Source organism: Phlebotomus argentipes, unplaced genomic scaffold (assembly GCF_947086385.1).
Source record: "Phlebotomus argentipes unplaced genomic scaffold, Phlebotomus argentipes genome assembly contig_6, whole genome shotgun sequence".
Lineage (NCBI taxonomy): Eukaryota > Metazoa > Arthropoda > Insecta > Diptera > Psychodidae > Phlebotomus > Phlebotomus argentipes.
In genome coordinates this window covers 3,353,970-3,422,751 of record NW_026776145.1, presented here as the reverse complement: position 1 = coordinate 3,422,751, position 68,782 = coordinate 3,353,970, and the positions used below count along the sequence as shown (strand labels likewise).

The window sequence follows — 68,782 nt, the reverse complement described above, 5'->3', positions numbered from 1 at the left end:
GAAAAATTCTGTATGTATACAGAGGATTTCATAATGTCTCAATGAAGCTGAAAGAGCTTTAATTAATACCAATTAGTGCGGAACTGATGAGAGACCAGAAAAATCGCAGAAAAGTTTAAGCATATTCAGAAGTTTTTCCACACTAAATCCTGAAGAATTGTCAGGATGAGTCGAATGTAGAGCAGTGTAATTAAAGTTTTATGAAAGTTTCCATTTATTTCGAAAGAAATAATATAATTTTATTTCATTCGGGATGAGCTCACTGACTGAGAGTGGTTATGGTCAATTCCAGTGTAACATTTGCGCTGTACTTGGCTCGTTTTCCCATAGAGATCACTCGTGAATTCATGCTTTATCATTGCTCAGAAATGCGTCAAGGATTTACATACATAATGGTACTTACATCCACTCGAACGCCATCGACCTTATAGCTATGCTGCGGAGGATTCGCCCGAGGAACGAAGCGGTAGAACTCCTCGTTGTCTTTGTACCATTTCACGGAGTAGAGAGTTTCCCGCTCGTCGCTATCGAAATGGCCACCGTAATTGTAGCCATCGTCATTGCCGGACTCGCGACTGCCCTCCAGCTCGTAGAGACACTCCAAGTGCGCCGATTCTCCGCGGAATTTGTAAGCTGGCACCACGAGTCGCACAAGCCGAAGACAAATTACACCTGCAAATGAGCGTAGTTACAATATGATTACCAAGTTAGGCTCTAATTAAGTGGAGAACAGTGGCACTGATACGCGAGGAAAATACCTCTGTGGCGAGAGAAGGGCTCTGAACACTTGACCAGGAATGTCAAATATTTCCCTGAAGAGTTCCGTGCCCCTCCCGTTCGAGTGCGTGCTCGAATCAATGGTTAGTCAAACATACAAGTAGTGCCAGTTTAACAGGAAATTTGTAGATGATACAAATTTGAAGAGGAAAATCTCCTTTGGACAATCGTTGATCCACACTCAAGGGATGTGTGTTTGAGAATTCAAGTGGAAAATTTAAGAGAGGGAAAAATGTCAGTCACGTTTTCCAAATATTTTTCCACGCAACCCCTCTTTCCATCGCTCCTTCGTCTCTCCCCGGATTCGTCCGCATTGTGGCCCCCAAGGGGGAAAATTTGATTCTTTATCATTTTGCTTTATCAGAAAGTCTGACACATACACACACACACCAGCACACACCTTTGGGCAATTTAAGGCGGCCCCCAAACCAAGAGAATGAGGTTTTTAATTATTTCCCGGCTGTCCCATGAATTTAATGAGCAAGGGTCGCGCGATATTTCTTCGCCATGCGAATTTCCCGCCGAGGAATTAATTTAATCATCGACAAATGAAATTTCCATCGTAGCGACTTTGCGGAGGCATTATGAAAGATGATCCCAGGCATCTCAAGTCAAATCGAGGAGAAACTTTTATTGCAATTCACAGGAATTTTATCTTTCCGTCCTTCGTCAATATTCCAAACAAGGGCTCTTGCACATTTCCCGTGCTATCGACGGGGGGAGGGACGTGAACGAGAATGGAAAGACGCAGGCAGGAAAGGAGACCCTTAATGATGGCGGAACTCTATAAAAAATTAAGATATCGAATGTTGCTGGGAGAGAAACTTTATCTCAAGCACTAGATCTCTATTAAATAAGGATTATGTTGTGCCCCGTCCATGTTTACGGCTTGAAATATTCAAACGTGAGGGAATGCTTGGTATGGCTGAGGAAGGAAAAATAGACACATTCCCAGAATTTTAATGATCTCATTCACCACTCTATTTCCGTGAAAGCGGTGAGTAATCAGATGAGATTTGAGAGAAATTCTTCAAATGAATTGCAAGTTAGCGTTAGATGAAATTGTCTCTTCGGCGGAAGCATACTAAAGCTCTGGGCATTTTTATAGAGTCGGATATTTTTCCTCCCGAAATGCTTCCACAATGGCTCTAATCTAAAAATTACGTCAAGATAAAAATTCGTTTTATCCTTGATGAGCAATGGTTAAGAAGAGGAAGACGAACAAAGCATGAAAATTGTGCCGAAAGCTTACGAGAAATAAATTCAAGCTCCATGTCTGTGATATGTACATGTACCTCATTTTCTGTGGAAATTCAACTGGAAATATTCATTGTGATGTATGGAAATGTACAATTGATGGTGTAAGTAATGCAGAATTCACACATTTACGCATAAATTAGAATTTTTCACGTACAGACAAAAATTATTTTGAGGCTCTAAACAGTCTCGAAATCCTCTATACAAGACAACTCTGATATATAATGAAGTGCTCTTCTCAATTTTCTCTTCTATTTTTGTACTCCACATATTTTCTCCCCAAAAATGCATGAGCCTGTTGTGGAGAAAATTCAGCTAATGGAAAATATTCATTTTCCGGAATGAAATTGCTATAAATTGAACGGCATATCGTGCTCCAAAATAATAATTATTGATTGAAAATAGTCTATCATGTTTCATTTTTTCCCCCAAACTGCTTCAATTAAATATAAATTCGCAATTTTCATCCCAAATAACAGAGATCATGCTACCTATTGCATTGTTCACTGTGATATTTTGCCCATGAGTACAAGAGATCTGGGAAGCACGTGAGAAACTCCGGCGCATGCTGGACTAAAAAAGCGCACGTAATTTCAGTCAGGATGGTTGGGCAGGAGAGAAGGATATTGAGTCCGGGCAGAATCGAGAGCATTGCATGCGAGAATGGCAGTTCAAAGAGAAGCAAGAGCGCACACCATGGAAATGTGCTTTTTATCATTTTAATGAAATTTCTTTCTATCTCCTTATCGGGACATTTTTCGGTAAGCACTTTTATGGCAAATCCGGTAGGAATTTCCATTACATCACTTGACAATGTGGGTCAGATGATTTCTCCCGCTGCCGCCGGGCGAGGCGACAGAGAATTTAGAGAATTCACGATCCCGAGCTGAGCAGGAGGTGGGATTTGAGAAATTGAGAAAAATAAATAGCCCCTGGGTCAGGGATAAATGGACGTTTCTTGTATTCCGTTTGAAGGGATTTCTCCACGGCCCAGTCTCAAATCCAGAATATAGGCAAGAATCCCATATCGGAGATGAAAGCCTCCTCTATATGGCAATTGAAGAGTGTTTTGAGGCAATATTTGCCTCTTGATATCCTCGGATGAATAAATTTTCATGCATATTGAATATTCTCGCGTGTGTTCTCCGCTATTGTGCTCCAATTTTAAAATAACAATTTCAATGGGGTTGTATTATTTTGTAATTTTCATCGCAAATATCACCATTTAAGTAAACACTATAAAATATTTCAGACACACACACAAATATTCCATTACAATTTTTACCCATCATATGAAATACCAAGAATTTATTGGTGCTACTGATTCCAAGGCACATTTCTTCACATCAAATTGGGCACAATAAATTGACTGTTTTTTTCTTCTTTAATAAAAAAAAAACCATTCGAGCTTCAAGATTTTTTTACAACTTTCAATTCAATATGATAATGGATAATTCACATGGAAATCGTCTAAAGTGCTGCGAGTTAAAACATCGTATCAGAATTAATGGTTCAATTGAAATGTTGCCCACATATTTTGCTCAATAGCAATTTCTAACCACTTTTATTCCCATCACATTCACCCCCTTGAAAGCTCCAAATGCAATTCTACTTTTGATGCTCACCAGACCAAGTATGGGTGCGGAAAAAAGCGTTTTCTCCACCAACACGATTGTGGCAGACTTTCCACGCATTCGCACCACAACTTCCATCACAATCACTTACCCAATAAATTTATCACTCAAAATCAATTTTCCATCCAAGGGAAATTTCACGCATAAAATTTAATTGTATGTAGAAAGAACTCTCTCCCTCTCTCTCCCTCTATCTCTGTGGAAATGAAGGTACTTCGGGGAAGCACGAAGGAAGGTTTTTAAGAGGAAAAATGTGAAAGAATGAGATCAACGGAAATTACTTGAGAGCTTTTGCAGGAAGTTCTAAGAATTTCCTTCAAAAATTCACCAATCTCATGCAGAGGAGATTGCAGTAGATTCGATTACTTGTCGATGGAGAACTCTTCATGGGTTTCCTACGAAATTCACGCTCTACAGTGAAATGTGCTGAGAAGGAAGGTGAACAATAAACACGCAAAATTACACTTTTTCTCCCCAACCAGACATTCGCATATTGGCGTGTCTGCTTAAAGCTCCTCAAGAGGACGGAGTACAGCGGGAGTTTTGCGTAAAAGTGCGTATAAAGTGGATTGAAAAAGAGACAGGATAAAAACGAGGAGAAGCCTTCGGAGAATATTGATTGTCACCAAATTGGCTATCTCGGGGGGATTTAGTGGCATTTTTGTCGCCTCTTTTGCCCCCCAACCACTGCAGGTTGCTCGTTTATGTAGCATTTCACCGGGAACTTTTGACAAATGATCGAATTTCTTCTGTCATGCTCTCGTGTTTCTTTTTTTACACTCCGTTTTCCATTCGCCCACCCAGAGTTATGGATTTTCCTTCGTGTGGGGTGAGAAAGTGGGTTACATGAGCTTCTGAATTATGTATAATGACACCTCTTGGCCCTCACTTTTCACCCCCAAACAAATCTCACTCGCTCCTCGATCCTTTTGCCGATTCAGACAGAGACTCTTGTGCAGAAATTCGCAGTTACGGTAAACAGGCGGGAAAATTGGAATAAAAAATGTATGTAAAATGTTGTGTTGCATACTTCAACGTTCGATTATAAATAAGAAAACGCCAAAATTGTGTTCAACCAATATATCAAAAATAATGTAAAAGTAGAGGTGTAAGAAAACTGAGAGGAGAATCACAGAACTCACAAGCTTTCATTTCTTATCGTGAGCTTTCCTTTTGCTATATGAGGCCAATTCCGAAAGAGAGTGAGTATATTAAAAAGAAAAATCGTTTGTCTCACTTTACCCTCCATAATCCATCGTGGTGTGGAGGGAAATTCGACAAATGTCAGAAAATATTTTTCCTGGCCCTGGAAAATGCCACAGTCTGCCTCAGCTCCACCCCGAATATCCCGCCAATTTATGGTGACAATCAACATTCTATGCCATTGATGGCGTCTAAAGCACTGCGAAACAATGGGGAAGAACGATGATACCATAATCTCAATTGTCTTCTCCGCACACTTTCCTGAGCTTTCCGAATTTTCCTTGATGTCTCTCAACGCGTCACACATACACCTTCAACGATGGAGATACATTTTTAAGCGTGAAAATTGCGCCAAAGACACAGGGATTCGTGTTTAATTGAAACTCTCAGAGGATTCCTAAGCAACACCTAATCTTGTCTCATCAACCACACTCGTTGTTTTCATCAGACTCAACTCTATTGTTTGCCTGAGAATTTAACCCCCAACTGGCTCCTCCTCACCACTGGAGCTCCACTCAATGGTGAAATTGATGATTATTGTGAATGAGAAGAAGCATGAAAGCATATAAAATGAGGATTTATTTTCAGAGGGAAAAAAATGTTAATTGAATATTGATATACTTCAGCATATCACTGACATGATCAATTAACAGTAAAATGCTCTCGATATTTTTACATTAATTATTTGCTGTAAACTCGCTTAACAATCCGTCCTTTGAATTCGAGTATAATACGAATTTTATACCCATTTTATTCCCAATTACGCATTGTGATTCCAAATTAATCTCATGCATGCATTTTCAATCAATGCGAAAATGTTATGAATAGTTCACATTATTAAAGACAAAAACAGATACATAAATGAATATTTCAAATTGTTTTATTATGTAGGACAGAATAAGACTAATTATAGCATTTCGTGTTTGTTTGAACAGTCACCTAATATTGCGACTCTCCCGCTATATTTATTTAAATACTCATTTGAGAATAAATAGAAAGACACGAATTTTAACATTGTTTCGTGAATCTACTCAACGCCACTACCCTTGAATGTCGACAGCCCTTTTGCTTTGAAAACATCACATTAAATAACACCGACGACAAGATTAATTACGCAATTCTCATTGTTTATTGTTTCAAATGATATACACGTAGGATGGCAGTGGGTTTACAACATATGTTAATGGGAGCCGGGTGGGTGTTCGGAGGGGCTTGAATGTGTCGAAATAGAATCAGCACTTGATAAATTCATGTGATTCTGCCCTCACTTCCCGCACTCAGCCACCCTGCAAACGCAACCACCCCAACAATCCCAGAACGACCACCAGTTCATGGTCTGTTGTGTATTTAGGCGTAACTTTTTGATAGTTTGAGCGGAATCACCTCGAAATTTTGTCTATATTAGTTTTCAGGGATATTTTGCACAGCACTGAAAGCTGCGATGAGGTGAGAATTCCGCCCAGTTCCGATGCAGAGCATCCGAAATTCATGTGAAAGCTATTCAAAGTTGGTAAATTTCTCACAGACTTCCGTGAAAACGGTGAAACTTAATTCAGTCACTCATCTGTGAAATTGCAGAAATCCTAATTCTATTAAATTATCATCAAATGCACACCAAATTAAATGATCAAATGTATTCAATAAATTCGAAAATTTCACTGGAATTCGGTACAGAAAGAAGTTCGTGTACAAACTTGATTTCCCAAACAGCTATTCACAGCTGTACTTATAAACTATTTCGCTTTTGGTCGCTTTACTATTTCAAACATGTGATTCTGCTCATTATTTCAATATAATGTTTCACACTAATTGACACGAGGCCATTCTCCCATTTACCCGATTTCCTCAGGGATCCTTTCCCAGGTGTTCCGGTTCAGTGCTATTTTTCGGGCTCGGAGAAAAGTCTATTTTTGCCATCCTCATGCAATATTTGCTTTAGACCTTTGTCTACTGCCACACTTAAGATTTAGCATACAAGTGTTCTTGAAACATCTTGATTGAATTTCAAATTCATATGAGAAATTATTCAGAACAGATCACGCAAGTTACAACTACAGGACATGGGAAGAGATTCAAAATGAATTTATCGCTGAATCATTGAATATATTAGCAATTTCGTGTGAGATAACACAGTGTCTGGAGTGTAATTCTGGGGGTGGGAAAAGTTTCAGACACACTTCTTGGCTGTGCATTCTCACAGAAACTGCTGTAATGTCTAAGTGAAAGAAAATAGCACAGTGTTCGGACTGAAGAAATCTAATCCAATTATCTGGATAGGGTTTCTCTAGCAGGGACAAAGTCGATTTCACTACTTTTCACTCTCTTCGGACCTAAACTTGCTGATAAACTCGTTTGAAAATCATTTTTCCCTTCACGTTCACAATTTTTCTCTTTGTCAATTTCTCCAATGGAATGCTCCCTATTTTGTACATATGTCTGCGAATTGGGACACCCAAACGCGTCCAATATCGTATCAATATTCCCATCACGATAAGATGAGGCACAATTGAAACATTTAAAAGCCAAAATCGTGATTGCTTATGCAAATCATAAATTATTTAGAATATAAAATAGCCCTGGAAAATGTCTCATAACTTCTCATAAAGGAAAAATACCTCTTTGGGACATGAATGCCACCCCTTTCAAAACCAGATATTTCCAGACTTCTTAATCATTTGATAAGAAAGTTCCTACTTCAAGAGGGTCTCTCTGTTGGCAAGGTAAACTTTCATCCAGGAGTGTTCACAACACAAAATATGTGTTGGATGGAAAACTTAGGAACATTTTTTTCCACCACACCCGCACAACTTCTCACACAGTTCGCATGAAATTTAAATATGAAAACCACCAAAAGTTGAAAGAAAGCTGCGGTGAATGTATAGCGATATATTTGAAAAGAAATTGAAATTCGATAAGTGGAAAATTTATATTTTGGCTTTCTCTCCTTTTATCCACAATCGCGCTCCGAATTCCTTTTCACCACGCTTTTGACTGAAGGATATTGGTGGGAAATTGGTAAAAATATGCAAATAGTCTTCGAAAATGGATCAAGTGCATAAACTGATTTTGGTTTCTCTCGCAAATTCTTGTCTTCTGTGGCAATGGCGAAAGCATTTTCCCATGGATTATGCTATACTTTGCCAGAAAATATCTGTACAATGGCAAATTGTAATGCTTTATGCGACGGAATGAATATGGCAGGCGACAAATTTCCCCATCTTAGCAAATACTCCGAGAATTGTATGAAATATTTCGTCTAGTGTGTCTTATTCATACCGCACTAAGTTTTTCGCCCATGATATCTAAAATTGACCATGAGACGCTATCCGGGTGAATTATTAATCCTTGAGATGTTGACAGAAGTACTCCCACACCCACGACGTCTGCTATTCCAGGAGCAAATGCACCCTGTGGGTAGGTTCGGTGCACAAATGACACGGTCTGCAATTTTCAAATGGCTCTGCTGCACCACATTAAGAGAAACGTGGAGATGACAAAAGAATTTCTCCTCGGCTGAATGTTTTCCTGGGTGCTCAACCACACTCTGACTCCCACTGGGAAGCTTAATGTTGATGGCACAATAAAAAAAAGCGTGGAGAAGAATGAGCCTGGGGAGACGGTGTATGGAGAAAAGGAATGAAGGAGGACAGAAAAAAGACACACGGAGCAGAGAATTGGAATTGTTCATTCTTATTGTGTCGTTTGTGCTTACCCCCCAAAAGAAATAATTGAAACTTATTTCTGGAACGCTGACTTGGGACAAACTGAGAAAGCTTGTGGCTTGGCTGGGCAAAAAGCTTTCCAGCCACTACAAAATTGGGGTAATTGAAAATTTATACACTACACTGTGGTGTAAGTGGCTTATTTGCACAGTGAAGCAATTATTTGTGACAATTTCACTGACATTCACTGCACATGAGAGAGTGGAGTGCGAATAGGTGAAGGAAGTGAAGTTGCGGGCAAATGTTAGTTCACCCCCCGTTACTTCTAATCTCTTGCTCTCCTCCATCTTTTGCCCCCATTGATCGGTCCTAATCCTCACAATGTGGTGCGGGGAGAAACTTTTTCTCCACGCAGAGTGAGCTTGGGAGGCGAATGATGGAAAAAAGACGAGGGAAAACTGCTCCATTGAGTGTATGGCTAAAGGATTTTAAATGATGAGAATAATTTCAATCTCTCTTTCGCTCTATTGTTGCCACCCTCAGCCCACAATCTCACCCACTCAGCGTCGTTCGCCTCAATGTGAGAGGAAAAAAGAGGTTGGAGAGGAGAAAAAAGTTTCACGGTGGAGTGACTAAACTGTGCTTAAAGCTCACACCCCCAATTTTCCTCCAATTATTGTCGACTGAGCACCATTCTTCGGATACACAATGACCCAAATAATGTTCACAAGCAAGAATACAATCTTCTCGTTTCTCAATCTCTCACGACCCCACCATTGACTGCGATTCAGATGAACTTCCAACCCCCGACGAGGTGAAACTTCCATTCGGTCAAATCTAGGCAGTGTGTGGAGTAAACGGAGTAAATGAGGGCAGGGTGAGAGATTGAAATGTTGTACACAATTAATGGTAAATTACATCAATTTATCGATTCCGAACTTTTTCCCTCCTCACGCCATCGGCCGCAAACATCTCTATTTGCCAGCACCATTGCTGAAATTTATGCTAAATGTATGGGCAAAAAGAGCACCATTTTTTCCACATGAACGACATAGATATGACTGCGGGTGTCTCTTGCCACATTTATCGAGGAGGATGGGCAGAATGATGAGCCACCAATGATGCAAGAGTTGGTGCATTGTAATGAAATTATGTGACATGCTGAAAATGCTGTAAATCGTTCATCAGGACGACATATTGCATTAATTTGATACATGGAAATATACGCCAAATATTTTGACCCTCCATCATTCACAGAGACGTATTTTTTTGTGCCGAAATCTCACTCATTTTTGGTTCAAATTACATGCCATAAATGGCTGCAAATGAAACAGAACTGTGGAGGCGCCTGGTGCAGTGGAGACGCCTGGTAAGTGTGGCACACTTTCGCCGAGACAGCCTCTCAGTGCCACAGAAACCCACTCCGAGGAGTGTTGAAAAGTCATTTTAATGGAAATTAATCGACTGTATAGGTGGGGTGAGTGTGAGATGGGGCAGAAGAGTGAAAAATGTGGCAATTTCGCACAACATCTCCTCGCCCCCACTTTGGGCTCTCATTTCGCCCTGAGTGATGGATAAAGTCAAATGAATTGGGATGGAAATCAATTTGAATGCTGATCTCTCACCTTGCCATAGTGTGGAGAATGTGAAAAATGTCGTGATGATACTCCACAGAAGCCTCATCATTTCTCCCTCGTTGCCTCCTCACTCAATTGACGCGCTGTCGTGTCGTCTCCTCGGCGGAGGGTTTGGGTTTTTCGTCGTCTGAGCAGCTGCTCTGGGGTCGTGCTTGTGTATATAGAGGTCAAATGATGGGATCACATTACTCTTTCACCAGTTTCACCTCTTTTTATCCGATATCACACTGGAGATATTCTTGAAAAAAACTTTAAGCTTTCAATGGGATTTTCTACTTTCTTCCATTCCTTCCTGCCGCTCACACAAGCACTTTAATTCACTTTATTTGCATTTCAGGGGGTTAGTTTACCTTTTTATGCCCTTCTCCGCTTTCTCTCAGCACAACACACACATAAAAGGTGGATGTTCTCAAGGAAAATATGTCTCTTTCCTACTAAAATGTTATATGAGTGAGATGTGATACTGTTGGAATATTTAAAAGCAGAGAATGCTTTATACACTCCTCCCAGCTATATCAAATAAGAATGTAGCTGGTTCAATGAAAATGCTTAGTTTGTGAACTTTGCACTTTGTGCTTCCTTCTTCACATCGAATATTCACTGAGATGGGCTTTAAGGGAGGCACTACAACTGTCTAGACTCGCGAAAACACTCGGTCGGAACAATGGGTGAAATCCATAGATATTCAGCTTCAGCATAACCTTGACAAGAACCCCTTTTTACCTATAATACCAGTAAGACACTCATAAAATAAAACCATTCGCATGCAAAATCCATGCACTTTTCATGAATTTAAGATTCAAACGATGCGGAAAAGGCGCGCAGCGAAGCAATCGATATTTTGCAACTACACGCCAGGAGGTTTTCCTTCAAATAAAATTGTTTAGCCGGGAGCTCATATGGGAAAATACTTTCTGCCTATAGCGTGTTGAAAGTAATGGAAATTGCAAATTCTCTAACGCATTGCAACATCATCTGACTGGAAAGTTTTCGCTGAAGAGACGATAACTTCTGGTGTTAATTCAACATGATTAGTTTCTCAAAACTGCGTTCACTCTAGAGTTCGGCACATTCCATTGCACTTGGTTGAGTTTTATGCCATTACTTTAAGGAAATCACGAAAGATGGCAAAAGAGTTCGTGCTACACACCAGCAATTGCGAAAGAGACATCAACAAGAGGGAGAAAAAACACAGAAAATTGTGCTCTTCTACTCCCAGTTGTGCTTTCACTGGGTGAGTTATTTCATATTTTTCCTCCTTGTCCTAACATGGCAGTTCCACTTATACAATTGAATTCACTTCAAGAGACCTCGCACTCGGACTCGCCTCGAGAAGTCCGCCTCACGAGAAAAGTCCTCAGTGAAAGCACGTGAGTTTGCGCTCCCCGACGACCGATGAGATACTGGCGGCCCCCGTGAACTCTGCCACTGAAATATATCTCACTGGAAAGCTCTCCTTCCAGGAATGCGCTTCCGAGGGTGGGGACTTTCCCTAACACTTTGAGGAGAACTTCCACTCGTCGACTCGATTAGAGGGGATGAATGGCAAAAAAAGCTTTCGATTCAATTTCCAATATGAATCCCCCGCTTAAGCATATCCCACGTTGGGAGCTTATTAAAAAGTTCAACAACCCTTTCAGCTAAATGATTTCTCCCTTTGAGGATGGTTTTTACGCTCGCTTTTTTCCACCGTCAATGAATAAAACGTTACACCGGACATGAAAATCCTCCTGTGTTTCTCTCTTGCACATTTCTGCTGCATTTGTACTCCAAAATGATGATGATGCACCAAATGCTGCCAGACTTGGCTCAGCTTTGCATAGATGTTTGGTTGGATATTAATGAAAAATTCCTCCAAAAGGAATGAATAAAAAATAAGTAAACGGAGGAAATGTGCAGTGCTGCGGTTAACACACACACACACAGAATACACCCAGATTTTTGAAATGCACACGTTTTCAAAAGTTTCCGATAAAGAGGTTTCAGACAGAATGATATATGATATACTGGACAACTTGCAATAGTGTTTTCCTAACGTTCACAAACGAATTCCAACATTGAACTTTTTGTTGACACATTCTTAAAGAATGAGATAAGGATGTAATTGAATTTCTCGGCATTTCATGAAATAATTTCACAAAATTAATGGTTGAGAGTCAAAATTGGCATGAATGGAAAGCGTCTCGGTCTCCAAAGGCCCCAACAATAGAATCTTCCGTGATGTTCTGCGACTAGAGTGGATGAGAATATGAATTCAGAAGTGGCCTAATTTTTCAACATCATTGTCCCGCATGAGAGGATGCAATTTCCTTCCTCTCCATGTAACACACAGCGAAAGAAAGTCACAAGAGAGTGCAAACAGCGAAGCGCAACAGATTGTCCCTCTCGCTTTTGGCTCCCCTCGGCAACGAAGCGCGCCTTCCAGTGAGGTGAAATTCCCTCCATCCTGCCAGGACATGCGTGCGATTCACTGGAAGTGTTGGCACAACGGGCTTGGGAAGCAGTGAGAAATTTCGACTGGAAAATTGTGTCAGTAAGCTGAAAGACACGAGGGGCGGAAGGGCGAGAAGCAACGTGCGTGATTGGGGCGGTGAAAGGATTAACCTCCCATCCTCGCGCCACGAATGAAACTCCATTAAGATTTAATTCAAAATTCATTTTTTATAATGCAGAAGCCCAGAAGGATGTGTGAGCCTGGTGCCTTTCTCATTTTCATGATAATCCGCCTCATGGCACAAAAACCATCACACACAGAATTTTTACTCGCATTTCGTCGTTTTTCCCTTCAACTCTGACACGGGATGTCTCCAAAGAATAGAGGCAAGAGATGAGACTTGGCGGGAGAATTTAATTCCTTCAACGCATTGTTTATTTATCCACGATTTGAGCAATTTTTTCCACATTAATATTTCAGATGGCATTACCAAGTGAAACAGCATCAGTGAAGGATCTTCAATGGATAGTGCAAACACATTCCTCGTCGGCCAGAATGAATTGCAAATGCTAGAAAATTTTTCTCTCATACCCTGACTATGTGTTGTAGCGAAATGGTGATATTGAAATTTGCTTTTCGCTGTATCTACGGTCTTTTTCCATTGGAATTTTCACGGGAATATGCAGAGGAAATTGAATTGGTGCAAATGAGTGGTATTGCAGGCAGAACTCTCTGATGTACGGCGTAGAAAATCCTACCAAGAATTGCAGTGAAACAAAAAATATTATGGATTTATTGAGAAGCATCCTTCATGGACTGATTAATTATTTCGCGGTTGTAAGCGATCTGAAATACAAGTTGGTTGGAGAAATCCGTAAGAATAGACTTTTAAACAAGCAAGATTCTTTTGTGGGCGGATGAAAAGGGATGCTAAGAGTCAAAAGGTAGATACACCATCTCGGCAGACTGAAATGAGGGAAGGATTGTTAAAGGCCAATTAATTAACCTGGGAGAGCTTTTTATTTTATCTGAAAGAACGGGATTCGCTCTTGAAAATTGCTCGAGACGTCTTCTTAGTGCTTTATTGTGGAAATCATCTTCCCAGTGAATTTCAAATGATTAGAATTCATCTCCAAAAGAGAGTCTCGATGAATGGGACTTTAAATTCACAAAGCTATAAAGAATGCGGGTGTAAAAGGAAGGAAAAAAAACCACCACCGGGGTCAATTATGTGCTCTCTGGGAAATCCGTGGAGTAAGTGGCTTAAACGCAGAATGAAGTTCTAAAGAAATCTCCATCTGTGGCGGGAAGAAAAGGCGAGAAGTGTGTTGACCATTTTGACGCATTATATTTTATTAATGCCCTGCCGCCTTGGTTCCTTCTGGTGCGAGTAATGCAAGTCACTCCGCTAAGTGATGATGCTGCGATATGTTAAGGCGAATCTTGCCCGGCACATCAGTGAGGGCAATAAAAAGTCTGTGTGACAATTCCCATGCGGTATCCTCGAGAGTGTCGTAAAAAAGCAAACGCCATCGTACAACTTTCACTCATAAAAATGATTTACGAAAGCAAAACCGCGGCGCCTCTCGCGTTCAATCTGGCTTCCCGGCGACCACAGATGAGTTGACGGCGGCTGCAGGGCGAACTTGGCTGCTGAGGTCCGGGGCTTTTCTGCAGGTGCAACTCGAAGTTGCTGTCGAGAGTGGTTAGGATCGGTATTGGGGGGGAGGATAGAGGGTGAATTGCCACAGAGACGGTGGGTATTATGAATAGCAAAAGCTCACCACAATATACCCATGCTTGTGTTTCATTCGAAAAGGCCACCCCTCAAGTCCTCCTCGGCACTGAGTGTTCTTTATCTTGCCACCAAACTGCCAAATAGGAAGGCAAGGTTTGCATCATCCCACCCAGAGCACTGGTGTCGCATCCTCTCCACATTGCATTAACTCACCCCGAGTGGCATCTGCAGGACCGGGACAGGGACAATATTAACTCCACTCCGGGAGATAGTCTTCTCACCTCGTATCGTGCGTCTCTCAACTTGCAGTCCCGCGCCACACAGCTGAACATGTAAACAAATTTTCAGGAGAATTGCAACAGACAATGCACCACTGAAAGCTCTCAAAAGCTCCGCAATTCCATGCTCTATCCTCCAGGGGTAGCTCACTGCGAAACATAAAATCCCCCGAGATTTCAGCTTTTTACGCCACTTATGAATACATAGACTCTGACGATATCCAGACTTCCCATACTGTATCACACTCTCGGCAGGTTTTGCCTTATCTGACGGAGACTAGCACGCTGAATAAGTTCCCGGGAATGATTCCAAATGAGTTTCTCGTCGTAAGCTTATTAAAGCTCCGCCACTTAAAAAGCAATACGTGTCACGCTATCAAATAAATCGTCCAATTTTAATTGAATCCTTCTCATGTGTTCCACGAATGAGGGTGGAAAATCTCCTGGAAAAGACGATTACCGGCATTTAAGTGAGGAAAAACTCATTGTGAAATGATCAGAGATTTTACAGACAGAGCCGAAGACGTGCTTAAGCGTAAAAGTTTACATGTGAACACAAAATCCCAGACACTTGGGAGTGGTACTTTTTTGTGGCAACAACATAAAGCCGATTTGCTGTATAAAATATTCACTAATGACTCTCCCTTTTTGTCTCCACCGCACGCCACCTCTTAGGTGCACTGAGGTGTGCTCAGGTGGGTGAGCAACTCCACGGAGACTTTTATAATTTTGTTGCTGAAAACTTTATTTGCAAATCATGAAAATGCAACAAAGTTCCAAGACTGGGTGTGAGCGCGGGGCAAATGGGAAGCGTAACTCCAGGCACTCTTTTACAATTGTGCGGCAGCTCCTGTCCTTCATGCTCAGTCCTCGACTAGCTTTACCCATTTCATAGTCTGGAGGAAAATTTTCCCTTGCGGTCAACGCGGTTTATTGAGCTCTCGCTTTTATGAACACAAATCGCGCTTTTTTCCTCGCTTTTTTAAATCTCTTTCCGCGCCCTCGTCACGGGTGAATAACAATGCAAATGAAGAAATTAAATATTTCCACGTTGAACAGTATACATAATAGTGAAGTTTATATTCGAGGCACATCTTTCATCTCTCCAGCTTTTTTATGTCTCCGCGCCCTTTCAATTCCTGCCCCCTATCATCCCTTCGGATGGTAAGCGCTTTATTGTTTCATTTATAACTACACCATTGTGGCTTAACACGTTTAATTGCGCACCATAAGCGGCACCTTGAGCACCATCATAAAGACATTCATCGCATACATAGTTTTATAGCTGGCCGCAAGAATTAGCTTCAGCGCACTCCATATGACATGGGAGCTATCCTCCATCTCAATTGCATACATTCACGACCAATGGGAAAAAAGCACAGACCACCACATCAGTTCAAGTGTTAACAATTTTAAGCTCACCTCTGTATACCTTTCTTACCGCACTCATGCTTCCACTGGGAGGCTAAATTGCCGGGGAACTCCCCTTCCACACACCCTAATGACGGGGCTGTGGGGGACACAAACAGGAGAGAATGGGCGAGATTGCATTTTCAGTGTGCGCCAAATTGACTCCTTTTCGCCACACCGACAATTTCTTTTGTGGGTGGTAATTCAATCGCTTAATTGAGGATTTCATCCCTAGTGAATAATTACTCTTTCACGTGTGTATTTGTGTGTGTGTACATATAATCCTTTCATCTTTATTCACAGTTGGCCCCCTTTTTTGCATAGAAACCCCATCAACAATAGCAGCAAAGCGGGTGAGAACCTCACCAAATTCGTAGCGAAATACACAACCGAACGAACCATTTGATGCCGCATTCGAGGGTTTGAGATAAGAAAGCGAGGGGGAATGAATTAAAATATTTACAGCTGTTGGTTTTTCCGAACATTTACCACTATTGTCCATTCATACAAAGCAAAATGTGATTACTATTTCAGCTTGAACTTTCTTCTCGCTCCCGAATATTTTCCTCTTTTCAGCGCCTATTATTGCGAAATCGATTTTTAAATCTATGCTACATGTTTTTCCTCCCTGAGAAACACCTTTCAAGGATACTTACCATGCCAATCTCATGCTCCAAATGTTACACAAACCCTTGATGGTATAATTTATTCCAGTAATTTGACAAAGGTGTATAAATACAATTTCACTAACTTTGGAATTGAGTCTCAAACAAGTTCATTTGCTACCTCAATCAAAATAAAGTTGCGCATCCTCTCAAGTGCCAACATTTTGTTTTCCTCAGCAAAAGTATTTAACTCAAAATAAGTTGTTGAAGAACAAACTTTTCCACCCATGTTTTGCATCACCTTCTAGACCACATAGAATGACATTCTTCCTCACTGTCATGTGTATACCCAAAAGCATAAACAATCCTCGTGGCGCACAGAGAGTGGATAGAGGTGTATTAAAAAGTCGACGATAGAGTGGAGAAGCTGAATGTGAGGAACGCAATTGGTTGGGCCGGAGAAAGGCTGCAAAACTACATAGTTGACCGGCGTATGTATGAAAACCGTCCACCCGTTGGGCCACACTCTGGCATTTTCCACCCCTATAAGTGCCATTACGTGGCCATTATTACGGTCATTGAGTGCTAAATAATTCGTGCAAATTTTCAAACTTAACACAATGAGGATCATTTTTGCGCCCATACCCTTGCGGCGAACTCTATTGTGACGCACCCAACATGTGTGTCACTTGGGGCAACTGGGGTCGCACAACCCATTGAGATTTGCGGTGAAATTCAACGATAGGGAATCTCCTCTCTCGAAGATTTTGATCATCAACACGCCAAGCGAGATTCTCCTGAGGACCTCATAAAAGGGACAAGAATTTTGCCTATCAGAGCAACGTGGCACGTAAAAAGGATGAAATTGCCCAAAACAGACCGGGTGGGCATTAGGTAAAATTGAGTGAAAAGTTGAAGTGCTCTATTAATTGAAATCTTCACCCACTTTTACCGTCGCTGAGCAAGAATGTCAAATTGGGACAAACAGTTCAAGAGGGATGGCTCAGGCGTGATTTAGGGGATCTTTCTCCCTCACTCGAGAAATAACGACTGGTAATTCTAGTAGGCAAATTTTTATTTCCATTTCCATGCCAAAAAGTGAAATTCTTTTGTTTATTTATTGCTGTTTAGTCCCAATAAACTATTAAAATGTATAAATGGCAATAAATCATTGGCATGTTACGTGTGGAAATTCCACCAAAGGTATGGCACTCATTGATTTTCTGTCGTGTCCCATTGCTACCCAGAACCACGTGGAGCCCCATCGATTCGCCAGACACCCACCTGGACGGGCCTCAGGGCCACCTATCGCACATGTCGCACGCTTTTTGAATGCCCCAGAGAGGCTTCTCGCAGCAAAAGAGCAGTGGCGTAATCAATTACCGCCCTTATCACGGTTGGCAGGAAGTATTTTCAAAAATTCATGCTCACTTTAACTCTGAACTCTCTGAGAATATGATTTCCCAAATTCGTGGCCAAGCAGTGTGTGTACAATTGATAAAATACCTATGAATTCTAATTTCTCTCTCTATTTTTCACTATTATTCTCATGAAATTTGTAATGTGAAAAATCTTGAAAACAACAGCAGTGGTGCGAGATTATTTATTTAGAATAATGTATGTGACACAGTAATTCAATACAGTGTCAAAAGTGTGACATTTGTGAAATTTCCCATGCCCAATTTCATTTAGGGTGGAAAAATGTTCGGAAACTTTTGGAAAGCTTCCCAGGCCTGACTTGGCATAGATAGATGCTCAAGTAGACCATTCTGCAGGTGTGAGAATTTCAGGGAATTTTCATACTTACCAACCATAACCCACTTTGTAGCATGTCAGAGTTTGGGAAATTTTCTCAATGACGACGACACAATGCAAAAGAGGAAAGTCACAACAATTAATCATCAGGGGTAATTGGATTTTTTCTCTCTCCTCCACTGTTTGAATATTATAATAATATTGAAATGAGGGAAATAAATTCCTTCTTCTGCTCACCCAACGACTTTCACCGAGAGTCCCAGTCGAACAATAAAATGTTCTACTCCTTCTCACACCTTCGCGCCTCTTTTTTTCGATGGTCTGAGCTAATTACTTAACATGATTATGCCACACTCGGGCAACAAAAAGGACGTCAGGGGTGAAATTCAAATGGGAGGAAAATCGAAAGAATTTTCATCAAGCAACTTACAAGAAAACATGCAAGGCTATTAGAGTCGCATTATCGTGAGAGCGAAAGGGTGGAAGGCTCGGGAGAATTTCCTCACCTTAAATTTTTATGAAACACTGTAACACCACATGGAATTGAGACGACTGTTCTACCATCAATTTTAGTCTTTTTGTGCTATTTTTCATATACATTTCTTCTGAGAATGAGGGGGCGTGAGGGTGGAATCCACCCTCGCCCTTTCGCCTAATGAATAAATCAACCAACCCGAAAAAAGGCCTCGCACTGAAGCGAAAAGAATGAAGAGATACTGAATTTTCATTTCACATTATTCTTGGTGATGTAATTTCAGATATGAAGAATTTTTCCGGCACTTTTCGCAATAAATTGAAAAAATTCACTTCATGGAAAAAGTTTTTCAGCATTATAACCGTGATTTCCTTTTTTAATTATGAAAGACACAGTGTAATTATTAAACGATGAATGGAATGGAACAATCGATTTTGCATATTTGAATCCACATATAATGGATCCATTTGAACATACAGCTTCAATTCTAATTTATAGTCACTTGACTAATTTAACTAATCAAGTCACTCTTTATTCCAGTGTGGCATAGCCTTCATTCTGCACACTCCATTCGCAATCAGACAAAATATATTTGAATAATGGAGGGTTTTAAGAGAATTCTAGTCTTGCATTTTTCAGTCACTTCGCGAATCCCCGAAAATCCACTCAATATTGCTGGTTTATTCTCATCATTGTGGTGGCGAAAAATAACGAACGGCACAGACTTGGCATTTATCAGAAAACAATTGTATGGCGAGAGCTACTCGAGGTTCTATACTATTCATTCTGTACATTTCTCTGGACTTTTCCATCACGTTCCCGCTCTCCTCGTGCCGGACATGAATAATTTCACGCGGCATCCATTCCAATGGCGAAGTGTGGTCAAAGTGGAAATACGACCAGTCTCTCTCGGATGTAGCATATGTGCGAGAAAATCATATCCTGGCGCATTTTTTCACAATCAGCCCCACGTAGAAAATTCAAACACGTCCCTCCACTCACAATCAATCCACAGAGAAAATCTCAATTATTCATCAACTATATTTCCATTTGTGAGAATTTTTCGGAATTCGCCAATGCGAGGTGGAGCGCTGAAAGAACGACAGCCGCACTGAAATAATTGACAGACAATAATTTTCCCGGGGGTGAGTGAAAAGTCAAAATATTTATTTGATCGAAGATTAGCATTGGAATTTTGTGTTTATATTTTTTCAAAAATATAAACAAAAACATGATCTTTTCTCACGAAATGAAGTTCAAAAGTATCATATAGAATGCCATTAAATAATAAATTGCAAAGTGAAAAGGCCAAATTAAATATGTTGGGGAGTGTGGCTAAAATTAGACAAAAAATGATGCATTTTGTAAAGGCTCACGGTTATAATTTTCCAATTCGCGGAACCTACAAACTCCCCTATTTGCAACCACATCGTGCCTTCCATGGCCAGATGAGGGAGAGTTTTCTATTTATAGCTCTAATAGAGAGCGAAGGGGATCCTCGCGGAATACTCCGTGCTGTTGTTTCGCTAATATTGAAAGCCAGGGAGAATTTACATGTCGCTATTGTCGACCAGAAAATCTAGAACACTGTTGATAGCGAAATTTTCTTCCACACAGCGTCATGAGATGCATTTGCCTTTGATAGAGAAATCGTGGATTTATACCTTAAAGACAAATCCAAAATACTAATTACATTGGAAGAGTATTTTTCAAGTTTTTCACGTCATAAGAGAAAAACGGAAACGTGTAAAAAAATTTATTACCCTCCAAAGCTGTGTTGAATTCCCAAATGATAGACATGAGATGAAGCATATTGTCCACGCACCTGATCGCGTATCATGATAGTTTCCACCTCAAACTCCACACAAACTCTATGAGAATTTGCGCTTCCGTGGTCAGAGCGAATCGGAGAAGCGATTGATGTGGCGGATGGTGCAAAAATTGCCAAAGGCTGCCTCTGTCGAAGAGGCTCCAAAAGTTCCCCATTCAGTAGTCCTCACCTCTCTCGGCCACTCTTTCCTCCTTTTTTACCTATCATTTCTGTTTTCGCAATATTGCTTTCCTCCGGTCAAACGAGGAGCGACTAAAAAATTCACCGATTGACAAAAAAGCGCGCTTACCTCGACGAAAACTGAATCTCAGTGGGAAAGGAAATTTCCAGGGACTCTTCTGCATTGCAGCATCACATAAAGGTATCAATCAAATTTCCATATTGTCGATAAATTCCTCTCTTCGCTGTGTTTCCACGAGAATGCCCTGCCTTTGTGTGAAAAATAGCAAGAAAGATGGTGTTGATAGTTAAATAAAGCTTTCACGAGGGATGAGTTTCGTCAACACAATTTCTCAGTTGTGCCAATTTTTGACTTCTTCGCCACCGCGCAATTGCTCAAATAGTTGGACAGAATATATATACAGCAAGTTAAACAAAACTCTGCAAATAGACGGAAAGTTAATGGGGTCAGAGGCTGAAAAAGAGCAAACAGAGTCTCTTGTGATGTATACTGTAGTGATTTTAATTTTACTCAGTTCCCGGACAGTCATGCATGAAAATTCATTCAAAGAAGCACCGAGCCTCGTACTTAAGCATGCACACAAGTCGAGCGACGATGCATTCTATGCTCGTGGCATTTCAACAGGATTGCTTACTTTTAAATAAAACAAATGGATACATGCTGGAAATTATCGCAAGACCACGAAATGAGAAAAGGCACAGTGTGAGCGCGAGAAGGAGAACAGAAACCACTCCTCCAATATTTAACAGGAACTTTTCTGTGTATTTTTCATTTGCCACCCACTCACCCACATTCCACTCCCCACCAGAGAATTCCATAAGCACACACTTGAGTAGACCAAGAAAGCGTTTGTATCAATTTGCCATTATCGAGGAAACAAAGTTTTCCTCTCTCCGCTCCGTGTGACTTCGCCGTATCTCTGCGCTGCTCCCAATTCGCACTCACCCTCGCACTTTATTCAATTTCCACCATTTCCACAATTGAGGGCCCCTGCAAAAATGCTTGGGGACGGCCACAATTTGCTGGCTGTTCTGAGTTCATCCCAAATTACAAAATGACGAGAGCCCGAGCGAGGGTGGAAGGAAGTTCCTTTTGAAATAATACTCCTCACATCTGATGTATCAATTTCGAGGGCCTCTCTTTGGCGTGGGAGAATTTAATAAAGAGATTATTGCCAATCGCTGTTTTCCCCTTCTTTCCACCCAATCGCGAGGATTTTTCCGTGCCTCTCGGCAAATTTTACTTCTGAGGACGGAGTTTGAAACCGAGAAAAGATTCTTATTTGCAATACAGAATGGCTTTTTCTTTTTTTCCTCTTCGAATTTACACAGTATTTAAGTGAAGAATTATCTACCCATCTTATATTTGTTCATGATTGCAACATAAAAGTCACCAGAAACTTTAAGCAAACTCAAATATGTCTCTCTATTTTCCCAGCTAAGAAAGAAAAAGATGAAGACGCAAATTTCCCTCGTGTTTTCACATCATTCAATTGTGACGATACCTATAATCGTGGTCGAGAGCTTTTCTCGCCATCCTTCTTCGCTGTGTGACCATTAATGCAATAATGTGATTAAAATTTTATTCCATTACACATCCTCCCAGCCGTGTCTGGTGTCCTCTTAGCAATATTGCCAAGCAATAGATTCGCCGTGGTAATTCCATTTTCTCATGTGGCAAGACGAGCGAGGAAGAAGTGCAGAAGAATCCCGAGCAATTTGTTGCGGAAGTTAATGGATGGGATGGATATCAAAGTGATTAGGATGAAAGGAACCCCCGAAGAGCTCGTCGTGTGTGTGTGTGTGGATTTAATTGAAAATTTGCCATAAATTATTGAGAAAACGGAAGAGCTCGTTTGCAAATTAATTTTGTTACTGCGAAGTGTGCCACTTAATGGTCAGAAGCATCGCTTATATCACGTTATGTTCTCTGTGGTGCTCCAATAGTTTCACTATGGGAAGTCTTTTCCTTCGCCATCAAAAGGGGCGCAGAAGATCCTATTCAACAAGTTCATGTGTAGTCAGGCCGAAAACCGCAACTAAATCTTTCGCAAATGCCCCATTTTACCCACTCTCGGAGCGGCTCGGCGCCCTCCGGAAGGGGCTGAGATAAAACTTTTGATTGATTCAAGGGGACTTTTGGAGTACTTTTGACCAAAGGGCAATAATTTATGCGAGAACAAGTGCCCCAAAATTGATGAGAGTGGAAAATTAATTTCGTGGGTTCCTTCCTCCCACTTACATAATCATCTCAATAACACTTCAATGAACCACGAGTCGAGCTGCGGTCTGCCAAAATTGGATATACATTTGTGTCCTTAAAATATTTGATTTTCTCTCATTCTCCATGGAAATTTACGCAAGCGACTCGCGAGTTGCTTTTGAAATCCCTATCATAAAATAGGCTCACATGGAAATCTGAGCAACATATAATTTCCTGAATTTTTAAATAGTTATGCAATTATTATGCAGATACATCTGCAAATGTATGGCGAAATCATCTTATTAACATGCACAGAAAACCTTTATTTTTGCTTTTTTCCATTATCAATCCAATCCTATGATTTTAAATCGACTTGAGTACAATTTTCTTCAATTTAATTAGTGTTAAAAACCTTTTCAGTTACTTCCAAATCGCCTCTTCACGCTCAGCGCCATCTGCTGCGAAACATTTCGGATGAGCCGATGAACATTTGACGAGTTTCCCATGCGTTTGTCATTATCTCAGCAATTGAAGCGTTTATCTAGTGTGTGAGGAAAATGTCAGAAAATTATATCGCATCCATCGCTCCGCGCTTTTGAGTGATTTTCCACTTGAAAAACTGTCGGTGCACATGTGAAAAGTGGTTAAAAGTGTAGTTTTAGTGTTTGATCACTCTGTTTGCCATGTGAAATGTGCGAAAAGTGTGCAATTGTGTGGAAATTGTGCATAAATCAAAACTTGTGTTTTCGATCCAATCACCCGTCCTCCTTCATTACCCCGCAATACTGTAAGTGCGAGTGAGATGCACTGTGTGTGCATAGGGACGTCAATCAGTTGTGTGGATTCAGAAAGGAAAATTTCTTGCTGATTTTTCACCTTCTTATTGTGCCATTATTGGTTAAATTTTGCCGAAAAGGTGTCCCGAGTGGATCGGGGTTGGGCGATGGGGTGGCAAGGGCGAGGCAGAGTCGCATGCAAGGGCGGAAAAGCCAGTGAAAAGGTCGCAGGGCAGTGCGTCGCGAAAAACAATGGGGACGTCGTGGAGGAGCCCAAGCGGCCATTTATTGACTCCGGGAGGGCGTCCCGAGGGCTCCGACGCCGTCGAAGCACTGCCGGAGAGCAAAACCTTGACTTTCTGGCGGTTCAGAGCGAGCGCCTCCCACCCCTTTTGCCCAGCAGGGTGTGCTTGCGAAGGGGGAAAATGCGGCGCCTCCCGACCCTCTCTGGATGGCAGTGTCTGAAGGCTGGCTCAATGAAAATACCGCACGGGAAATCGATAAAAAAAAAATCCCACCCTCAGACGCGTCTCATTCATGCACACGAACCACTTTCGCGTCACCCCCGAGAGTGGGTCGAGTTTCATTGATTCGCGCCAGAGTGGGTGGATATGTCGCATGCCCGTCGACCGAGCGGGACTTCCGGGATGTTGAGGAGACAATCGTGAGTCACTTGAGATTGCATTCAGAGACAGCCTTTATCGCCCTCGTGAGCGTGTCTCCGGGCCATTTCACTTGCGGGAGCCTCGCAGATTGTGGCGAAAGAGGAGTGAGTCAATTTCTCCGGAATTGTCACTTAAGTTCATGCCTCTATCGCGCTCACTTCCCAACCAGCTGATAGACTTTACCAGTGCTGACCACAATTGTCGCAGTCGTCGAAGAATTTCTCCCGGAGCGTGACGAGAGAAATGGGGAGGAATTGGACGATGAAAAGAATATTTAATTAGTGGGAAATTGAAGATATTAACTCAGTCGCTTGCCTCTCAATTTGATTGGCCATGCTGGGGACACTAATTCCTGGCATCCGCTTCTTTTCTCTCATGTTCCCGATGGTCAATTCATTTTCGTTGTCAGACAGTAAGAACCCTCAAAGCAATTTCTCTCCCTGAACTTCTCAGGGAGTCGCTAATTGAGCGCCGTTTTGAAATTAGCAACTAATGTTGGTCAGAGAGTCGCGAGATTGCTGGTTTGAATGCCCCTGCAGAGCTCGATAAATGCTCAAGTGATTCGTGAGTGAATCACTCGAGAATTGTGCAGGAATCTGGGGAGATTATTGAGATGATTAAACACTTTCGAAAACTACTTGACGAGCATTAGCAAGAAGCTGGGCCAAGGGCAGCGGCGATGGCAATAATACTCCACTTAGCGTGGAAAGTTAACACTCAATTTACCAACATATTCAACTTTAATTCCTAAATCCTATTTTTGGGAAATATAAAGGAGTTTTTCACACTCCTCGTGATATATAGAATTTGTGTAATCTGGGAAGAATCACTACAAATTACTACACATCGTCACAAGATTGCTAATTCTCAATAGTCTCTAATTTAATACTACCTTGATAAATGAAGCGAAGTCTTCGCGAGTTGAGCGTTTAGTTTAGAATTGCCGACAAATGTGGAAAATATTCGTGCGCGCTTCTGGAATTAAGTTATGCACTGATGAATTTGTCTTGAGATGCGAAAGAAGTCGTGAGCATACGAGTGAATTGAGAGTCTCTCAAAGTGTATCTTGCTAATAGCATCAGTCAATTTCCCAAGATTACGGCGTGAATTTTTTTCCTCCACGCGAAACGGATTTTTAATTAAAAAATCCAACAGAGAGCGAGATAGTAGAGGCGAAGCCGGGCGTAATGGCGGTGGAAGAGTTGAGTGCCGGCGAGTTGTGCAGAGTTGAGCCGAGTGTCTCGGTGTCTTGAGGAGTGGAGTGTTGGAAAAACAATTGGAATTACATTCGGCAGAAAGTATAAATGATTTTTTAATCCGCATGAAGAGTGTGCACAGCGGATGAAGAGGGAGACGGAGAGATTCATCAGCAATTCACGGTGTCAATATTTGGGTGATGCCACTCGTGAATCAACACGGGCATGAGTCAATTGGAAAAATTTCCTCCCAACTCTCCGGGATTGTTGACATGTGATTTTGAGATGTTTAATACTCGAGGAGAGAGTGTGTGTATGGTTTTTATGATCGAGCCAGAGGAGTTCTGAGGCCGCGAGGAGGAAGCATCTCAAGAAAATTCAATTGGCAAGAACAAATAAACTGCCTTTCTGCATTGCATGCAATGATGTTGCTGGGCGGGGGGATTGAAAGGCGGAAGAGAGGCAGGAGAGGATGCAGTAAACAAAAGACTTTGTGTGATTAAAATGCCAAGAGAGCAAGAGTGAAATGGGAGGAAAACACTCTGCAGAAGGCATGATAGAACATGAGTGGCGGAAAGGGGGTGGCAAAGGCGGAAGAATTGCGGGTAAACATTTTGGTTTGCAAGTCGGTCAACAAAGTATCTATTTTTCATCCCTCCAGCTAGATTGCATGAGAGATTGAGCGAGAGCCTCCGGGGAATTCTCGCATGTGAGATTTCATTGTGGAGCAAAAGAGCACCTGTAATCGATCTTGTGGGATGAATAATTGAATTTTCACCATGTTTTCGCTCTGTTATCTGAATTTTGTACTTATGAGAATGTGTGCAAGTTAATAATGAAATGGGAAAATGTTCATTGGGTGGGGAGGGAAAAAAAGGCGAAACAGTTTCCAACTTGCCTCAAGACTTGACCGATACTGCTTAATCACTAGAGATAACTTTAAACATTTATCAATGTTTAGCTTGTAGTTCGAGCCACGTTTTGTGTAAAGTTCTCAGACACTTGAGGAGGGCGAGAGAGAGAGAAGCTTAAAACAGTAGCCTGAAATCTGTGCTGTGACCATGGGGAAATGTCTGAAGACGAGCAAATTATCTTCCGTCTCCTGAATTATTTATTTATCTTTCCTGTGCACTTAAAGGTATTACACAGCAATTTTACAAGCTTCTCTCATATTCTTTCACAATTCATTAAGGCAATATGAAATTAGGGTTTCAGATGATTCTGCTTATCTCTGCCGTTAGACGAGTTATTAATTGAAAAGTCAAGATTTTCCTCTCTAAGCAGTTCAGCATTTGAGATGAGACGGAAGATTTCTTTTCTCCGTCAATCTGTGCTACATTGGAGGCCGTTTTGAGTTCGTGGATATCAATTTGCAGTATATTTTGGACAACTGAATGCTTCACAATATAATTATGGCCAAAAAATGTGCAAGTAAGCACATGTAGTGGGATGTTCCTTGACATGAAAATGGTAAAATTCAATATCGAACACGGAGATTTTTATTGCTTACAACGATAGAGCGCGAGAGTCGAAGCGAATTAATCTCTAAAAGCTGTGACTAATTGAATAATGGAAATAATATCCATTGTGGGAGATTTGTGGCATAATTGCCGCCCGCGCAATCTTTCCATAAAGCTGCCGATGATGGTGTGTTCGTCATCTGGAGATGTGATGGAATGAGGAGAGGCAGAAAAAGAGTGGCAGCAGCGCCTCTTGAATGAAGTGCTAAAAGTGTCTCATTTCACGCAATGCATTTTATTTTTACGAGTGAATTCTCACTCGATGTGGCTCCAAAACGGTCTCCTCAATGTGTGGGGGATTCTTCGCGCGCGGAAGAGAGCTGGAAAGCACATGCTGGGATGAGGAATGTCATGGAAGAGGCACATTATTGGGAAACGCGGCCCGCAGTAAATAGATAAACTCGTGGAGTTCAAAAGTGCGCCACATTTTTGCCTTCTTCAATTCGCTTCATCTCTCCTGTCTGTTCTGTTTCAATGGCTGTGTTGATGGCATTGGCGCCTCCATTTATGGAATTTGTAATAAGCAATAAATAGCAAGACAAGAAATTAACAATAAAAGTGCGTGGTATCTCACAATTCCCTCTCTAGTCTGTTTTGTCGAAAAAAAAACGAGACTCGCTCTCTTTCCGTGTGTGTCTCTCCCTGGCTTTATACTTGATTTTAGAGTGCTCGCAAATAAAGTTCAAAGCATCATGAATCATTTTTATTGTTGATACCACACGAGGCAGGAAATTTTCCTCGAAAAGAATCTTTTGATATTAGACACTTTATCAGTGTATTTACAGTAAATATTTGTAATGTAGCATTAATGTTAATTGCATTTTCCCTCTTCTTTCTCTCTCTTTCTCTTCAACAGCAATTTGTGGCATTTACTAGCAAAGCGCGGAGTTTCAGGCGACAGTGAGAGTGTGAGAGACACAATAGGAATTCCACAAGGGAAGTGATCGAAAGTGGAAACTAAAATTATGGCCTGAAGATCGAGTGTGTGTGAAGAGCATTGATTGTGGCTTAACGAGGAAGAATCACACAACGAAGAGATGTCAAGTACGAACGGCGAGAACAATGTGAAGATGCAGTCACATGAGATCTACGAGAATCTACCTTGTCAGTCAATTGTGTCGGACTCTGTGACAAAGATCAAGAACAACGAGTCGATCATAATTAGTAATAGCAATCAAAATGTGGCGTCGAAGCCTAATCTGGCCAAAGAGTTGCTGTACGCGACACCGCTAAGGAAGTCCGATCGCTTCAAGGGTCGCGATCGTAGTGGCAGCCACCGACCTCCGCGACCGAGTCACTTGGAGGGATTCCCCGAGTCGGCTCAGTACGCTGAGAAGGTGAACAATGCGGAGAATAATCGCTGCGAGTCCTTGCCGTCGGTGGAGGGGAGCAACTTGAGTTCAATACCCAATCAGGATCCTATTCTGGAGCAGAGGCGCATCAGGAACTTCCTTAAGGATCCGGCGGTGTCGCACAAGAAGCTGGAGCCAGTGTCCAAAGATAATCCCAATGCGAATTTCTCGCACTTGGCGCGGGAGGAGCACTTTGCTAATCTTGTGCAGCAGAATGTGATCACAGAGACGGAGGCGGTGGATCAAGACCCCGAGAGTCCGTCGAAGAAGAGTGAGGCAACAGACAAATTGGACTATCTCACGAATATCAATAACAAGCCGTCGCCAGAGAAGGAGAGTGTAACCAAAGCGAGCGAATGTGAGCCACGGACAGGTGATCGCGTCTACATTAATCGCGAGTGGGTGCTGAAGAAGATTGCCATGTGCCTGGAGCAGAGGATCTTCAAGAAGCCCATTCCCACGCCTGGTGGGAGCAGCAGCACTGAAGTGGCTCCGAGTTTGCCCATTGAGACGCCCTCAGGAAGTTCTGGCTTTCCGCCAAAAGCCTCCTCGAGCCACCATCAAGCGTCTAACTTACCTCAGGTCGGCTGCCTAGTGCTGGGATCCAATGGCTCAGGGAAGACCTCAATTTGTCGCAGTATACTTGAGGGTGTCTCAGGAACAAAAGGCATTCTTAATCGCAAGCTTCTCTGTTGTTACTTCATCAACTCACAGAATCCTGAGTGCAACAGCCTGAGCATGTTCGTGAGGAGTCTTGTTCTGCAAATCCTCAGTCACTCCAGTTACTTGAACTCCAAGGATGACGTGTCCGGAGAGGCGGGAGCTGAGGGAGTGGACTTGATCACGTTCGAGGGGAAGAAGATGGATAAGGCGAAGATTGACGAACTCGAGGAAATGCTAATATCTGAACTGAAACTGTCTGAACGTGTGGCAGAGTTTTGCGCCAAGAAATCACCAACAGGGAAGAAACCGGTAGTGAGACAGCAATCGGAACCCACGGAGAACCGAGGCGCTGAGGAGAATTGCACGGGATACGAGACTCATCCGCCGGGACAGAAGGCTGAGAAGCTGAGGAAACCCCATGCGGAGGTTGCAGAGGAGGAGCAGGCGAAGGTAAAGAGTCCGGGCAAGAAGGTGTCCAAAATTCCAGTATTGATCTCAAGTCGAGGCAGTCCGAAGGTGAGCGTGAGTCAGGAGGAGAATGACACTGCTGGAGCTTGTGGCGGAGCTGAACAGGTGACTCAGCAGAATTCTGTGACTGAAGAGCAGGAGGGAACCAGTGAGGCGGACACATTTTCCGCTCCAGAAGCCGATAGGCGTCCGCCAGCGGAGGAACCTGAGAAGGACGAGAAGGAGCAACCTGAAGATGAGACTGAAGTGTCGAAATCTCCTCCTGCTGAGGCGTCACTCAGATCCGAGAACATCCCACCGCCCCTGCCAAAGTCGAAGAGCTGCAGAACTGTGGTTGCAGATGGATACTATGAGATGCTCCTCAGCAATCCGGAGATTTTTGAGAGTCTCAATGTGGACAACATTGAGAAGAATCCCGACGAGTGCTTCAAGAAGGCTATTCTGTTTCCGCTGCTCGAACTGACGCCACCAAAGACAGCACTGCTTTTCCTCGTGGACTCCATCGATGAGAATTACATCAACGAGGGCAGCCTCATGTCCACGCTCAAGGGCAATCGCAGTGCCAACAAGAGCCGCAATATTGCCGAATTGCTTTCCAATCACGTTCATCTATTTCCCAAGTGGATGTTCATGGTGTGCACGGCGAAGAAGCAGAGCAAGCACATAACGAAGATGTTCACTGGCTTCAAGAAAATCACCCTCGATGATCTGCGGAAGAGTCATGTGGTGAAGGACGTGCAGGAGTATATAATAGTGCGTCTCAATGCGGACTTCAAGGGGCTGATTAATCTCACTAAGGACGTTATTGACAGCCTCAATCAGCTCTACTTGAAGTCCAACGGATGCATTCTCTATCTGCAGAAAGTGCTGAATGGAATCAAGGAGAATTTCTTCTCCTTCCGCGAAATAAAACTGATTCCCTGCACGCTGAACGGTCTCTACCTCTACATCTGCCAGAAGTCATTTAACAAGAAGCAGTACATGAAGATTCGACCCATTCTCAACATCCTGCTGGCCTGCAGTTCCTTCGTGGACCACATGTTCGTCTTCAACTGCCTCCGCACGCACAACTACTCAATTGACATGGAGGAGTTCCACAAGAGACTGCAGCTCATGCGAAACATTGTGGTGTTCGAGGGGGAAAAGCTGAAAATCTTCCACAACTCCTTCTGTGACTGGCTGGTGGACGTGAAGTTTTCCACGAAGAAGTTTCTGTGCGACGTGAATGAGGGACATGTGATGATCTCAATGTACTACACTCTCGTGAGTGACACTCTCTGTCCCAACAAAGTGCGTCGATTCATCTACCATCTGATCAAGTCGGGAGAGTATCTCACCAGCAAGAACATCAATCTTGACCTTATTCTCATTCTGCTGGACTCGAGAACCAACCTCAGTGACTGTTTCTACACAAATCTTCTCAATTGCTGCAAGATTTGTGAGGATGAGTGCATGAACGATATGAATTTTCTGCCTAAGACACAAGAGATGTTGGAGAAATTCCTCAATTCTCTGCTAAATCCCGACTTGTCCAATTTCCTCTGTGACTTCTTCAAACCAAATCTCCCCACTGACGCCAAAACCCTCAAGATGCTCATCGAAGCGGGAATCAACAATGCTGAATCACAGGTAAGAAGCAATTGAATAAGCCACTGGCGAGATTTCTCACTCAGCTTCCTTTCATTTCTTCGCAGCTCTCGTATGAGTCATCAATCAATTCACCCGTGCTGTCGGATAAATCGCAGAATATTGACTCAGAATTGGCGGAGTTGCTCATCTCGAGTGAGAGGAGTTGTCACCACGAAGTGCAACGATCAACGAGTCACGCCGGTGGAGCGGATCAGTCTCTCACGTTGGACGACGCGAGCACGATGCAGCAAATGTCGGACTCGCACTGCTTGGATCTGCACAAAGGAAAGGCGCTGATTCACTTGCTGGCCAACGAAGGCAATCACGTGCTGCTGGAGAGGGCTCTGAAGGCGTGCAAGGATCCGATTGATCTGGAGATTGAGGATGTCAATGGGCAGACAGCACTCAACATTGCCAGTCGCAATGGTCACATCGATGTGGTGCGTCTGCTGCTGAACTTCACGCAGCCTCTGGCAGATGGCACGGGACGCGTGCGAGGTGTGGATGTGAATCACGCGGATCGCGACGGATGGACTCCACTGAGATCCGCCTCATGGGGTGGACACACGGAAGTCGTACGACTGCTCATTTCACATCCAGGATGTGCCATTGATTGTGCCGACAAGGAGGGCAGAACGGCTCTGCGAGCGGCCGCTTGGAGTGGCCACGAGGATATCCTGAAGATACTCATCGAGGCAGGAGCGAATGTGAATTCGGTGGACAAACAGGGAAGAACATCTCTCATCGCTGCATCCTATATGGGTCAGTATGACATCGTGGAGATCCTTCTGGACAATGGAGCCGATGTGAATCATCTGGATCTCGATGGAAGAAGTGCTCTCTGTGTGGCGGCACTCTGTGGAAGTTCTGGGTGAGTCAAAACCTGTGTGAATCATGCGTGCTTCAGAGATTTATGTTTACCCTCTGTCATTGCAGGTACAATCGAGTGATTTCGACTCTTCTGGAGCACGGAGCGCACACTGATCAGCTGGATAACGACGGAATGTCAGCTCTGCTAGTGAGTTCGTTCGAGGGAAATGCGGAGATTTGCGAATTGCTGCTCGAGAATGGAGCAGATCCGGATCTGGCGGATTACATGGGAAGAACACCTCTCTGGGCGGCTTGTACTGCTGGACATGCTTCGGTGGTGCGATTGCTGCTCTTCTGGGGATGCAGCATTGACTGCATGGACTCAGAGGGTCGCACTGTGCTGAGCATCGCATCGGCTCAGGGGAATTTGGAGTCTGTGCGACAGTTGCTCGACCGAGGCCTCGATGAGACCCATCGGGACAATGCCGGCTGGACGCCACTCCACTATGGCGCCTTTGAGGGATATGCGGACATCTGTGTTCAGCTGCTGGAGTCCGGGGCGAAAATCGATGAGTGCGACAATGAAGGCAAGACAGCTCTTCATCTCGGTGCCCAAGAGGGACACAATAGTGTCGTGGAAGCTTTGCTGGAGATTCACGCAGCTTGTGTGGATCAGAAGGCGCATGATGGGAAAACGGCTTTCAGGCTGGCTTGTCTTGAGGGGCACTTTGATTGTGTCCAGACACTTCTCAAGTACGGAGCGGATGTCAATTCTAGGTGAGTTCCTCTCTTTCCATTACAAAATTTAGTTTCTACTACTGTTAACTTCATCATTTCCCAGAGATGCTGATTCCCGAACAACGCTCTACATCTTGGCGCTGGAAAATAAGGTGAAAGTGGTGAAGTTTCTGCTAGAGTGTGCCAATCTGGATGTCAACTGTGCCGACAGCGAAGGCCGAGCAGCGCTGCATGTGGCCGCTTGGCAAGGACACGCTGAGATGGTGCGACTGCTCATCACGGCGGGCGGCGCTGATGTGAACGCCATGGACTTGGAGTGCAGAACTCCACTGCACTCATGCGCTTGGCAGGGGAATCACGAGGTGATGGACATTCTGCTCTGCTATGGCGCCATTCCGGATCATGCGTGCAAACAGGGCGCCACCGCTTTGGGGATCAGCGCTCAGGAGGGTCATGAGCAGTGTGTGGCGATTCTCCTGCAATTCGGGGCGAATCCCTACAAGTCTGACCACTGTGGGCGGACACCCATCAAGCTGGCGGCAAAGTCCAACAGGAACAACGTTCTCAGGATACTGGAGACGTTCGCGAAGAACAACAGCGAAGCTCCTCCGGTAATCAAGTCACCGGATCGCCCGGATAAGCCACCGATTGGGGGCAATCCGTCGCCCAATTCATCTAACTTGCTCATGCCCAATGTGGCCAGTGCGACGGGATCCACGCAGAGCAGCAATTTCTACGAAAACACAATGCACTCCGATCACAGTAGTCTTCAGAAGCGCAAGAGTGTCATTTCTAGTCACTCGACCGGGAGCAGCAATGAAGTGAGACAGCTCAATTGCCACTATATGCACGACAAATGCTGAGCTAATAACGCCTCTTTGCAGGTTCCGATCTCTTTCACGCAGCAACTGCAGAAGCACTCACGACATCATGGATCACGCAGCACGCAATCGAGTCAGGGCGGCGCAATTGTTGTCACGAACAACAGCAAATTCAGCAAAAACCCCATGAAACATGCTCAGGTTCTACCCAATGTTCAAGAATATCATCAAACCAATATTGGTGAGTCCCCTTTTGGGCTTTATTAGCCAATTTATAGAGTGTAAAATGTGAAATTAGTTGCATTTTACGCCTAATTTAACTTCTGCAATAAACATCTGAATATGTGGGCCATTGAATTTAATTACCTTTCGCCAAAAATTCAATTAAAAGCTGGCACATGCAAATTGAATAAATTAGCAGGCTATTTGTGTTCATTGCGTACATTATTAAGCTCTTTATATGGGTCATAATGAATGATAATATATGATAGCAGTAGAATATGATTAAAAGCCTTTTCAAAAATAATGGTGATTATAGGTAGTTTGTATTAAAACTTTATAAAATATATATCAAAAAGTTTTGTAAGAACGCTGTTTGTAGACATTTTAACTCAGTCATGTTTTTTTCTTTAAGTTTTCTCCTAAAAAATTCGAACTGTTTTAAGTTTATTGTCCATTTGCAGTGAATGAAGCGGATTTGTTTGACTTGGGCTGCATGTCGCCACTTTATGCCACTCCGCCGCACTCGCCGAGCAGCGATATCAGCTCTCCGGGGCAACACTTGCCGCCGCATCACTTTGAGGAAATTGGCGGCAATGTCGGAGGAGCCACAAATCAGCCGATCAACTCCACGGATCAGCATTTTGCCAGAGACACGCACATGCGAATAATTCTGGGGAACAACAACAAGGATTCCCACAAAGATTCATCAGCGTAAGTGTGATTTGTTTGCCGGCAAAAGTGAGAGAAAAATTGATTAATGGAAATGGGGTGTTTTTGCACAGGAAATCCTCAAAGAGGAGCGGAATCGCCACCAATCCGGCTGTTCGAATGATCCGCAGCCGCTTCGATTCGGCGGCCAATCTCATCAGACGCACAAACAACATCTTGTCCAGCAGCAGCAATCAAGGATCATCGAGCATTGGCGTGAAATCTGGCACATTTCAGTGGCGCAAGGAGAGTCAGATGTAGAGTGTTTTGGGCCTAATTTTCAACAACTCACAAGTCATGGTTTCGTTTTGACCCTTGTTTGCTTGATGAGGTGAATTTCCCCGGATTTCTGGTCTCTTAAAGTATTCTTCTCCCTCGGACAATGCGAGCGAGACTGAGATTATAAAAAAGCACACATTTTGAGAATCACAAGACACAGAAGAATTTAAATGTGAGCAATTGATACAAAGGCTAAAAGATATTTTCATGTTTATTTTTGTCCCTTCGCATGGAAAATATTTTTGAAAATGACATTATTGATTGAATATTGTGGGAGATACAGATAAACTGATTAGGTTATAAAATAAAATAGGACGTAAAGTAGGATTAGTGAGAGAAAGTACACAAGATACGAATTATTTATGTTCTATTTATTCATTATTTTGTACGTTTTATTATTTTAACTATATGCTTAAATTCTAGTCGTGATGAAGAGTGATTTCATGGATACACTTTCTCATTTTTTTTTTTTAATTTCATTTGAGACATGGAACTTTATTTTTTAAATGTGAATATAAAGAAAGTCCTGATCTTTGAGATGCATTTTATCATAAATGATGATTAAACGTGGACTCTGCTTCCCTAATGATTTATTTTTTTGTCTTTCTTTCAACTTAAGCAATGAATGTAAAAGGACATATATTAATTAAAAAAGAAAAACAGAATAGTCAATAATTTCCAATGGCAATAGATTGTTACTTTGCAGGACAATGTCTTCACTGACGATAATAGTATTTTGGAAGGTAAACAAAACTAATATCACTTTAATCTTAAAAAAAAAACCTCACATTGCAATTTCAGAAAAACGATATTTTACTCTTCGCAAACTATCCAGGAAAAATCTATAGAAACTACTTTCTTAAAACATAATAGTTTGAGGCTTTTCACGCCATCGCCTTTCACAAATAAAAAGCAAGCAGATTAAAAAGATGACAAAAAGAATATATTACAGAGAAACGAATTATTCAGAAGAAAATTGCATTATATAGACGAGAAAATATAAAAAAAAATTCAAATTTATAACACTTAACAAAGTAAAAAGGAAATAAAAAGAGTAAATAAAGAAAATTCTGCCCTTTAGCACTTAGTTTAGCTTATTCCACCATCATTTCAAATTTGTCCACTTCGTCGCACATTTCGTTGAATGAAGTGCAGAATTCATCGAGTTCCTTTTGCTGCAAAGGCAAGAAAAAAGTGTAAAAAATGGAGTCAGAAGGATGACTTAAGAGGGAACACTCACATGCTCTAAATCCTTCTTGCTCGTTGTTGCCTTTGGCTTCCCCTCCTTCTGCTTCTTCTTGTATTTCAGGATCTGCTGCTCCTCCACCGTCAGATCTGCCACCTCTTCCTCATCCAGGACATCTTCCTCCGATTCGCTCTCCTGCAGCTTCGGCTTCTTCGGACGGGAATAACTGCGATTGGCCGCCGGCCTTTCAGGCTCAAACAGATTCTCCACAAGCGGCGTCTCCTTGGCCGCCGTTCGCGATGTGGAAGGCATGGCTTGCTCAAGAGTGAGCTGTTGTACTCTCCTGTTGCGCCGAATCGGAGAGATGGGAGCGGCAGGACGCTTCTTCTTCGGCACCAGTGCCTTCACGCGCTCCCGCTCCTTCTTCAGCGCCTCCTCGCCGTGCTTCTGCACGACCTCCTCGTCCGCTTCCAAGGAGTTATCAGGATCTTCGAGCTCGAATCCAAAGAAATTCTTCACTGTGAAATCCGCGGTTGTGCGTTTGCTCATCTGAGACTTATTGAGAGATTCCGGAGTGGTTTTTTGCGCCACATTAGATGTTTGCGCACCGGATTTGCCCCGATCTGTGCTTGTGGCGGCCTGAGGCACTCTCGGCGGTGGCTTGAGCCTCTTCGGAGTGGCCTTCACGATCATTTCACTGGCATAAGTAGGCAGGTGGTCCGTCGTTGACTGGTTTATGTACCTCGTTGTGGGCAGCATTACGCGAGTCTCATCCGATCTCCAGGGCGAATCATCTGCCTGCACACTCTTCCTCCTGCTCTCCGCTGGCGTTTCCGGGATATCCTCCTCATGGTGTTCTGCCACAGTCTCATCGGGTTCATTTTGCTAGAAAGGCAAAGAACGGAATGTCAGGAATAAAAGCTTATGAAACCATCAGAAAATACTCACATGCTCCAAATCATCATCATCATCATCATTTTCAATACAAGAAATATTCTCCGCCGCGGGCAACTCAGCAACAGCGCGATCCCTGATGGGCGTAGACGTCTGGAGATATTCAGCTTGCTTAGCCAACTCCTTTTGCTTCACCTTCGACACAATGTGCGCTGGAATTGACTGCAATTTGGACGCCTTGTTCTGAAACCTCCTGAGCGCCTGAGGGTCCCACAGAGGGGATTTTGCCTTAGCTTTAGCGCCCTTAGCCTTGGTGGCCTTAGCTTTCAGCCCTCGGGGTCGCTTCTTCTTGGGCTTCTTCTCGAGACTGCCCTGACTGGATGAGAAATCATAGACGGCGGTACTTGGGCCAGCCACTTCCTCGTCCATCACAATCAGCTGCTTCATAGGCACTTCGGTGGCTTTTGTGTTGATGGTCTTGTAAATGGGCTTCTTTTCACCACTATTTCCGTGGATCGTCTGAGGCGGCCCGTTTTTTGGCACATCTTTCACCTGATTCTCCTTATCTGAGGCGTCGGAAGAGACACTTTCGGACTCTGTCTCCTCAGCCACCACCGGAACATCCTCACTCTCCTTCGGAGGCGCTTTCGCTCGGTTGCGAGCTCTCGAAGATGCAGGAACTTCCTTCTTTTTGGCAGCTGCCGGCTTTTGCTTGACCGCGGCTGGTTTCGGCTGAACCTTCTTCACCTCAACTTCCTTCTCCTTCGATGTGGCAGCCTTGTTTTGTGTCTTCGCCACTGGTTTCGGCTTTTCCATCACTTTTGCTTCCTTCGCCTTTTGCTTAGGATTTCCCGCCACTTTTTCCTCCGTCTTCTGCTCCTTCTTCGCCCTTGCCGTTCTCCTTAGCGGCTGCTCAACCTTCTTATTCGTATCTGCCTTAGGCTCATTTTCCGCAGGCTTCGCATCAACTTTCTTCCTTATTCCCTTGCCTTTGCTGGGACCCGCCACAGGCTCAGTCTTCTCCGCCTTACTTGAGCCAGCTGTTTCGACAGAAATTACCTTCGCCTCTTGCTTCTTCCTGCCACCAGTAGTTTTCTTCTCAGCTTTGCTCTCCACCTCGACGTCTTCAGAAGCTTTTGTGGGCTTTCCGGTCTTCTTCTTAGGCTTGCTCAGCTCTTCCTCTGCAGGAATCTTTTTCCGCGATCGAGGCTTCACGGTTTCAGCAGAATCTCTTTCTGTCTCTACAGTCTCTGCATCTCTCACAGCACGCTTGGAAACCTGATCTTTGGGCACAATCTTGGCCTGCTCTGCTATAGCGTCCGGAAGATTTTGCTTGATTCGGACCAATTTGATAGACAAAGGCTTTACCCCTGCGGCGCTCTTTGCCTTCGCGAACTTTGCCCTGGTGACCCTGCCACTGGTATTCATAGCATCTAGCCCGAAAGACTTCCTAATTGGGGCCTCATCCGCCTTTTTCTTTCTGCCTTTCGAGGGCGCCATATCGCCAATTGCAGCTTCCCTGAGTCGCCGAAAAGTAAGGTTACCACCTGTGTCACTGCATTATGCATAAGATTCTCGCGTTAATCACTTACCCAAAGAGGAATTTCCGTTGCCTGTGAGAGATTTATGCAATTTCTGCTTGCTTTAAGATCCTCTCTGTATGTGAAAACACGATAAAAACTCAGAGAACTTTTCCGCCAATTCGCACTTCACTTTGACATCCAAAATGGCCACCGACGTGAAGTCATCTGCACTTTAATATCCACTTCGCCAATTTTCGCCTTTTCGCCACCAGAAATTGAAACTACGATCAAAAAGAACCAAAAACAGCTTTTTATCCCTTTTCTGTGCAAGACAATCTTTATTCTTTACTTTTGTCTCCGATTAGCAATTTTAAGCGCACAAGGCCTACTTAAGATTTCTACATCAATCACAGTAATACAAATCATATCTTGCAAGATTCTCTGCTCATCTCACTGCAAAAATCTTGAATAAATCATTTCTTATGAGTGTCCACTTTTTATGTAGAAGGTATAGTAAGTATCTCAAAGTCTAATCCAAGGTTTTCCTTAAATGACACCTTGAATAGGATTTCAATGATAAATATGGGGAGGTATACAACTATTGCATATTAATGGTAACAAAGCTACGCCGGAGACTTCAACAGCAAATCTCCCATGAGCATGAAAAGGAAGCTAGCAAGAGATTTGGCCAGAGCCAGCTGTACAATAGTCAAGGATTTACTTTCCTCTTGAAGGACTGCAAGAGGCTATCGAAGCTCTCATTGGCATAGCTTATTGGGCGCGCCGGTTGCAGACTCGGCGCATCGACATCCATTGAGAATCCGTAGAAGTCTCTGCTTCCGTAGAACCCAATAGGAGCCACATTGTCTGTAAGAAATCGACAAGAGTGTTCACCCATTCATCAGGAGCTGAAGCACAGAGAAACTTACCCAAGTCCGAATATGACGCTCGACAGAAAGCTCTGCGGCCGCCAAAACTAATGTCATAGTGGTTCAATTCGGGATTCTTGGAGCCGCTGTCGATAGCCTCATAGGCATCCCTGGCCCTCTCGAAAGTCACAAAGCCATAACGCATTCTGCAAGTCAGGAGAATACTCAAAATTCCGTCACTCAGAGCAATGCAATCATTTTCTCACCTCGTAACTTCCTTGTAGTGAAGCGTGATTTTCGTAATGGGACCAAAAGTCAGGAATTTCCTCTTCAGATCATCCTTCGTGAGATCCTGCTCGAGTTTTCCCACATACACGATGCGTCTCTCTTCTGAAAAACAACCCATTCCACCAGTTATTTCACACCAATATATCCAACCCTTGTCATCTTTCACGTCACCTGGTGAGGTTTTCCGCATGTTACGCGAGCGCTGTGGCATCCGACGATCACGTGATCGGGATCTCCTCTCGTGAGATCGCGACCTGCGATCCCACGAGCGTGACCGCGATCTACTGCCGGAAGAACTCCTGTAGGAGCGTCTCCGTCGGTGCGACCGCGATCTCGAACGATAACTTCGCCTCTTGTAGCTGAAGGATGACCTGTCCGAACTCTCGGACGACGATGACGATGATGATGATGATGACGAGGTAGTTGAGGATGACGATGAGGACTCCGTCGATAAGGAGCGTTTCCGCCCGCCAATGGGAGAAAACTCCATATGCCGCACAGTCTGAACGGATATCGTGGCTGTTGTCGGCCTGATACGATCTTTCCGAAGGTGCATTATCACTTTATCCTCTCCATGCTCCTTCACTGGCACCCCTGCAGATCTGGCAGCATCATTGGCGCCCTCGGGCTTGTCCGGAGATGCCCCATCCGGCGGTGACACAGCACACCTGGGCGAAGTGATGCCCGACGCATTCCCAGGATTGTTCTTCTTCATCATCATGTCCTGAATGCTGAACAGGAGGGAATTACTTGAGATCGGCGTGCTCTTGATTATGGTCTCGGTGATATTGGAAAAGAGAGAGGATTGCTGCAGAAGACCCGATGCAGACTCAGTTTCCGGCGGAATACTAATCTCAGTGTTGCATCCCATCGACACAATCACAATCTCTTCGTATTCACTAGACAAGTGAGTGGCTTTGGGCGCTTCAGTCTCTGTCCGAGGAGACTTCCCATCATCCTCCATCAGCCTTATTCCCGTCATCTCTGCCAGTGGCAAGATTGGCATGAGAGACGCCGATTTCACCTTCACCTCCTCGTCCAGAATCTTGAGAGCAGCGGCTCGCTTTCGTTCTCGTATCCGGAGCGCCTTCTCCTTAGCCACAAGAATGGGATCTCGATAGGGAGCACTGGGCTTCGCCTCATGCTCCTTCCTCACATGTCTCAGTGGATTCACCTGCGTCTTTATCACCTCCTGCTTTGGCGCAGGCTTCTCTATCCTCTCGTTGAGTGGCTTCAGCAGACTCTGTCCACTCTTTGGAGTATTTTCCGTCACGACAACCTCCTCTTTATCCACAAATGTCATCACATCACCGTTCCCCATGCGCCAGGAGCGATCAACAGCTCCCTGCGAGCCCTTCTCCTTCAAAATGTCCAACACATTGCGATGGCACTTCTCCTCCTTCTTCATCTTCGGCACCGCGGGCACTTGACGCCTTCGCGGTGAACAGTAGTCGTGATCCACCGTCTCCTTCTGCCTGCGGATGGGGTGGTGTGCCTCCTTGCGCTTCTTGAAGCCCACCGGAATTGGATTGGCAGCCAGGAACTTCATCTTCATGGAACTTAAGTCATTCTTCCCTCGATTCGGCTTTGTCTTCTCTACAGCAGGCTTCGGAGTGGCTTTAGCCACATTCCTCGTGGGACACCATGTAGGATCACTCTGCACGCGATGCTTGGCAATCGGCGATACAGTCACCACATCAACAATATCCTCACTGTCAGTCTCCGGCCGCTTCTTCTGTCGCGTTACAGCTTTTCGCACTGTCCTCTTCGCCTCCCTCTTCGACTGCTTCTCCATCTCCGCCCGCACGAGATTGAGATCCTTGCCTCTGCTCTGCTTCACCCTCTTCGCACTCCCCGTCCTCTTCTTCTCGTCCGCCTGTATCCACTCGAGCAGATTGAAGTCATCCGCTTTGTCGTTGAGCGACGTGTCTGCATCTTCATCCACATTGATGTCATCCAGACTTATGCTCAGGTTCATGTCCTCGGGAACGTCAAATGTTGGCGAGGCAGGAAGAGAAAAGGACTTCTTGTGCAGACGCTTCACCGGTGAATTTGCACTCTCCACGAGACTCTGCTCTATCCGAGCATTCTCCTCCTGGATGGATTCGTTAACCTGCGCCAGGATGCTCATCACCTCCACACTCGGATCCTCCTCATCACGCCCAGGAGAGCCAAAATCGAAGTCTGGGTCAATTGACACCACTTCCACCTCGATTATCTGATCCTCCTGCATCTCTTCCGGCTCCCAGTCCTCTGCAAAGACACCAAATGGACTTATCACCATCGCTTATCTCACTCTGAAAGCCGAGAGGGAGTTAATGCTCTAGATAAGGACAGCCACAAAGAGTGTACGCCCGGTGCGACTCGTTGAGGTTATGTCCAGACAGGGACTTTCGCAGAGGATTTTTGCCCTGTTACACAATCTCTCGATGAGTTTCCACTGCCAAAATCACCAAAGGGAGAGACCAGCAATCGCAACCACCCACATAGACACTATTCAGTGCGCTTCCTGGCCATCTCCCGTGATTTGAGCGTGGTTCCGGCTGCCTCCACACCCGAATCTCAGTAATCCGCCCCGTGACACATTTAAGCAGCGCCCGCGAGTGGGAACAAAAGAAAACGCAAACTACGATTACCCGAGAGACATTGAAAACCCCGACGATTCACTGTGTGATGTTTTATGTAAGAAGAGTGGCATAAAAATAGAATTATCAGAAGAAATTCCTACCCACAAATCTCTCCCGAATTGCAAACACACACGTCTGATGAAAATGAAAGTTGAAAACGTGTCTCTTTGAAGCACTTTTCCACCACTTCCACACACTTTTCCGCCACTTTTTCCACAAGATCTCCGTGCACACTAGCCCAATCTATTGTTATGCACCAGATTTTCCTCTATAATTGCATATTTTGGCACCTTTTCGCACCGAAATATTCCACACACACCAGAATCTCGCAAAATCACATGGTGGAACTTCTTCTTCTTCTTTCTTCCGGCTTAGCCTGAAGTTTGTCGCACTTCCAACTCACAGCATGGAAACATTGGAAGTATTCCAATATAGTTTCCAGGCACAGGAGCACGACGTGCCGGAGTTTTGCAAGTTTTTTAGGCCTCTTTTCACCCTTATTCGCTCATTCCTTTTCTGTCATGGTGGAGAATGAACATATTGCCGTGATAGAGAAACGCGTGGAGGACTGTCTGCCGTGCAAAATAATCAGTGGTTGCGTCATTGTCGGTTTGGGATGTTATCTGGGGTTTCAGGGCATTGTGCACACGAAGAAGTACAATAAATACGGACTCTACGGCCTCTCTGCAGGTAACCATAGCATCTCTAAGTTCCTGTATTTGTACTGAACTCATCAGTTGTTCTTTCTTTATTGCAGCAACTTTCCTGTACGGTTTTGCGCGGCTTCTTGACCTCGGCCCGTTTCAGCGATCGAGCGATCGCGACTGAGTTCTCCATGGCTTCCAGCAATAACGTCCAGGAATCCGTTGAGGAGGAAGTGGAGGACTTCTACTTTGAGTCCGAACATCTTGCCTTGAAGAGAAACCCGGATTACCACAGTTTGGTGAAGACAATAGCAATTTTGCAGGCTCAGCAAGCGCAAGTCGTCAAGGATATCGATAAATTGGCCAATATGCAAGTGGAAGCGCTGGAAAACCCCGAGGAGTTCGTTGAGAAACTGAGAAGAGGCGAAGATTTGGGATTCCCTCAGCGAATAAAAGTCGCCACAGTGCCTGAGATTGACATGAGCAAGTATCAAGTTCAGCCTCCGGCAGTTTCCAGCCAAGAGGAGAGGGAAAATTCCGTAGTGGAAGATGAAGAGGAGTCGCGATTGAACTCTCTGAAGAGCAGCGTGGCAATTCGTCACTGGACAGTGGAGGAGCAGAAGAAACTGGAGAAACTCCTCACTGAATATCCTCCGGAGCCGGTTGAGACGAGGAGATTCGCGAAGATCGCTCGCGCTTTGGGGAATCGAACAACTCAACAGGTGGCAAGTCGCTGCCAGAAGTACTTCAAGAAGCTCCGCAAGGTTGGACTTCCCATTCCTGGCCGAAATCCAAAGAGTGTCATCCGTCAATCGATTGCCAAGATGAGGTGCTTCAATGGAGTAAAGTCCACCTTCTTTCCGGATCTGCAAGTGCCTGTGCACATGAATGAGGACGACGATGAGTTCTGGCCGCAAGCGTCCTCGCTGAAATCGTCACAGGAGGAAGACACGTCTTCCCGCGACGAGGAGAAGTACATCACGGTGGACGATACGGACGACGAGGAACCGCACAGCTCCCAGGCAGCGATCATGAAGCTGGCCAAGCGAATACAAGCCGAGAAGAAGAGGGATTTGGAAGACAGACCAACAAGCTTGCATACTGGATATGAGGTCGCAATCCTCCCTGCTTCTAGTGAGATCCCAACTAACCAGAGCATATTCTTTTACAGTGCAATCTCTGCAAGGAAGAGCCTCTCCAGGGGACCCGTTGGCACTGCAAAATGTGTGAGGAATCCACGGATTACTGCACCGACTGCCTCTTCACGCAACTCATGGAGCCCAATCTTCAGCATTCTCTCGCACACAAGTTCATTGCTCTTCGCGTGCCCCCGAGTACTCCTCAGATCCGATAAGTGTTCCTGGAAACCAATATTTGGCGGCCAGAGAGAATCCAGTCAAATGCGAACAGAAACGCCCGCCAATTGTTGACTACAGTATCGTGTTGTGCAGTTGAAGACATGATTAGAGATAAAGTAGCGCAATAAATAGCTTTAATCGAGCATTATCTCTTCAATTGGTGTTCAATTTCAATCGAGAGCGAAGATGATCCCACTAGTGTGTCTAGTTGCCGTGCTTCTTCTTTCCCCTGCCTTCGCATCAGTTCCTCTTGTTATCAATACTTGGAACTTCCGGGAGGCTAACTTTCAGGGTAACTCGGCTTCTTTGCAATCTTCTTCAATCGCTTTTACTCATTTTATTCCCTTTCTGCTCCACAGCATGGAAAGCCCTGTACAAAGAGGGTCGAACAGCTCTTGATTCTCTCGTTTCCGGGTGTAGCGTGTGTGAAATTGTCCAATGCGATAGTTCTGTAGGATTCGGAGGCAGTCCGGATGAGGCGGGCAACACGAGCCTCGACGCAATGATCATGGATGGGCGGACAATGAATGTGGGCGCTGTGGCAAATGTGAGAGATGTGAAGAATGCCATTGGAGTGGCCAGGCACGTCCTGGAGTACACTCGCCACACTCTCCTGGCCGGAGATCAAGTGTCGGACTTTGCCAAGGAGATGGGATTCACTCTGGAATCCCTCCAAACGCCCGCTTCTCGGCAGCAGTGGCAAAATTGGGTGGCCAACAACTGCCAGCCCAATTTTTGGGTGGTGAGTAGCAATTGAGGGTTAGAATCTGGAAAGTTGACTGGAAAATGTATCTTTTTCGCGCCACTTTTTAAATTATTCTAACGAACTTTTCAGAACGTCGCGCCAGATCCCAGAAGTATCTGCGGTCCTTATGAACCCATATGCAAGAACTCCATTGAGGATTGCATTGAGCCGGGCAATCGGGAGGACTTCGAGATCGGTCCAGATAATCACGACACCATTGGAATGATAGTGATCGACAAGAAAGGCCACATTGTTGCTGGAACATCCACAAATGGAGCTACTCATAAAATTCCCGGGTTAGTGACCTCAGCTCACATGTATTTTCCGTACTGAGAACTTTCTTGGCGTTCCTTCCAGACGCGTTGGAGATTCTCCGATTGCGGGAGCTGGAGCGTATGCTGATGACTATGTCGGCGCCGCGGCAGGAACAGGCGATGGGGATATTATGATGAGATTTATGCCTGCTCTGCTCGCTGTTGAGGATATGCGGAGGGGCGTGGAGCCAGCGATGGCAGCGGAGAATGCTCTGCGTCGAATTGCTCAGTACTATCCCACCTTCTCCGGGGCCCTGATTGCCGCCACGAAGACTGGCGAGTACGGAGCTTCCTGCTTCGGCATGAACTCCTTCCCATACGCAGTCACAAATGAGGCTTACAACATGAGGACCACAACTCTCACCGTGCAGTGTTTCACGCTGTAATCTGTTAAATAAAATAATCCTCATCGACATCCTCATCTTCGGTTTCCAGGCGATCTCGTCTAATCTGGTCTAAAGTGCCAGAAAAATTCCAACGGTACTTTTGGGCGGAATCGGGCAGCCATCTTGCTTTCTCCCGAACGCGTTCGGTTCTTGGGTGAAATTCGCAGCGAGATGACAATATTTTTGGGTGGAATTTGCGAGAGTTTTTTGGCCCAAGCGCTCGTCCTAAAGTGCTAATTTACGTGAATTTTGCATGTTTAATCACAGTAAATTACACGAGACTGTATTTTGTTCGCACTGAGACGTCGAGAGAGTGTGAAAAGTGAGCAAAAAGTGGATTATTTGGGTGGAAAAGTGAGATGTTTTGAGTGGCTTGGCGCCAAATGTCAGATGCTGAGGATTCTTCAGCGTCTTTCCCCCGCTAGTGCCGAAATCCGAGAAATCACATAGACACGAGACAAAAGCTCTTCCGACGGAGTTGGAGAGAGCAGAAAATCCGACGACAAGGACACCCCTGAGGACCCGAGTGGGTTGCATGTTGGCCCCCTTGGCGGGGTGGAAAGCATCCCGTGACGCGGGAAGAATCTGAGTGACAAGACCACCCGGGAAGCTTTACCATGTTCTATGCACATATTGTGTTGGCCAAGAAGGGGCCGCTGGCCAGAATCTGGCTCGCGGCACACTGGGACAAGAAGCTGACCAAGGCCCATGTGTTTGAGACCAACATCGAGCAGTCCGTGGACGGCATAATGCAGCCCAAAGTGAAGCTGGCCCTCCGGACGTCAGGCCACCTGCTGCTGGGCGTCGTGAGGATATACTCGCGCAAGGCCAAGTACCTCCTGGCGGACTGCAATGAGGCCTTCGCGAAGATCAAAGTGGCCTTCCGGCCGGGCATCGTGGATCTGCCGGAGGAGCACCGGGAGGCCGCCGTGAATGCCATCACGCTGCCAGAGGTCTTCCACGACTTCGACACAGCCCTGCCGGAGTTGAATGACGTGGACATTGAGGCGCAATTCTCCATCAACCAATCTCGCGCGGATGAGATCACAATGCGCGAGGATTACGGCACTCTGCCGATGTCCATCCACGATGATGGCTTCGGAGACATGGGATTCGACGCGGACACACCCGATCTGGCGCGTGACGGCATGGATCCCAACATGGATGAGAATCTCTTCGGGGAGGATCTGGGCGCCAGCAGCATAGACCACACGAAAGAGCCCGTGCCGGGCACATCGCGCTCGATGATGGAGAATCTGGCCCAGGGCGCGATGGACGATGGGTTTGGGCAGGAGTTTGGCCAGCCCGCGGCGGGACTGTTCGAGGGTGACATCTTCACGGACGCCCCGATGGCGTCAGCGAGTCTGCCGCCGGTCACGCAACACTCAGTCTCGGATTCCGACGATGACATGGACCACTTCGACGGCGGCGCTCCGTCGCTGGGCGACTCCACGGAGTTCCAGCCGCCCAGCGTGATGCCTGGCGCGGCTCCGGGCGAGTTGGCTGGCAGCAGTCCGGTACATCGCTCCGGTTCCGCCATGCAGGCTCTGTCACCGGGCAGAATGGTGCTCGAGGGAGAGCATCAGCTGGCTCTGGGCCCGGACGGGCTGCCCACTGATCCGGAGGGAGGGCACGAGCAGGGAGGCAATCTCACGAATGAGGAGGAGAGCTTCGCATTGGCGCCCATCGATGCCACGGCGCTCAAGGGTGTCACGAAGCACAAGCGAAAGCGGAAGCTTATCGTGGACGAGGTGAAAAACATCTCGGGCGAGGAGATGAAGAACCAATTGGCCAACACAAGTGACATCGTCACGACGCTGGACTTGGCGCCACCCACGAAACGCCTGATGTTCTGGAAGGAGACGGGCGGCGTTGAGAAGCTCTTCGCGCTCCCGTCGCGAGACATCCGTGCCATGAGTCTGTCCAAGAACTACCAGCGCAACCTCGCGTCGCGAGCCATTGAGCTGGAGGACTTCTCCGTGCTGGGCCCAGTGGAGGTGTTGGCGCCAGAGCAGCCACGCCACGAGGAGCCCGAGCCGCCGGTGACAAAGCGAGGGCGGAAGAGGAAGCAAGTGCCGGAGGTGGAACCGCCCACGCCCGCACTGCCGGATCCGGATATGAGCTTCGATCAGGCGCGCGTGGGTGACTGCGATCCCTCGCTGATGCCACCGCCGCCCACGTCCGGCATGCATCACCTGGCGAGCCCCAACAGCGGCGCTTTGGGGCCTCTGACGCCAGGACTGCCCATGACGTCCGGCATGATGCTCACGCCGGGAATATCAATGACTCCGGCGGGACTTCACGGGGACCTGGGCGAACTGGACCACGGAGTAATCACACCGCACCACGCCATCGAGAATATGGAATCGATTCCGAATCTGGCTGCCGACCAGGTGTCGTCGATCCTCAACGGCACCGCCATGGAGAATATGGGCTTCACCAACATGGGCTACGAGGGACACGGCAGCCCGCGGACGGGGATGTCCGAGAGGGTGCCGAACGACTGGAACGAGGACTATGACTTCCCGCCCTCCGTTGGCCATGTAAGTTTGATCTCTGCGGCGATTTTAGGATAGTTTATAGAGGTTTTGTGTCGCCTTGTGAGAAATAGGTTGATTGAAACTTGATTGAAGATTAGTGATGTTTGATCACACATTCGATCTCTCATGATCATAAAGTCTGTGTAATTGCGAGATTGAAGTTGAAACCTGGAATGTGCTGTGGTTGTTAGCACCAATATTAGCTAATTGAATATTCATATCAGTCGATATGTGATCTTTCGTTCGCTTCTGATTGGCAAATTAACAAGATCCAGCGTTTTTTTGAAGTGTGATAAAGAAAGATAAACACTCCTTATTAATTATTTGGTATTTTTGTGGCTATTTTCAGCTCGGCGAAGAACAGCTGGAGAACGAAACTGACGAACAATTCGAGGAGAGAGTACTGAATAAGCGCGCTGCCCAAATGTTTGTTGCCGTGAAGAGGAAACTCTTGAAGTCGGAGAGCATACAACTATCCGAGATGACCTACCGCAACTCTAAGAAACAGGTAAAACTTCTGCCTCTGCAATCATTTTCGCATCTGATCACTGAATGCTTTGCGATCTGTTTTAGGCCTCTCAGAAGTTCTACTCTCTGTTGGTGCTGAAGAAGTTTGAAGCACTCGAAATCAAGCAGGATGAGCCTTTTGGTGACATTTTGGTAACTAAAGGTGTTATGTTTGATAACCCTAAATTGTAAGTGTAATATTTAGGAATGTAATGATATTTCGGTGTCAGTCTTTTAAATTTCATTCAGAGTGAGTGATTTTGCATTCTTTTCACTTTTGAGATGTTTTATTTAAAAAAAGAAACCTTCGGAATTTACATAAAAGTCTATCATGAGATTGTGTGTGTGAAAAATTCATGGATATTTATTTTAGGAAGTAACACAAATGTAATTGAGTTCAATGAATCGAATATTTTCCTTTTAGTGTGAGTAAAGTAATTGTCCAATTTTCTTATTTTCCACCCTTGAACGTGGACATTGAATATTTCTCGTGCCGATGAAAGAATTTATCGCGTGAAAATACTCTTTATTTCCACCGTGAAACACTCTGAGCAACATTGAGAGCTCCAAAATTGTATAAAAATGTCACTTTTATATCATTGTCATTGCGGGTTCATTTATCTGTTCTATTGACTGCAATATTGATTATCTTCATATCCAGTGAAAAGGTTAAAAAAGTTTGTTAAATGAGCAAATGGAAAATTGATTTTACCAACAAAAAGACAACATTCGAGAGAAGTTATTGACACAATTTACCAGTGTATCAGCAGAAATGTTTTGTATTAGCACATTTTTCTAATTATTTATACCTTGATTAGTGACTTTTATTGAGAGTTTAGGAAATTAGCATGAAAGGACCATCAAAATGCTTCTTTATTGGGTAATTTCACAACTTTCATAAAATTCACTTTCATGTGTTACAGAAAAAGCACATAACATTGTTAAGTGGAAGGAATTCTTTTATTACTAATAATATGCATGAACGTCAATAAAGTCAAAATAAGAGAAAAATGTACAAAACAAGTGAATTTTTAAATCAATTGGTATTGAAATAAAATGATAAAAGAGAAAATATGAATAAGACAGAGAATTTCAGAATTATTAGTTTAGAATAGTAGAATATAGTGATATTTAAGAGAGACATCTTGTACATATGACATGTTAGGAGTATAGAAAATAATCATAAATAAGGCTAGAGTAAAGACAAAGTGTTAATTGAAGATGTTTAAGTAGAAAATACACTATAAGATTACTTTTGTCTCTAGAGGTAGTTAATTAATACTGTAGCAACTGAAATATGTATAACATAAAATTTAGATTTTTATTGAATACTGTTAAAATACCGTCTAAGAAGAAAATAAATGCATGTTTAGAAGCAAATAGTGAAGAATGCTGGTCAATCTGGACTTGCTCGCCCCTCAAATTAAGCTCCCAAAGTCGGGGAAATTATGCAAATTAGTGCGAGAGGAAGAGCTTCCAGTGTGAGTTATTTGAGCTATTTTCCAACAAAGAGCTCAGCTGTTAAATTGAGAATCAGTTGCTCGCGTGGGAAAACCTTGGCGAGTGAATCTGTGGGGAAAACGCTGCTGAACTCTCTGGATTGAGAAAATTCAGCCGGAAAGGCAGCGGAGCCAGCAAAAAATGTTCGCCGGTGTTCGGCTGGAAAAGCTCGCGGTGCCAAATGGGGGATTCTCTGATCATGCTGGCAGTGATAGACTCAGATGATCAGTCGCCAGTCAACATCGGGCTCGCTAATAATCATCACATGGGCAACCACAGAATCTCGTAAGAAAAATCAGATACAGCAGCATTGCTGGACCAGTCAAACTTGATGTAAATCAGCATTTTAAGTTGTTCAACACGAAGTGCAATTGACGAAAGCCGCCTTTAGTGTGACTAAACGTGAGATTTTGATTCAAAAATTTTTGTGGAGTAAAAAAGTGAAGATTTATGATTGTGTGATCAAAGGGAAAAAAACTGTAAGTTTAGCAAATGTTCAACCCTCTTTATTCAGTGTAAATGTAAAATGTCATTTCCGTCCGTAAACGATAGATTTTTGAAATATCACGGCAATTTTACACGACTTTCGCGTGTTTGCCTTTTGCAAAGTTGTTCATTTTGTATGGGGAAAATATGATTATTCCACAATTAAATGATCATTCTGTCCACAGAATTTCATGCGGCCTTGAGCTTCTTTTTTTGCAATTCTAACTTCACCTCGACTGTATTTTTGGTCTTTTCTTCACAATTTAACTAATCTCTCGTGAAAGAAATTCGCAAATGATCAGTTTTTTTCTGCTAATTCCACCGATTGAGATAATCAATTGAGGAGAAGTTATTAGTAAATCCTTGAAATTCTGGTTTTTTTGTGAAATCTCAACACTCTTCACCATGGAAAAAAGTTAATTATTCCGCAAAGTTACATAATTCACCGCTCAAAACTCGCAAATTTCAGTGCATTGTTGCTGACAGTTTGGATTAACTTTGCGACTCTGGCTGAATTCATCCCAACAATCATTCTATTTTGTACTCTTTGAGCCATCTCACTAATTGAATTAAGCCTGAAGAGCGACAATAAAGCAAAATGGTTTTTCGTGAGCAGAATCTCAATTGAATTTTGGAATCGTTACTCTGAAAATTGTGGGAAACTTGCTCTTTGAACTTCTTCAAATTTCTGAGGCTCATGCATAAAATTTTATGTGATCTGTGGAAAAAAGTCATATAATAAACCAACGTTAGAAAAATTATCTCATTCTCGTTAGACGACACAAAAAGAGCTTTCAATAATCGTGTTTATTAGATGGGGTTTTTCAACTTTTCATTAATCTTCTTTTATGAATTTGGTTAGCACGCAAAACAAACAAGCACGGGTGTAGACTTTTTCAATAACTCTTTTCCGTCACCACGAGCGCTGGAATGGGTGAGAAAAGTGATTTTCCAGCGAGACTAATTGAATAGCCAATTCAGTGTGGCCCAGAGGAAAAACCACCATGTGAGATTGATAAACTGATAAATTGATTTTTCCCGCTTCTGGAGATTTTTCAGTGTGAAAATATGGAAGCGGAACAGGAAAAGAGCGCAAAAACGATTCAATGGAGAGAGTTGGGCATCCTGGGTAAGCTCCAGTACATTTGGAACAATATGACTGTGGAGCCTCTCCTGGCGCTGTACATAATGCCCAGCATCCTTTCGGCTCTGGCCACGCAGAATCTCAACTTGGAGAAGGCGTGCCGCGTGAATCTGGCCTACGGAGACGAGATTTGCGACGCTCTGTCGCGTCGAGACACCGCCAATTATACTCAGTAATGCGCCGCTCAATGTCCCTGTTTTCGCGCCAAATCTCTATCATTTGTCTCTTCTCGCCTCCCCGGATTCACCAGAGAGGAGCAGGTGGTGCAGCAAATCGTAGCGAAGATGGCTGGGTGGAAAACCATCCTCCAAAGCGCACTGCCGTGTCTCCTCATCCTCTTCTGGGGCTCCTGGAGCGATCGCCACGGACGCCGGAAGCCCTGCATGCTGATCCCCATCGTGGGAGAGCTCCTGTCCGCGCTGGGCCTCATCCTCTGCACCTACTTCGAGTGGCTGCCCATGGAGGCTAGTGGAATCACTGAGGCCCTCTTCCCTGGCCTCACCGGCGGCTGGTTCACGCAGATGATGGGCGTCTTCAGCTACATCGCCGACATCACGGACGAGGAGAACAGAACGCTGCGAGTCGGCATTGTGCATCTCTGCGTGAGTCTGGGCTTTCCTCTGGGAATGGCTCTAAGCGGAATATTACTTAAGTGAGTTTTTCAAATATTAACCTACAGTATTTATCTAAAACTCTTTTTGCTGAACTCCCAAAAACAATAACCTTCCGCAAAGCACAAAATGCGCGTTAAATTCAGTGACAGTGACCTACAATCTTTTTAACATCTACAGAGTTCCTACTAAAATTCAATGCAAACATAGCTTAATATTTTAACAAAAACTTATTTACAGGGTAGTAGGATTTTACGGGATATTCTCCATCTCGTCCGCAATGTACTCAATCGGCCTCCTCTACGGCATTTTTTGCGTGAAAGAGCCCAAAAAGGACATCAAACCACCCAAGAATGCCGGCAAGAATGCTCTAATGGACTTTTTCGACAAGGCGCACGTGAAGGAAACTTTCACGGTCGCCTTCAGCGGTCGCAATCGGATCCGAGTTCTCATGCTGATCGTCGTTGTGATGGTCGTCATTGGGCCAATGCACGGTAAGCGACATTATGTCAGAGTAAATGCGATAATTAATATCAGGGCCGTTCAATGTCAGCGCACAATTTGCTTTCTTACGCCTCAAATATGCGTGCAAATGGAAACGGAAGTGGCTAATCTTGAACAATTGAAGCAAGATCCAGAAGGATGAGCTTTGAGAGTAATTTGGCACATTTTGTGTACCAATGATTGGAAAGTCAGATGCAATTATTTACGACCTTCAAGCCTGCATTGAAGCTCTCTTTGCCTCTCAATGGCCAATGGCTTTGTGCGCGCAATCAATTTGCCATCAATGAAATTGTGCACCTTGTATAATGACCCAAATATCGAAATTGCTTTCCCAACCGATTTGCATGACTTCTCTCAAGCGCTTCACCATTCCTCTTTGCAGGCGAAATGTCAGTCTTCTACCTGTTCACAAGATACCGCTTCAATTGGAGTGAGGTCGAGTTCAGCTTCTTCTCCACCTACAGCATGATAACACACTTTATCGGTACGACGCGAGAGTTATTCAATTTGCTGATAATAGTGAAAATCAATTACCGCTCATTATGTCATCCAATAGGCACCTCATTCAGCGTGGGAGTCTTCTCGCGCCTCCTCATGCTCGATGATGCGCTAATTGGGGTAATTTCTTGCATGTCGAAGATACTCTCGTCCTTTATGTATGCATTCGCCGTGACGGAGTGGCAACTGTATTTGGCGCCCATCATTGAGTTCCTCAACGGCACCAGCTTCATTGCAATGCGATCAATTGCATCGAAACTCGTGTCCACCAGTGAATTGGGAAAGCTCAACTCTCTGATAGGAGTTGCTGAAGCTCTCATGCCTTTAGGTAAGACTTTGCAAAGTGGATCAAACGCAAGTATACTCTCAAGGTTTAGGTGCACAAATTACAATCTCACTCAAGTGCAGAGTTATTAACTAAAGTTGCTGTCGGTTACAGTTTATGCGCCAATGTATACCAATGTTTATGCGGCTACAATGAAGAGCTTTCCAGGAGCTTTCTTCGTCCTCGGAGGCGTTTTGACTCTTCCCGCCGTCTTCATATTCTGGTAGATCTCAAAAACCTCTCCAATCTCACCGCTGAATCTAACAATTTCTCTCTGATTTTAGCTTTATGTACAAATTGCACAAGAATGATAAAATCCAGAGTGCGAACGAGAAACCAGAAAATGGACAAACTTCCATTGCCGACAATGCCAATGGCAAGACCTATCTTTCCTACGATAATCCGGGATTTATGAAAGAGAAATCAATTGACATTGTGCGTGTTGAGCACTTGGAGCAATCGAGACTGTGATATTTAATATGTATCTCTTTATATACACTTTTACCATGTTTATCAACTCTCAACTCTTTAGGGAATAAAAAGAACACCTCATCGGATGTATTGTGTGAAAAAAGGTCTTTTAATAAACCAGAGAGCATGCTATTGTACCTATTATAAGGTTTATTTCCGCGAAAAGCGATATTAAGCAATTACTTGCGAAATTCAATTAGTTCGTTGGTAAAAAAATATTCCCCATCTTTCTCGTTCCAGAGCACCAAATATTACCTGACCATCCCAATCAATAATATAGGAATGGGTGAGAGAGATAATAAATAATTTATTACATGTTCTTCAAAGTGATAATTTGATAAGTTCGCAAGGAGAGCGACGGGTATAAAAGAAGACTTCGCGCTGGGAACGAGTGTAGTCTCTATTGATCCATCTGCAGGTGTACTTTCAGTTCAAAAGGTGTAAACAGTGTTGCTCTTGTGTGGTGATTTAATGTGACTGCTTTGTGATTTACAATGAGAAGATTCTGGGGAGGAATACTCGGAGTTGTGGCGCTCTTGGCTTCACTCCAGCCTCTTCGCTGCCACCCGAGAGTGTCAGGAACTTCCGCGCGCGAATCACTCCGAATGATTCCTGAAACAGAGATGATTGACATCCTCAACACCTACAACACTGAGGCCATTGGATACTGCAATGCTCAGTCTCTCGCGAATTGGGATGTGCAAACCAACGTCGGAGATCAATCCTACGTACAGATTCAGGTATTTTTTTTATCATTCGAGTACTGGCTCATTATCTAGAGAAGAATGCTTCAGATAGCACTTTATTGCGTGAGTGCTTTCTTGTGACAACTCTCGAGATACGGCCAAAATTGCATAAATTTACTGTCGAATAATAATCCAAATAATCTCACGTAAACACTCCAAGTCACGGGCGAACAGAAAAACAGCAGATATTTCTTTCTGGGTCACAAATGTGCCATATTTTAAAAAAACCCAGTGAACTTATTGAATTTTTATGAGTTCAATAGCTCAGCAAAAGGTGACGAATTGATAATGTCCATATTGAGATAGCTGCCAATACTTGACTGATAGTTTCACTATGACGACACAGAGAATACACAAATATAATCTCTTATGAAACACTTAATATGAGATTCCATATTTGCTATCTATTGTCGAATTCAATGATTCGGAATAGATACTTATATTGCAAAGATAAGAAGTTGTGAAGTCAAATATATTATTATTATTCTATTGCATGCCCTAAACTTGTAGATGTTTGAAGTGTTTTATCCTTGGTTTTATCTCAATATCTGATTTCCAGGTTGAGAGGTCGCTGGCCTATGCAAACTTCCGGAAGGAACGCTACGAACAATACTTCAGGGATGCCATTATCGATGATTACATTGACGAAGATGTTCGACGTCAATTGCGGTTCCTTAAAGATTTAGGATCATCTGCACTTTCAGATGAGGATTTGGAGAAGGTTAGTCATTGGTTTATCTCAACACTTCATACTATCAAATGATGAATTACGTTGTTTTTTCTCTTTCAAGTTTACGACAACCAGAAATGCCATGACATCTATCTACAATTCCGCGAGAATATGCCCGTACACTCAGCAGGATTGCGAGAGCATTCCCAACTTCGACCAGTATCTCACTCTGGATCCAGAGATTGAACTGCGAATGGCCGAGTCGCGAGATTACGATGAGTTGCAGTACATCTGGACAGAGTGGCGAGAAAAGACTGGGAAGTTGATGCGAGAGGACTACAAGGAGTACGTGAGCCTGATAAACCAAGTGGCGGTGGCTAATGGCTTTCCCGAGGCCGGAGAAATGTGGCGAGCTCGCTATGAAGAGGAAGACTTTGAGAAAATCGCCGAGGATTTGTGGGAACAAGTTAAGCCGCTCTACAACGAACTCCACACCTACGTCAAGCTCAAGTTGGAACAGATTTACCCGGGTAGATGGGACACTCGACAAGATACAATTCCCGCTCATATCCTCGGAAATATGTGGGCGCAATCCTGGTCGCATTTGTATGAGGATTTGAAGCCCTTCAAGAATGCTTCTCTTGTAGATGTCACGGGAAAAATGGTGGAACTCAACTACGATATCTTGAGGATGTTCGAAGACTCAAACAACTACTACTTAAGTCTGGGATTGGGAGACAACAGGATGAGTTACACTGGCCAGTCTATTGTCGAGAAGCCCGAAGATAGGATAATCGCTTGCCATGCCTCCGCCTGGGATTTCTGTGACGGAGAGGATTTTCGTATCAAGATGTGTACGAAAATCAACATGAAGGACTACAACACCGTCCACCATGAAATGGGCCACATCAACTACTACCTCCACTACAGGCAGCTTCCGCTTTTGCTCAGAGGCGGAGCCAATCCGGGCTTCCACGAGGCTGTCGGAGATGCCATTTCCCTTGCAGTAGAGACTCCCCAACATCTCCTACGCGTCAATCTGCTTGACGAATACGGTGACACGGAGGAGGATAACATAAACGCCCTGTTCAATATGGCTCTGGAGAGAGTCGCCTTCCTTCCGTTCGGATACTTGATCGACAAGTGGCGGTGGGATGTTTTCCGCGAAGCCGTCACAGAGAGCGAGTGGAATAGTCACTGGTGGGCTCTACGCCGGCAGTACCAGAAGATCTCCGAACCTGTTCCGCGGTCGGAAGAATACTTCGATCCCGGCGCCAAATATCACATTCCTGCTGACTCTCAGTACATGTCCTACTTCACGGCGCGCATCCTTCAGTTCCAGTTCTACAAAGCCATGTGCATCGCTGCCGGTCAGTACGATCCCGCGAACCCACAAGCGCTGCCCCTGCACAAGTGCAATTTCTACGAATCCGTGCCGGCGGGAGATAAGCTGAAGGCTGGTCTGCAACTAGGCACCAGCAAGCACTGGTCGGAAGCTCTAGAGGCTATCACAGGATCCAGAGCAATGGACGCTAGCGCTTTGCTTGAGTACTTCCAACCACTCTATGACTTCCTTAAGGTTGAAAATGATAACCTACGCAATGAAGCCATGCGGGAAACTCTTGATCAGTACAACGTTGAAGCAGCAGAAGAAGCTGGGAAAATGGTTCACGCCAGTTGGGACGTATCAACGAATGTAGGCAACACAGAAATTCAGGATCAGTACAATGAAGCCGTTCTTGAATACGCCAGATTTAATAGGGACAAATTCGATACCATCTTCAGTGGCCTCAATCCGGATGATTACTCAGATGAAAACGTTCGTCGTCAACTACTGTATTTAACCAAGCTCGGTACCAGCATTCTTTCAGAGAGCGATCTCAGCACACTTACTGCCGCCAAACTGCGAATGGAAAGCACTTACTCCGATGCGAAGATTTGTCCCTTCACCAACAGGGATTGCAATGTCAACACAGATCCTTATCTCACACTTGACCCAGAAATAAGTGAAGTCATGGCAACCTCCACGGATGCCGATGAACTGGAATATGTGTGGAAAGAATGGCGCGAAAAGAGCGGCAAGCTTATGAGAACTGACTACCGAACCTACATTGATCTGTCCAATAAGGCAGCGGTGGAGAATGGTTTTAGCGATTACGGTGACATGTGGCGCTTCGATTATGAAGATCCCAACTTTGAGCAGAACATGGAGGATCTTTGGACTCAAGTGGAGCCTCTCTACAACACTCTCCACACCTACGTTCGCCACAAACTCATCGACATCTACGGAAGCGATAAAGTGAAGCTGGACGAAGATTTGATTCCCGCCCATCTTCTTGGAAACATGTGGGCTCAATCTTGGGACAATTTGTACGACAGGACCAAGCCGTTCGAAGCGAGTGTGGTCGACGTTACTCAAAGCTTAGTGGTAAGTTTTTCAAGTGCAATTTAGCTGAATTTGTAATGAAATCCCTATGATTTTTTTCAGAATGCAGGATATAACGCTCTCAGGATGTTCCAAGTATCCGATGAATTCTTCATGTCTCTCGGGCTGCCATCGAACGAAATGAGTTACTCTGAACGGGCAATCATAGAAAAACCGACTGATCGAGTCATTACTTGTCATGCTTCCGCCTGGGATTTCATGGATGGCGAAGATTTCCGTGTGAAAATGTGCACCAACATCAACATGGGTGACTTCATCACTGTCCACCATGAAATGGGTAATAAATCCTCCCGGTTCCTGAATCTTAGGACATAAACTTATGTTGCTTCCTTGGCAGGTCACATTTCCTACTTTATTCTCTACAAGGATCAACCAGCTGTGTTCCGCGGGGGAGCTAATCCTGGTTTCCATGAAGCCGTCGGCGATCTCATCGCCTTGTCAGTGTCCACACCCACACATTTGCAGAAAATTGGGCTCCTCCAGGATTACGCTGACACGCAAGAGGACAACATTAACGCTCTGTTCCAAATGGCTCTGGAGCGAGTGGCTTTCCTGCCCTTCGGCCTATTAATTGACAAGTGGCGCTGGAACGTGTTTAGCGGCCAAATCCCAGAATCGAGCTGGAACACCGAATGGTGGAACATGAGGAAACGCTACCAGAAAGTTGAGCCGCCCAACGGAGAAACGCGTGGAGAAGAGTTCTTCGACGCTGGAGCTAAATACCACGTTCCAGCCGACAGCAAATACATGTCCTATTTCGTGGCTCACATCCTCGAGTTCCAGCTCCATCGTGCCATGTGCATCACTGCTGGCCAGTACAATCCCAGCAATCCCACACAGAATCCGCTCCACAAGTGCGATATCCACAACTCCCTCGAAGTGGGAGAGAAGTTGAGAGCTGGCCTCTCGCTAGGGCTCAGCAAGCACTGGTCCGAGGCTCTCTTTGCGATGACTGGCGAGAGAGAACTGAGCGCGGATGCCCTGCTGGAATACTTCAGCCCACTTGTTGACTACCTCCAAGAGGAGAATGAGAAATGGGAGCCCAAGGAGGAAACCAGCAACAGGATTCCCGTAATTGTGGGATCAGTGATCGGCGCTCTTCTCGCCGTGTGCATTATAGGATATGGCATTTACCTGTACAGGAAGAAGAGGTTGGCGAAGAAGAACGTTGGCCAAATAACGCCCGATGAGAAGTAATGAGATGCAGTACTAAAATTTATATGCTTTGCTGAAACCAAATAAATACCCTATCTGCCACAAGGTGGCGCCTTAATATAAATTTTGAATTTAACCGACTACTTTCATCCGCTGCCGCGAGATGTCAGCTCCAGTATTATTAAATTATGATTGGAATTTGTACAATGATTTTCGCTACAACAATTGTTTGGCATCATTACTTTATAGAACATTATCTGTCTAACTGAAATGTGAAAAATTTCAGTAGCAAGTGATATTTAGATTTTCACATTTTTTACCCTTCGCTAAGTGTCGATTGAATTATCACAAATTCGATTACATTGGTCGTCAGGAATAACAAGTGAAAAACAAACTCGCTAGAATCAACAACAAATTTACATTCGAAATATGATTAAATGGGAAAGGATATAAACTCTCACTTGACCTGGCTGGAAAACAGAATGAGGAAAAAATACACTTCCCGAAGGCGAATTGCTTTCTCAGCTTCGCTGCAGAAGCCCTATTTCAAGGGGGAAAATCAATAAAAATTTCTGTGAAAAAGTCATTGTAATTTAGCATTTACACATTTTTCCATACATTTTGCAAAATGTGTGTCGTAAGCTCTCAAGTTCCGGTTCACGCAATCTTCCACTTCCGATACAATGTGATTCTTTATTTTCGTTCAACTATTCTGAGCCAACATTCAACTCCATTTTTTCTGCTCGAAGTGGAAGATTTTTGCAAACGAAGAGCAATTATTGTGCGAAAGTGCACTTAAAAATCTGTTGATTACCAAATATCAGAATGCATTATTCGACTAGTAGAAATGTTACATCAAATATGATAAACCAGACTGGCTTATCCCGTGGAAAAGGTGATTTTTTTTTGCGAAAACACACTTCACCATCGCAGATATATGCATACCTATGATACTCATTTGTGTGCTGATGTAGTAAATAACTTTCTTTTGATCTTTTCATGCGTATACTTCTATTACGCTAGAATAACAGCCTTTTTTTGTACAAGAATGTTTTTGAAATTACATGACCACATATACGTTTTTTCATCTCGCTCGCTCTCGGTGAAAAAGACGAATGGAAAAATCAAATTTATGCCATTTGCAATTAACAATCTTATATATATTTTTTAAAATATGCATACATTTAAATGTAACAGTATAATTTTATGGTGGGAAATGTGGAGGAAAATGAGCCGGTGGAAAAGGGGGAAAATACAAGGGGGCCCTTTGAATGGGGGGCGCGACACGATGCAAAAATATTGATGGAATGGAGAACATCATCGAAGAAATGTTATTTGTTTATGGTGATGCTGTGTTGGCTCATTTTCATCATTCTGCCATCATCACACATCAATCGGTTCATCCTATTTGCTCTGCCACTGTCAGGGGGTCAGTGCCCCGACTTCCTCAGGGAAAATTCCTTTTTTTTCCCTCTACGCAAGGGAGAGACCAGGGTGACCTGTGTTTGCGACGGATTTTCACCCAAATCAACAAACTTGCCAGGGAATTTGGCCAGCTGATTGACCCCCTGAGCCGCCGAGGCTCCGCGTGGTTGCACCGAACGCGTGTGTGCGTCTTCAGTGGAGTAATTGTAAGAATCTCTCTGTCATCGAAATGGCAAAAATCTCTATGGACTTATATGTATGCACATAGTTTATGTTAGTGCCATCGCCATCGATGAAACAAAATACCAGACATTGTGAGGAGAAGAACAAGTTTGGGATCAACGCTGGCAATCTCATGCAGTTGGGTTGGTTTCTTTTAGAGATCCCCCCAACAGCACACACTCGTCGCGGTGTTGAGTTTTTTGGCCAAAAAGGCTCAACATTGGCAAAATAGCCGTCATAGGTTCAGGCACCGAGGCAATGCACAGATCAATGGACTGACCAACAAAAAGTGACTCTCATAATCAAACTGGTTTGCAACTTTTGCTATTGGGTGTGCAAAAATAGCACGAATCTACCACGGCCTGCATGGACACAAACGGATATGACGAAGACGATGAGATAAAATAATAATATGAAATTACAACAACACGGCAGCTCTTGAGGCAGGGCAAAAAAATTGCGGACAAAACATGAAAATTGCAGCTCCGCTGTCCACAAATAACAGCAAGTACGGTGGAAGGCAAAAAAAGAAGTTGAGGCGAAATGAACACAGGCAGCAGCAGCAGCAGCATGAAAAGATGACAGAGCTTCAAGAAATTGAAGAAAATGATCGTTTGGGATACGATGAACCTAAACTGGTTGACGCTAAATAATATTTACATGCTTAGGTGCCTCCAATAGATGTGTAATGAATATTTTCACATAGGCAGCGAGTTGACCAGCTACATAAATCAACCTTCGGTGTCAATACCACCGGACAAAAGAACCACCGAAACGTCCGCCGCGGAGGCAACAGAGGTGCCGCCCGGCCAAAATTTCACACCTCTCGCGGGGTTCAATGAACAGTCAATCCCTCCGAGAGCCTTTCCACCCGTCCATCCGTCCAGCTGGGGAGCAGCATTGATAGTGCTCCGGCGCGCCAAGACACATCCAGCGCGGAATAGCCGCTATGTTGGCCATAAAAGTTAGTGACTTGAGCACTTTTTGCCTCAATTGCTCTTTGTGGCAGAAATTCAGGAATTCGTCTCAAATCTAAACGTGTGCATGAGATGCATTATTACATACATTGTCTAATATAAAAATACACATCCCAATGCAATTCACCTTCCCTGTGCCTCCACGATAGACACGAGTAATTATTTTTATGTGTAAAGGTGAGTGCACATTTTTCATTGCATCGCGCTTACTAATAATAAAAACTTACCTGTCTAATTGGAGTCATTTTGTTAAATAGTCCCGTTACACCTCAACTGGATTAATTGTGTTGGAGAGGAGAGAAAATTGGCATTAACACATATACAAGGGTGAAATGGCTGGTCGAAAAAAGATGTGGATTCATCTCGCTCCATTGTGCCGACCTACAATGCCTCAAGACCGAAAGGGGCGAGCAACTGACCAAATTTCAAATCTTTAAAATATAATCGCAAAGTAATCGCGTTATTCGAGATTTCGTGAAAGAATCGCTTCGCTTATTTTTTCAAAAGAACTGCAATATTCCCGGAACTATTCACACTATTTTACTCATTTTCAGTAGTTTTCCTCTGATCTCTCAATGTCCCTGTCAGTGTATCTTTGAAATAGAGGAGTCACTCATAATAATACTCTAAAAGACATGGATAAAATTTGCCATTTCACGGATTAAATAGGCAAAGAGCTCTAGTTTTCATAAATACCGGAAAACATATAGATTAACCATTATTCCTGCTTTTATTACTGGCAGAATTGATAGATAACTCACGAAACTCGCGCTTATTTGCAAGATATTGGCTGGTAAATCGCTCAGTTATTCGCCCCGTGCTCAAGAGTGGATCTTGGCTCTGGCGGCAGATGCTGCGTTGATGGATACTGAGATTGTCCACGATCACCTGTGCTTCACTTGATTGGCCTTAGCAAAGAAATAGAAATGACTTATTCAAGTTAGATACATTTTTTCTCGGATATTTGGTAACGCAAAAACCCACCAATTGCGAAATGAGAGTCTCTCACTCAATGCACGTGAGTGTAAATTTAGATATTAATATGAACGACTTCGATACAAGTCAGGCAAGACTTATTGGGAGTGCGAGAGGTAGAAAAAAATGTTTACAGCGATCGCTAATTGTTGGTCATCTGAAAAGGTGTGGTCACATCCCAAATAAGTATATTTCACTCACTTATCTGATGATAATTCTCCTTGTCCCTCGCCTTGTTGGGGAGTGCAGATAGAAGGCAAGCAGGCATGCCTTCCTCCAATTATCTAATCACGCTGCAAGTTCATCTGCAACAGTTGCAAGAGCCCAGAAACCGCGACCGCGCGGCGAGATCCCGGGATCTCGGCGCTGCCGCGGCAACGCTCACATCGAATTTCGCAATTGCATCAATTGTTGTCAAATCATCATCCATTCTTGGGCTCCCCCCCACCACGCGCCCGGGCATACCCTTCCATCTCAAAGTCAATGCTGCGGCCGTTCGGCGGGATTGCGCTCCGCAGCGCGCGAACGGTGTGACGCCGAAGGGCCCAAAAGTGCGGGGCGGCGCGCGGGGGGCGGCGCAAACCGCGGAGTCGAGCGGCTCTTTCGCATTGCCAGCAAATCCGCCCGAGACGAGAGAGTCTCTCCAACATTTCGTGGGCTGCCATTGTGTGTGCGACTTCAAAAAGGCAATTTTAAGCGCTCGAAAATCTATTTTTAAAATTTCATCCACTGCACGGGCCGACCTTGAGTGCGGCCAACGACCATTTGGCCGGTTGGTTCGGTTTGGCATGTTGTTGGTTCGCTGATTCTCATCAGGCTGGTGGCGATGGAGCGCCCAACAGCACAAGATAGTCGGTTTGGTTGGGCGCTCTCAAAAATATTTGCGCTCCGGAGCGACGGACTTTTTTGCCCGTGGAGCCACTCTTGGAGGCTCTCCTCGTCATCCTCGTCTCCGCGACCATTTTTTCGCCATGTCCGCGCGGCGTGCATGCTCAGCGAGTCGGGAAGAGAGCGCGCGGTCAATTTTGTGGGCAACTGCAAAAATAACAATGAGACGATGCGCGGAGAGGGAATGCGAGATTGTTCGGCTGACCTTTCTGCAAATTGCTCACACACTGAACTCCCCAGCGCGCTAATCTGCCAATTTGGCGCTCTCCGCATTTCACTCCGTCGCTCTGACACTGACCGGCGCAATATTTCTTCGCGGCTCCCAAGTCCGGACCGATAAACTGGCCAGCAAAAATGCGGCAGAGTGACCTCGCCGCCTGGCAAAAATGAACAGAGAATTTGGCGAACTCATGGGGCGGTCAGTGACCTTCCACCATCGACTGTGTTGTGCCTTCAAGTTTGTACGCCACGCCAGGCCAATAAAAGTGATTCTTGTGTGTATGAAATGAGGCGCGCGGCTCAAAGCAAAAGTCACTCGCCACTTTACCAATTTACCAACATACCGAAAAACGCCGCCACACCAACACGGCGGCAGCAGAATTTGAGCACACTAGCGCACACTTTTTTGCACACGCGCAACGCATTGTTGGCCGCGCTTCTTTTTTTCGGCCGCGGCGCGCGGGGGGACGCGGCAAGGCGACTGGCGAGGAGATGAATTGAGCCATGGGAGCAGGGAGCGGCAGGGGCGACACTCTGTGCCCACCATATGGTTTCTCTTTGCGCGTCAAGAGCCTGTGATGAGATTCGCGAATTCCCATGAAAGCCGGTTATTGTTTTTGGAAGCGGACGCTCACCACGCGAATTCGCTTTTGTGCTGCCAATTCGCTCCCTCGACGCTTCACCCAGACCCGGACCTACGCCACGGCCGACTCTCGGTTTCGGCTGCCACCCAGTTTTGGCACTGACCTGGGCCAATGCCACCGCCATTGGGGGCCACTCGGGGACACGCCGAGTTCGGCGCTGCTGCCAAGTGGGTCGCTCTTCTCGCCTTTCTCGCCCCCTGAACCGCTGGCAAAAACCGAAATGGAGGAGAAGCCGCACACTTTCCGCGAACACAAGAAAACTAATAATGAGCAACTGAATCCATACATAAATTTCGATATGAATTGAAGCTCTATATTTTATGAAACACGAATAGTAACAAGAAATTGTCTAAAGTTTGCTTAATTGTACGCAATTATTCATGTGTTAAACATGTAATCACTAAAATGGGCCAAAAACCGTCAACACTTTAACAATTGCATATCATGAAAGCACTGATCAAATTGCATGATAAGGTTTTGCGATCAAGGTTGGAATTGAATGAAGAAAACAACCAAGAAGCATTTTCTGTTAACCAAAAATCAAGATAGAGGTAAAAATAATCAGTGAAATATCTTTTGGGAAAGGAAATCCCGTAAATCCATTTGAACAATTAAAGTTTTTCTTCTTCTCTTCTCATTCTACTTAATAATAGTCATTTCAGTGTGAGATGAATTCGTTATGCCTTTCTCAAAAACCGCTGAGCAAAAATGCTATACAGGTTCTACTGCAAATGAAAGCGATTAAGCGGTTGAAGGAAGACAAGTCGCAGAATTTAACGTAAGACGATAAAATGACGACTATTAAGGAGCGTTTGGGATCGCAAAATAATAAAGCACTGACATGACCACAACTTGACAAACGAGAATGCTGTTCAATTCGCATCATTGGACCCTTCATGCGGCGAGCGCTGATCGAATTATTTGTGAATTCACACACTTGAGCCATGATTTCCACATTTCATTTGAGAGATATTCAATGTGTCTTCTTATAGTGGTGCAAAAGGCATTAAACTTTGACCATCTCGACCATATCTCGGATATGTGTACGTCTATAACAATGTCTATCCGTCCATTCCCTGGCAATTGTCAAACAAAACAAGAAGAATCACCCAGAATGATCGTCAGTAGTTTGCTGAGGAGAGTGCTTGGTAATTTCAGTATTCCTGAGCACCTCAATACAAAACGGAATGTTGTCGCATTTGTGATGCTTGACCATGATCGATTCCGTGGGTCAGTTTTTGTTCATTTCCACCATTATAAGTCCCATGTATTCGTGTGGAGTTTCTTTCTCATTCCCTATGTGGTTAACAACTCCAACATTTTATTGGTACAAGTTGTTTTCTTATCAATCTAGCCAAAGAGTAAAATGACTTACACAAAAGATTTCTTTCATCTTGCTCGCTTTTTTCTGTATAACGCCACAACGTCTTTTTGTCCATTTTCTGTACAGACTTTTCTTCTGTGCAATTTCTCCGGAGACAACGCGACGGAGGAACACAAAAAGGCAGAGAGAGGGAATGAAAACCAATTTGATAAATTCAATTACTATTTGTTCCTCCACCATCGCAATATGGAATGAATATTCATTTCTTGTCGCCTTATCGCCAATATCTAAAAATATCTCAAAAAATGGTAGCTAAGTGCACGGTTGACTTTTGTACACACAACGATATGCGCCATTCAGTGCCATCTTCATCGAGAGACCACTGGCGAGTGCAGGAAAGGCATTAAGCAGCTCTTGTCAAGCAGTGGGAGGACATCCAATCTATCTAATTGCTATGCAAAATAAATATTTAGTCTGTCAATCATTGAGCAAACGAATTGAGTGTGTTTCGATATCTCAGCACACTTGTGCGTCCATCATCAGCACCACAGTTCATGCAATCGCGGGGCAATTCGTGCCCGAATTCTAATATGCTCTAATGCCCCGCGTTCTCCAGACTTGAACGATACTAATCAACTAAAAGAAGCACCGACAAACAATACACATACATTATTATTTGCATCTTCCATGCGCCAAAGCGACGAGAGGAGAATCAAATTACTAACGGATGTCTTACTGTGAGACGCATATACATTTCCCTATGTTTGTCCATTTCTTTGGTGCAAAAATTCAATTCTCAAACATGTGCCTTCACCCTTCCCATCGAAAGCATCTAATCTCTCATTATCAGCGAGGCCCCACACATTATTCTCCTCACGCATAGGCCAACCCCTCATTACGTTTGTGAAAATCTATATTCACACAGTACTATAATGCATGCGTGGATGCATTGTTAATATTACATAAGCTGCACACTCTGACAAATAGGGAGAATATAGAATAATCGTAAAATTAAGTTCTCCCTAATTGTATTTCCGTCAGATTACAATTTTTTGCCCGCTAAAAACATTTTAGCTAATAAAACATTACCATTTTTAAATAATTCATTAAACTATAGTACAAGACGGAGGTGCCCCATCTAATCATCTCTCAGACTATCTTTCTGTGGGTACAACGCCACCGTACGCGGAATGTGCGTATGTGTTCCAGCGGTGAAACAATAAAACTTTTATCATTCAGCAGTGTTTTCACTTGAACTTCATACGCTGTAATTGTGATACATCCCAATAAATAATTTCATATTAAAGTAATTGTGTGGAGATGGCGTGAGTAGGGTATATAAGATTAGTGCCATCTAAATTCTTGGAAGAATTAATTCGCTATTATCATCATTCATCATCACACCCATACAACATACATCTTGTTCTTTAACATTTTAAAGAACCATACACTCTATTTTACATAGTATATAGTGCAGAGAGGTTGCATTTATTGCAGGCAGCGAGGGAAATATTTCCTGAAACATTGCACAAATTTCGCAACTCAACAAGTCTTTGGTGAATCCGAGTTGGAGATAATGCATTCCTCACTAATTCTCAAATTGTAATAAATATCTAAAGTTTGCGTTAGATATTTGAGTAGGAATCCACTTAAAACTGCATTTTTGGGCATCTTTATCGATCATAACCTCAAAATATCACTAAGAGATTCTCAAAGACTCTGTTTGGAAGCTTTCTAGATCGCAAAATCAACTCTCATGATTTGTCAATAAACTCTAAATTGCTGATTCAGAGTCAAAGTTGTACAGAAAGTTGTCTGAATAAACATTTTCCAAGTCCACAATAGTCGTTTTTGAGGTTATGTTCGACTTCAACACAATTTGTAGTGTTTTTTGACATGAAAATGCTTAATTCTGCCCATGACTAGCGATCTCTCCGACTTGAGCATAAGAATTGATGTGCTAGAATGCCAAATATTCACTCATAGATTCGTTACATAACCTATAAAAGGATTGTTTCTTCGTACAATTCAAAAGAAATCCAAAGAATCAGGATAATTAGGCAGTAAAAAAAGCACTCAGGAAAGGAAGATTGTTAGTTTTTGAACACTTTTACTTCGAATCTGAATCTGTTGGAGGAGTAATAAATTACTTTATGGCACATTCGATAGCATGGTGAAAGTTTCAGAAATTTTCCTTCTCCCAGTAACATTACAAGCAATCTTTCATGCTCTCCAGTACCCTTGTGTTCTAGCTACATATCCAATTTCTCTAAAGTGCATGTCTAAATGTAGCTTGAAAATGCCTTCAAAAAATGTTTCTGTGCGCAAAAACTGTTATTTTTTGTGCCACAAGACACACAACTTGAAAAGTTGTATCTTCTCAGGAGCTCCTACAATGGCAGCATTGGGCGAGGAAGATTTCTCCCCTCTTCTGTTCACGCAATGCATTTTTGCGAGCGCGACGATGGTTTGGCTGCGAAATTCGCCATAGTGGAGCTCCAGCAAGGCAGAAAGGAAATTTTCGACGTTACATTTTGTGCCTCGAGCACAGCCCAATCGCACAACTTTTCTCTACGCATGTAAGCAAACACAGTGACGACAAAAATATAGAAAGAAAGAGAAGCACGAACATCAACAGAGAGAAAAAACTATACACCAAAAAGACTTGGGCGCGGGTCAATGAACCTGTCTCAATTCTTACTTTGTTGGGATAGGTTTTGTACACGAAATCAACTCATTTCGACC

General features: G+C 44.1%; 8 protein-coding genes across 10 annotated transcripts in view; 5 read left to right on the top strand and 3 right to left on the bottom strand.

The window, feature by feature from the left end:
• Positions 1-11,562, bottom strand: part of LOC132264777 (uncharacterized) — a 29,280-nt gene extending 17,718 nt beyond the window's left edge. The window contains exons 1-2 of the mRNA XM_059765098.1: positions 10,159-11,562; positions 404-672 (exon numbers count right to left, since the gene is read on the bottom strand). Of these exons, the coding sequence (XP_059621081.1) occupies positions 404-672; positions 10,159-10,219 (330 nt within the window). The 5' untranslated portion in view covers positions 10,220-11,562. The remainder of the gene's footprint in view (positions 1-403; positions 673-10,158) is intronic.
• A 12,062-nt stretch (positions 11,563-23,624) lies between these two features.
• On the top strand, positions 23,625-36,006 carry LOC132265162 (uncharacterized). Its single transcript, XM_059765712.1, has 8 exons — positions 23,625-23,866; positions 28,093-31,348; positions 31,414-32,219; positions 32,285-32,935; positions 33,000-33,717; positions 33,781-33,958; positions 34,401-34,650; positions 34,722-36,006. The coding sequence occupies exons 2-8, from the start codon at positions 28,274-28,276 to the stop codon at positions 34,906-34,908; spliced, it is 5,865 nt and encodes a 1,954-aa protein (XP_059621695.1). The 5' UTR covers positions 23,625-23,866; positions 28,093-28,273; the 3' UTR covers positions 34,909-36,006.
• On the bottom strand, positions 35,999-38,750 carry LOC132265163 (nucleolar protein dao-5-like). The gene is made up of 4 exons (XM_059765728.1): positions 38,599-38,750; positions 37,061-38,525; positions 36,167-36,997; positions 35,999-36,101 (listed from the first exon to the last, which is right to left on the bottom strand). Exons 2-4 carry the CDS (start codon positions 38,504-38,506, stop codon positions 36,021-36,023), a joined length of 2,358 nt encoding a protein of 785 aa, XP_059621711.1. The 5' UTR covers positions 38,507-38,525; positions 38,599-38,750; the 3' UTR covers positions 35,999-36,020.
• Positions 38,751-38,847: 97 nt separating this feature from the next.
• On the bottom strand, positions 38,848-42,680 carry LOC132257362 (general transcriptional corepressor trfA). Of its 2 annotated transcripts, XM_059754349.1 has the most exons (5): positions 42,415-42,680; positions 39,858-41,939; positions 39,665-39,788; positions 39,459-39,604; positions 38,848-39,396 (listed from the first exon to the last, which is right to left on the bottom strand). In XM_059754349.1, the coding sequence occupies exons 2-5, from the start codon at positions 41,917-41,919 to the stop codon at positions 39,239-39,241; spliced, it is 2,490 nt and encodes an 829-aa protein (XP_059610332.1). In that variant the 5' UTR covers positions 41,920-41,939; positions 42,415-42,680; the 3' UTR covers positions 38,848-39,238. The 2 variants fall into 2 exon arrangements, with proteins under 2 accessions (XP_059610332.1, XP_059610250.1); XM_059754267.1 differs by having other exon boundaries at positions 39,665-41,939.
• Positions 42,681-42,888: 208 nt separating this feature from the next.
• On the top strand, positions 42,889-44,472 carry LOC132256958 (ZZ-type zinc finger-containing protein 3). The gene is made up of 3 exons (XM_059753581.1): positions 42,889-43,003; positions 43,071-44,069; positions 44,129-44,472. The coding sequence occupies exons 2-3, from the start codon at positions 43,149-43,151 to the stop codon at positions 44,309-44,311; spliced, it is 1,104 nt and encodes a 367-aa protein (XP_059609564.1). The 5' UTR covers positions 42,889-43,003; positions 43,071-43,148; the 3' UTR covers positions 44,312-44,472.
• A 20-nt stretch (positions 44,473-44,492) lies between these two features.
• On the top strand, positions 44,493-45,783 carry LOC132256962 (N(4)-(Beta-N-acetylglucosaminyl)-L-asparaginase). Its single transcript, XM_059753595.1, has 4 exons — positions 44,493-44,607; positions 44,675-45,057; positions 45,151-45,356; positions 45,418-45,783. Exons 1-4 carry the CDS (start codon positions 44,502-44,504, stop codon positions 45,758-45,760), a joined length of 1,038 nt encoding a protein of 345 aa, XP_059609578.1. The 5' UTR covers positions 44,493-44,501; the 3' UTR covers positions 45,761-45,783.
• Positions 45,784-45,928: 145 nt separating this feature from the next.
• LOC132257659 (uncharacterized) lies at positions 45,929-59,450 on the top strand. Its single transcript, XM_059754658.1, has 15 exons — positions 45,929-48,303; positions 48,650-48,808; positions 48,874-48,995; positions 51,906-52,109; positions 52,188-52,589; positions 52,789-53,042; positions 53,435-53,536; positions 53,609-53,878; positions 53,990-54,098; positions 54,160-54,342; positions 54,849-55,086; positions 55,652-55,813; positions 55,884-58,190; positions 58,251-58,485; positions 58,546-59,450. Exons 1-15 carry the CDS (start codon positions 46,378-46,380, stop codon positions 59,403-59,405), a joined length of 7,533 nt encoding a protein of 2,510 aa, XP_059610641.1. The 5' UTR covers positions 45,929-46,377; the 3' UTR covers positions 59,406-59,450.
• Positions 50,553-54,463, top strand: LOC132256190 (probable peptidoglycan muropeptide transporter SLC46). 2 transcript variants are annotated; one of them, XM_059752454.1, is made up of 8 exons: positions 50,553-50,786; positions 51,853-52,109; positions 52,188-52,589; positions 52,789-53,042; positions 53,435-53,536; positions 53,609-53,878; positions 53,990-54,098; positions 54,160-54,463. In XM_059752454.1, exons 2-8 carry the CDS (start codon positions 51,862-51,864, stop codon positions 54,344-54,346), a joined length of 1,572 nt encoding a protein of 523 aa, XP_059608437.1. In that variant the 5' UTR covers positions 50,553-50,786; positions 51,853-51,861; the 3' UTR covers positions 54,347-54,463. The 2 variants fall into 2 exon arrangements, with proteins under 2 accessions (XP_059608437.1, XP_059608428.1); XM_059752445.1 differs by having other exon boundaries at positions 51,844-52,109.
• Positions 59,451-68,782: the final 9,332 nt, after the last annotated feature.

What these genes read in the sequence shown, in the direction of transcription:
- LOC132257659 (XM_059754658.1), top strand. Translation starts at nt 46,378, where the DNA reads ATGTTCTATGCACATATTGTGTTGGCCAAGAAGGGGCCGCTGGCCAGA. An exon ending in TCCCGCCCTCCGTTGGCCAT is followed by an intron (nt 48,304 to 48,649) that starts GTAAGTTTGATC and finishes GGCTATTTTCAG; the next exon opens with CTCGGCGAAGAACAGCTGGA. An exon ending in CACTGTCCACCATGAAATGG is followed by an intron (nt 58,486 to 58,545) that starts GTAATAAATCCT and finishes CTTCCTTGGCAG; the next exon opens with GTCACATTTCCTACTTTATT.
- LOC132256190 (XM_059752454.1), top strand. Translation starts at nt 51,862, where the DNA reads ATGGAAGCGGAACAGGAAAAGAGCGCAAAAACGATTCAATGGAGAGAG. An exon ending in GACACCGCCAATTATACTCA is followed by an intron (nt 52,110 to 52,187) that starts GTAATGCGCCGC and finishes CGGATTCACCAG; the next exon opens with AGAGGAGCAGGTGGTGCAGC. An exon ending in CGTCATTGGGCCAATGCACG is followed by an intron (nt 53,043 to 53,434) that starts GTAAGCGACATT and finishes TCCTCTTTGCAG; the next exon opens with GCGAAATGTCAGTCTTCTAC.
- LOC132257362 (XM_059754267.1), bottom strand. Translation starts at nt 41,919, where the DNA reads ATGCAGGAGGATCAGATAATCGAGGTGGAAGTGGTGTCAATTGACCCA. An exon ending in CACTACAAGGAAGTTACGAG is followed by an intron (nt 39,605 to 39,664) that starts GTGAGAAAATGA and finishes CCTGACTTGCAG; the next exon opens with AATGCGTTATGGCTTTGTGA. An exon ending in AGCGTCATATTCGGACTTGG is followed by an intron (nt 39,397 to 39,458) that starts GTAAGTTTCTCT and finishes GATTTCTTACAG; the next exon opens with ACAATGTGGCTCCTATTGGG.
- LOC132256962 (XM_059753595.1), top strand. Translation starts at nt 44,502, where the DNA reads ATGATCCCACTAGTGTGTCTAGTTGCCGTGCTTCTTCTTTCCCCTGCC. An exon ending in CCGGGAGGCTAACTTTCAGG is followed by an intron (nt 44,608 to 44,674) that starts GTAACTCGGCTT and finishes TCTGCTCCACAG; the next exon opens with CATGGAAAGCCCTGTACAAA. An exon ending in GCCAGCCCAATTTTTGGGTG is followed by an intron (nt 45,058 to 45,150) that starts GTGAGTAGCAAT and finishes CGAACTTTTCAG; the next exon opens with AACGTCGCGCCAGATCCCAG.
- LOC132265163 (XM_059765728.1), bottom strand. Translation starts at nt 38,506, where the DNA reads ATGGCGCCCTCGAAAGGCAGAAAGAAAAAGGCGGATGAGGCCCCAATT. An exon ending in ATGATGATGATTTGGAGCAT is followed by an intron (nt 36,998 to 37,060) that starts GTGAGTATTTTC and finishes TTGCCTTTCTAG; the next exon opens with CAAAATGAACCCGATGAGAC. An exon ending in GCAAGAAGGATTTAGAGCAT is followed by an intron (nt 36,102 to 36,166) that starts GTGAGTGTTCCC and finishes TTGCCTTTGCAG; the next exon opens with CAAAAGGAACTCGATGAATT.
- LOC132265162 (XM_059765712.1), top strand. Translation starts at nt 28,274, where the DNA reads ATGTCAAGTACGAACGGCGAGAACAATGTGAAGATGCAGTCACATGAG. An exon ending in ATATCATCAAACCAATATTG is followed by an intron (nt 33,959 to 34,400) that starts GTGAGTCCCCTT and finishes GTCCATTTGCAG; the next exon opens with TGAATGAAGCGGATTTGTTT. An exon ending in TCCCACAAAGATTCATCAGC is followed by an intron (nt 34,651 to 34,721) that starts GTAAGTGTGATT and finishes GTTTTTGCACAG; the next exon opens with GAAATCCTCAAAGAGGAGCG.
- LOC132256958 (XM_059753581.1), top strand. Translation starts at nt 43,149, where the DNA reads ATGGCTTCCAGCAATAACGTCCAGGAATCCGTTGAGGAGGAAGTGGAG. An exon ending in GCTTGCATACTGGATATGAG is followed by an intron (nt 44,070 to 44,128) that starts GTCGCAATCCTC and finishes ATTCTTTTACAG; the next exon opens with TGCAATCTCTGCAAGGAAGA.